This window comes from Vombatus ursinus, unplaced genomic scaffold (genome assembly GCF_900497805.2).
Source record: "Vombatus ursinus unplaced genomic scaffold, bare-nosed wombat genome assembly UNPS02014785.1, whole genome shotgun sequence".
NCBI lineage: Eukaryota > Metazoa > Chordata > Mammalia > Diprotodontia > Vombatidae > Vombatus > Vombatus ursinus.
The window spans coordinates 11417189-11480384 of record NW_020954563.1 but is presented as its reverse complement, the minus strand read 5'-3'; the positions used below and the strand labels follow the sequence as shown (position 1 = coordinate 11480384).

Sequence of the window (63196 nt, the reverse complement as noted above, 5' to 3'; positions counted from 1 at the left end):
GGAAAGAGAGAGGCGATTATCCGGAGAAAACAAGGGTAATGTCCCATATCCTGAGATTTAACAGGTGGTTCTGACTAGAGCAAGAAATGCATCTCCCAGATGCCTGGGGAGAGAGGAGATGGCAACAGTGATACACTACCTCTCTAACACTGCATTGGGTCTGCCAATAGAGACTTTTTTGTGGGGTACAAGAAGGGGCTCCCATAGCCTTCCAAGATAGCTCCCAGGTGAGGTTTGTGACTGTATCATGTACCCAAAATAAAAAACGGTTTAAGAATAACAGAGATGTATATATGGAAGTAACAGGGCACGATGAGTTATGGAAAACACTCTGAGGTTTGTCCCATCCAGGCCGTATTAGAGAGGTGGTCCCCTGAGTAAGGAAACATGTGCCATCTGCTAGAACAGAGCCAAACTGCGGAGAAGGCAGTGAGCAGATGAGAGCCGAGTGGCAGAAAGCAAAGGGTGAGGAACGCCATCTGCTAGAGGAAAACTCAACTGCCCAATTAGGGAGGGCAACAATCAGAACAGAGGAAACCAAATGACTGAATGGGAGCTGAGCAGCCAGAAGCCAGGGGTATAAAGGAGAGCATTAGTAACAGAACTGCCACCTGCTGGGAGTAGAGAAGGGAGGGCTACAATGTAGCTAGAGGAGGATGGCAGATGGGAGTGAGTGACATCTACAAAGTATCAAGAGGCAATTGCTGCGGGAAGCCATTAGCACAGACAGGGAAGCCATGGAAGAAAGCACCAATTAGAAACAATAGTCCCCAAACTCCCATATCTGGAGCCTTACCCAGGGCAGTACTGGAAGTCACAGAGACTGTAGAGGTATCTGGTGGGGGTGGGGGTGGGGCTGGGGGAGGGGTGTTCATAAGGAAGCATCATTATTTTCTGTGGGCTCAGATATAAGTCCTCTTTCCAAACTCATAAATAAAATTGTTTCTGTTTTGACCCTTCAGAGACTGTGTGTTTGGTTTTTTTTTTTTTTTGGTTGGGCAATGGAGGTTAAGTGACTTATCCAGGGTCACACAGCCACTAAGTGTTATGTGTCTGAGGCCAGATTTGAACTCAAGTCCTCCTGAATCCAGGGCCAGTGCTCTATCCCCTGTGCCATCTAGCTGCCCCCGAGACTGTGTTTGTAAGAATTGGTGATCATCATTGGGAGATGGCAGATACTAAAGATCCTGGGTCACCTAGATGGGGGACAACAAGTCAGAGGATGCCCAGATTGTACCCAGTCTTCCTCTCACTATCCACTTTCCTATGCTCTTCCTATTCACATGCTACTGAACAAAGTGGATTAAAATCATCCAACTATGATGCTTGGGTCCCCCCTAAATTTATGTTACATGATCCTAACTGGACCCTCAGTGCAGCAAAAAAAAATCTTTTTTTCAACTTCTCTAATCAATTCACTAGGGGGGTAGCACAATGGATAGAGCGCCTGGCCTGAAGTCAGGAAAACTCATCTTCCTGAGTTCAAATCTGCCTTCAGACACTTACTAAACGTATGACCCTGAGTAAGTCACTTCACCCTGTTTGCCTCAGTTTCCTCATCTGTAAAATGAGCTGGAGAAGGAAATGGCAAACCCCTCCAGTATCTTTGCTAAGAAAACCCCACATGGGGTCATGTAGAATCAGACATGATTGAAACGACTGAACAGCAACACTCCGTTCACTATCCCACTCACCACAGCAACTTTTCCAAACTTCTTCACTCCTCAAGCCTTCCACGGAACCCCTTCTCCCACAGTTTCAGCTGAGAGCTTTGCCTCACACTTTACTGATAAACAGGCCCATTTGCCAAGACCTTCCTCTTCTTCATCTTTTTCTTCATCTCACATCACTCAGATCTTTTCCCACTATCTCCTCCATCCCATTTCATATGAAGAGATGGCCCATCTCATGTCCAGGTAAACTTCTCTACTTGCACATATCATATCATTCAATTCCATCTTCTCCAGTAGCTTTCCCCCCTCTAGTATCTCTGCTCTCTCATTAATTTCCATCTCTCCCCATCTACTGGTGCCTTCTCTGAGGCCTGCCAACACGCCTGGGTCTCCCTCATCCTTAATCTTCACTTGATCCATCCCTGTGCCCCATGCTATCGTCCTGTATTTGTCCTCTTTCCTCTCTAAACTTCTAGAGAAAATCACCTAAAACAGGTGTCTCTACTTCCTTTCCTCTCACTCTCTCCTAAACCCTCTGCAATTTGGCTTCCAAACTCATTATTCCACTGAAACTACTCTCTCCAAAGTTACCAGCGATCTCTTAATTGCTCAGTCTCATGGTCTTTTCACAATTCTTCATTCTTCTCAGTCTCTCAGCAGTCCATTAATAATCCTCTTCTCCTGGGCACTCTCTCCTCTCATGGCACTGATCTCTCCTGGTATTCCTCCTGCCTATCTCACTTTCCCAGTCTCCTTTACTAGAACTTCATCCAGGTTTAACCACTAATATAGCCTGGATATCCTGAAAGGGTCTGTCCTTGGCCCTTTCTCCCCTTTCTCTCTACTATCTCCCTTGGTGATCTCAGCAGCTCCTGTGGGTTCAATTATCTTTACTATGAAGATGATTCTCAGATCTATTCTTCCAGGCCTAACCTGTGTCCTGACCTCCATTTTCCCAATGCCAACTGCCTATTAAACATTTCAAACTGGATGTACCATAGACATCTTAAACTCAGCAGGTCCAAAGTTGAACCCATTATCTTCTCCCTCAAAACTTCCCCTTCTTTTACACTATTTAAAATAACTAGACAGTATAAGGTTAGAATATTGCTTTAGTGGAGGAAATGATGAGTTGGCAGACTTAGAAAAATATGGAAGGACTTGGACTTATGAAGGAAGATGTTATCTACCCTCAGAGAAACACAGGCCAAACAAGCATAATATAGTTCTTACACAGATGCATATGAATATATATGTCTATATATGAGTATGATTCTAGATATTTAAGTATATATGTGTATGTATGTGTATATGTATATATGTGTGTACATGTGTATATGTATGTATATGTGTGTATCCTCATTTAATCATAGCCTTCTTGAGGGAGAAGGGAGAGAAAGGGGAAAAAAAGAACAAAGTAAAAACTGCACAACAGAGGACAAAAGGAAACTTACAAGGAAGCAAAGAAAATACGGACAGCTCTAAATACAATGTGTAGTATTTATGATATAGGTTTTCTTGAAATGGAAATTTAGTGCTGTATATTTTTAATCCTCTCTTCCATTCTGCTGTGCACATGGCAATGCTTTTTTTTCTTATTTTGTATTTAAGTTTTAATGTTTAAGTTTATGATGTTTCTTTTTCTTATTGTATAAGTTTAAAATAAAGTAATTTTTTAAAACACTTCCCCTTGTCCCATCTTGTCCCATCATTGTCAAGAGCCTCATCATTCTCTCAGTCATCCAGGCTCACAACTTAGGTGTCATCTTCAGTCACACACACACACACACACACACACACACCCCTCTCTCATCTGTTGCCAAGTCCTGCCATTTTTACCTTCTCAATATCTCTCATATATATCTATTCTCTCCTCCAACACAGACACTACCCTGGTACCAGCCCTCATCATTACCCCTCACCTGGACTACAGCCACAGCTTTCTGGTTGGTCACCTGCCTCAAGTCTCTCCCAGCTCCAGTCCATTTTTCATTCAGCCAACAAAATGATCTTCCTATAGGCCAGGTCTGCCCATGTCACACACACACACACACACACACACACACACACACACTCCTACTAAGGGCTCTATTGCCTCCAGGACCAAAAATAAAATCCTCTATTTGGTTTTAAATGTCTTTCTCAGCCTGGTCCCTTCCTACTTTTCTAGTTCTCCTAGATTTTCATGTCCAAGTACTCTAAGATCCAGGAATAATGGCCTTCTTCCTGATCCTTGTTTCCAGAGATGAGAATCTCCAATTCCCAAATCTGTGCCTTTTTACTGGCCATTCTACCTGCCTCAAATGCTCCCTTTCCTCACCTAACCCTCTGGCTTCCTTCAAGACTGGGCTCAAATCTTAACTTCTGCAGGAGGAATTTCCAGTCCCCACCTTACTCCCCCTCCCCCTACCTCTGCTAGTGACTTCCTTCTTGAAAGAGGGTGCCCTCCTGTATACATCACATAAGTACATAGTTGTTTGCTTGTTGTTTCCTCCATTAGAATGTGAGCATCTTGAGAGCAGGGACCATGCTTTTGCCTTTCTTTGGCACCTTTAGCTCGGTACCTCAAATAGAATAAGCATATAACAAATGCTTGTTGACTGGCTGACTTTGCGTTATACTTTTAATAATATGTTCTAGAATCTCACCAAAAATTGAACTTTCTTCTCCTTTTGAAAATCAGGAAACTTCTGGGGAAAAAAATTAAAATTCAATCCTTATGACACCTCTCTGTTTCTTCACAATCTTTCAAAAACTACTGACTCTACTCTTTGTGGTGACAAATAACTGGAAGTGGGGTGCCTGTCAATTGGAGAATGGCTGAATAAGTTATAGAATATTAATATGATGGGATGCCATTATGCTATAAGAAATGATAAAAGTTATGGTTTCAGAGAAGCTGGAGAAGACTTATGAAGTGGACAGAACCAGTAGAACAAAATTGCTTGAATATATATGTTTTTAATGGTGTTTTGTTTTTTCTTGATTTCTCAGTGAGGAGGTAGGAAAGAAAGAATGTTACCTGAAAATAAAATTGAATCTATTGAAAGAATTAAATAAAATATATGAAATACCACTGACTGCAACTCAGTAATATCATCTTTCAGCTCTTTCTGTACTCTAGAATGTAGCTGATCCAAACCTGGTGACTTGAACTCATTGAGGGCTCTGAGGTGCTTGCACTCTTACTATCTATTTGTTGCTAAATTTCAACTCTCTACTATTTCTGTTCTATTCTCCCCGGTTGAATGATTGATTGTTCTCCTCGGCCAAAAAGCATTTATTAAGTGCATACTACATACTAGGAAATTAGTCAACATTTTAGGCCCTGGGCATAAAAGACAGAAATAATACAGCTTCCACCCTCAAGGAGCTTATTTCTTTCCTCTATAGAGAACTGTCTTATCTTCCTTTTCAGGAATGTGGTCCCTTTCAAGAAGCCCACTTTCTTACAAGCCAGAAATAATTTAAACCACAAATATAGCATACAATTCCCACCAGCTTGGTGGAACAAGGCATATCAGAGGCAAGTTTCATTCCCAGCTGCCCACCCCTGACCTATTGTGACCCTTCCCTACTGTGAACCTGAGTTTCTTCAGCAGTGAAATGAGTTGGTTGGACTAGCTGGTCTCTCAGGTCCCTTCCAGTTGTACAATTATGCACTAAAATAAAGTAAGAGTCTTTTCATCACAAACATAGGATCTTTTTATCCTTGTTTGCTCAAGGGCTTTTTGTTTGTTTTCCTCTCAAAAGCTAAAAAATGCATGTGGTCCCTAAGTTTGAGGGCTGGTTGCTCATCTTTAAAATGTGGAACTTGGACTAGATCTCTCTAAGGTCCTTTACAACTCTAGATCTGTGATCCTATGGGCCAAAGCAAAGTTAAGAACCCTGCAGTGAGCCACCCTCCACTTTAAAATTCTATGAAAATACACGGAAGGGAAGAGGATGGGATGTCTTTCCCGTAAAAGGCCACCAGAGGGAGCCAGGGTCCGTAATATAGACGGCAGTCTCCCACAAGGAAGTAAGAGGGCTCATTCGGCCCTGCTTCCAGCAATGCTTAATGATTAAACCCTCCTCCCTATGGGATGGTGTCTGTCCTTGATCTTGAGAGCTCTCCTGGATGGAGATCTCATCCTTCCCAGGGTCATCCATTCAAGGCAATTCCCTGATCCTTCTATGAAATTCCCCATGTTATCACTCTAAGTCCTCCTACCATTTGTCAATCAGAATCCCTCCTAAAGCAATCTTCAAGGATTCAACAAATACTTTTTTAAGGACCTACTATGTTTGAGTCACTATGCTAAATGCTGAGGCCTATTTCTGAAATGAGGCCTATCTCAGGAAGTAGCTGATCCAAACCCGGTGGCTTGAACTCACTGAGAGCTCTGAGGTGCCCTCCATAGGACTAGAACCTGCTCTCAATCTTCTATTCTATGGGAAGATACAACATTCACAGAGTATAAAAATAAAGCGATTTCATGAGGAAGGAGTCCTGGGAAGGAGAGGGGAACCTAGATATTCCAGGCTCTGGAGATACAAAGACAAAAAAATGAAACAATTGCTGATGTTGAGGAGTTTACATCCCATTGGAGGAGGCAGGCTTTGTTCCAGTGATGGTTCCTGAGCTGGTCAGGCTAAATGAAAGCCAGGAATTCTAAGAGGCAGAATTGAGAAGGGGGACGTGCCCCAGGCATGAGGAGCAGACTGGACAAAAGCTCGAAGAAAGGAGATGATGCGTTTTGAGTCTGAAGAACAGCAAGTAGACCAGTTTTGCTGGAAGGTAGAGTGAGGCTGGTAGGAAATGAGTATAGTAAAGTAGCTAGCTGGGGAGTCAAATTGTGACAGGTTTTAAATGCCAGATCTAGGAGTCTCATCTAATCCTGGGCAGCCAGGGAAGATTGGATTTTTTTTTTTTAAGCAAGGGAGTAACATGATCAGATTTGTGCATTAAGTAAGGAGACGATTTGGGAAGCTACACGAAGGATGAACCCGAGAAGGAAGAGCCTGGACACAGGGAAACCGATCTGGAGGATTCAGGACTCTCCGGAGATAAGGGGCTAGGGCTCTAGATTTGGGAGTCATCTGCATAGAGGTGACATTTGAACTTGTAACCTGAGTCCCAAAGCCCACTGGTATGGGGGACTCTCCTCGTTGGCGGAGATCAATGCCTGCACCTGCATAAGAGGAGGAAGGGAGATAGAGAGAGCCAGGGAGAGGAGGACGTGCTCCCTTCAGACCTTTCTTCAGTCTCCAGTTTGAATCCCTTCAGTCTCCTTCAGGCGGTACACTCACTCCAGGCACTTCTGGCTTCCTGCTGCAAGAGATAAGATGAGGATGTCAACTCACTTTAGAGTCAACTCCATTTGTTGAAAGGAAAAGAGAAAAAGGGAAAAGCCAATGGGAGCAGAGCTGGCCTTCTCCATCATATCTCCCATCGCCAGCTTGCTACACTAGAGGCTTTAGGAAACTTTCCCTTGGATGAGATCTAGGGCTCTCTCTCTTGGTTGAGCTGTTACCTTGCTCCCAATGGGAGAGCTCCTATACTCTGTATTGTGTGTTATATAGTCTCCTATGTATACTTTCTCCGATATCTGTTTTGCTCTCAACTTGGATAAAAGGGTTTCTTTGCTACTCTCTCTCTCTCTCTCTCCACATATGTGTGTGTGTGTGTGTGTGTGTGTGTGTGTGTGTATTATATATATATATATATATTCATTGTGGAATTGGTGTTTGTTGGGGAAAGGGTCAAACCTTAGATATAAAGAATAAAGAAACAGTAATCAGAATTTTAGACTGAACTTGAAAACTCAGATCCCCTAGACTAATATTATTTTTGTGAAGCAATTGGGATTAAGTGACTTGCCCAGAGTTATTCAGTTAGTAAGTGTTATATGTCTGAGGTTGGATTTGAACTCAGGTCCTCTTGACTCCAGGGCTGGTCTCTATCCACTGCACCACCTAGTTGCCTGACTAATAAATTTTTAAGAGAGCAGAGAGATACAATTCTAACCTGGAAATACCTCTCTCTGAAGAGAGCAGAGTGGCCAAGCCCTAAGCTCTTGCTTCCTCTCTCAGCAAGAATTAGTCTCCCTTGGAGAAGAGTAGGGGAAGCCTAAGCTGCAGATGTCTATTTGGCCTCCTAAAAGGAGGCAATGACACCTCCATGCTACATGCTGCCCCCAAGGCTACAGACTTCCTACATACGGGTGCTCTGTCCATAGAAATATAATTGCAAAAAAATGTGATTTTTTTTCTGGTTTTCCTAAAAAGCCTTGGACAATTTTTTTTCCAAGTTACAAACCCATGGAAATGGATATGTTCTCTAAGAGAGAGAGAAGAACAGGCCACAATTTCTATTAGTAAGAACTGAAATATATTTTCGTATTTGGTTCAATACAACAAATATTTATTAAGTTTACATTAATTGCAAGGGCATAGTCCCTGTTCTTGTGGAACTGACAATCTAGGAAGAAGGTGACACCTATGCACATAAAATTGTAATATACATTATTATATCACAAGTGAAAGAAAAGCAAAGATAATTTCTGGCTGGGAGGAGGGAGAAGAAACCAGGAAAGTCTTCCTAAAGGAGATGGCATTAGACCTGGATCATGAAGAATGGGTAGATGTTGGAGGAGGGCAATCTGAATACAAGGGAACAGTGTGTGATCAAAGACACAGAGACAAGAAAGGGCAGGGGGTAAATTGCAGGTGGCAATTGGCCTGAGCATCAAGTATGAGGAAGGGAGTAGCGTGAGATAAGACTGGAAAGGAAGGGTGGTGTCAGACATGGATGGCCTTGAATGCCAAGCTTAGGAGTTTAAACTTTACTTGATGGGTAATCCAGAACCATTTAGACGCTGTGAGGGGTGGCATGATCAAATACACAGAAAGACTCTAAAACATCTATAAGCAAAGCCTCAAAGAAAAACAGAACATGGGCACAAATTCATCTAGAATTCCCAGGAGAGATTAAGTAAGAGTTTAAAAAAGAGAGTTAAAATGTATTTTTTTCAGTGCTAGAAGACCTGGAGACCCTCTAGTCCAACCCTCTCATTTTACATATGAGACAAGTGAAGTCCATAGAAAAGAAGGGAAGGTACAGTCAACATTACACAGCTAGTCCTTTAGGAAAATTTATTTGAGAGGTGCAAAAATGGACTTGAAGGGAAGATATTGGAGACAGGGAGATCAGAATAATAAAAAGAAGAATATGTAGAAGAATGTATAGAAAACTATTAAAATCATCCAGGGGGAGTTAATGAGAGCCTACAGAAAATGATGAGAGTGGGAATAGAGAGAAAAAGCTAGGTGACCAATCATGAGAGGGTGTAGGTATCCAGAAGGTACCCCTTGTTATTTTCTGCTCTTTTTTTGACTCCTTAAGGAGTCTTGGTGCACATTGCCGATCAACAAGAAACCTTCCCTGAACCCTTCAATTGTTAGTGCCCTCTCCCTCCTCTTTAGGTTATCTTCTGCATGTGTTTTACCATCACCTCCAAAAGAATGTAAGCTCTTTGAGGGCAGGAATTATTTGTCATGCTGTCTCTTTTTTAAATTAATAAAAATCTGCTGGGTTCTATTTGGTCCATTATAATTTTCATGGAATTTGTTGCTCTAGCAAGGTTTTATGCCTTTTGAGCCAAGCTATTATCTCCCTTTTCAATTATTTCTTCCATAGCTCTCATTTCTTTTATAATTTTTCCAATAACACTCTCATTTCTTTGACAAAAACACATTTTAACTCTTTTTTTAATTCTTGCGTCATCTCTTCTGGGAATTCTAGTTGAATTTGTGCTCATGCTCTGATTTTCTTTAAGACTTTGCTTGTAGATGTTTTAGAGTCTTTTTCTTCTTCTGGGTTTATGTCTTGATAATTCTTGTTACCATGATAGATAACTTTTATGGTAGGATTATTTTTGTTTGCTTGCTCATTCTTCCAGCCTACTTCCTGACTTTGGACTTGATGTTAGGGCCAGGCTCTGTACACTTCTGAAGCGAAGGTCTGAGCTGGGCCTGTTGCTGCTTTCTTTGGGTATTGAGTATTGTTCCAGGATCTCAGGGATAGCTCAGACTGGAGACCTGTTCTTCTTTGGTCTGATATTCCTGCCCTTTTTATTCTTCTGAAGGCTTCCAACTGGACTAGAAGCTAGAAATGAGACATTGCTCTGCTCCTGAGAACTGAGCCACACAACTGCTACTTGCTTCTATTTTTTAATGGAATAAAACAAGCATTTCTATAACATAGTATAATAAAAAAAGATGATTGCACATGAAACTGCAAATCTATTATGTACAACATGCTATTCCTTTTAAATATACAGTAAAATTTTCATGATAATTTCTTTTTTTTCTTTTTTCCTTCCCTCCTGTCCCTCTCTAGAGATGGCTACCATCAGACACAAATAGGTATATATATGTGTGTGTATGTATATATATATATATATATATATATACACATATATACATATATATGTAAAATTATTCTACACATACTTCTATTTGTCAGTTCTTTCTCTGGATGCAGATAGTATCTTTCTTTGTCTATTCTTTATAGTTAATTTAGGCATTTATAATAGTAAAAATGATGTATTCATTCAAAGTCATTCTTAAAACAATGTTGCTGTTACTATATACAATGTTCTCTTGGTTCTGTTCATTTCACTCTTCATTATTTCATGCAAGTCTTTCCATGTTTTTCTAAGATCATTGAGCTCATCATTTCTTAGAGCACAATAGCATTCCATCACAATCATACACCACAACTTGTTCAGCCATTCCCCAACCGATGGGCATCCCTGCAATTTCCAGGTCTTTGCCACCACACACCTGCTCCTCTCAGTACAATGCTCAAGGCTTATGCTGGGGAGGAGTGGGGGACAGATTCTCTTTTCAGTCCACCATGGATCTGTGACCTGGAACTGGGTAGCGGCAACAAAGCTGTCATCTGAGACCTCCACTTCCTCTGGTGTACATCCTCTTCCTGGGCAATAGAAGGTTCCATGTGACTATGGTTGACCAGAACATGTCCTCAGTGTCTCCAGACCTCTTAGCCTGTCTCCATATGCCAACCTGAGCTAGAAAAAGGACTCACTGTGACTTTGCTTTGAATTTCTTGATCAGGATTTAGTCTGGTGCTTTTCTAGATCTGTTTGGAGGAAGAGTTTTGTTTGTTTCTTTGCTTGTTTGTTTGTTTGTTTGTTTTTGGGGGAGGGGGTTGCTGTGCATTTTAACTTCATATCCCTAGGACCAATCCCAGTGTTTTGCATACAGTAAATGATTAATAAGTTAGATTGAATTGGAACAGAGAATCAGGAGGTCAATGCTGAGCCTGGAGAAAGCAATATTAATAATAAGAGCATAGGTTGGTCTTCCCTAGCTATTCCTTGCTACAAAGAAAGAGTTTGTAAATAGTATCCATCAACTGGGGAATAGCTAAACACCTTATGGAATATAGATGTGGTGGAATACTATTGTGCTGTAAGAAATGATGAAGAGGATGATTTCAGAGAAGCCTGGACAGACTTATATGAACTGATGCAAAGTGAAGTGAGCAGAACCAGGAGAACAATTTATACAATAAAAGCAACATTGTAAAGACAAACAAGTTTGAAATACTTACAAATTCTCACCAACCATGATTCCAGAGGACCAAGGGTTAAGAATCCTACCTATCATTTGACAGAGAGGTAGCGAGTACAAATTGAGATACATTTTTTAATTAATAAGCATTTATTTTCTCTCTGTTCCACCATCCCTCCTACAGAAAGAGAGAGAGAGAAGGCAAACTCTCATAACAAATATGCATGTTAAGCAAAGCGATTTTCCCACATTGGCCATGCCCCAAAATGTAGACAGTTATTTAGATTGTAAACTCTTTTGAGAGCAAGGACTGAATTTCACCTTTCTTTGTATCTTCAGTGCCTAGCATAATACTTGGCACAGAGCAGTCACTTAATAAATGTATTGACTAAGCTATGAGGAGGGCTTTGGGATAGGAAGACAAATGATTGAACGTAAAAACAAAAACCACCAATAAAACATTCTATTTTGATGTGGTTTCAGTTCCTCCTCCTTGTTCTCCTTGGGAGGAAAGTTCTCTTATTTCAGCCAAATCTGGGCTTAAGGAAATCACATTTCCTCCTCATCCCTCTGGTGCTCCCCTCTGAATGTGTACTGGAAGGCTTTCCATCCTCTCAATGGAGTGGGTGCTCTCCCCCCACCCCCGCCGGTGGCTCAGATTGACCAGCATTCATTGTTGGGCTAGTAGAAGAGCTCCTATGCAGCAAACAGGATAGGTCAGTTAGGCTCCAAGGGCAAGCTGGGGCTTGTAGTTAAGAGTAGAGAGAGGCTCTTTACTTTTATCTTGATCCTTAACCTGGGCCCTGCTAAAGGAAGGAAGGGGAGCAACCTTCTTCTCTTATGGTGGGAACACTAGAATCCTAACTTCTCCCCTCTCTTCCCCCATACAAGTGAGAAATGGTGTTTTTTTTTTCTTTTAAAGGTAATGAAACCATCTTTGACACTTGATTGGCTCAAGGTACTAATGAGGAGTCAGGCTACTGATATCACTTCCTAGCGACTAAGTCCAAAAGAACCACCGGAACTTTAGTCTGTTGCTTGGCTGGGGAACTATGATGGACAATTCAGAGACAACAGGGGAGCTTCTCTCAAATGAACCAATTTAGGATGTGTGTCCTCATTGCACGTCCTTGTTGAATATCCCACTGCTGCTCTAAGTAAATCTCCTTTGCTAACTGCCAAATGATCTGAGTTTCTCATTTTTGTTCCAATATTGACCATAAACTACCAGGGCACCTGGCTGAGTCAGACCCAACCTAGGACCACCCCTTCTTGAGCTGAGGATGGGTCACCAGGCAGCCCAGGAGAAGGTGGGGTCCCTGGGTTTCTGGCCTGATGAGATCCTTATTCCCTTACTCCTAAATCACAGGATCACAGGATTTAAATTTGACAGGGACCTTAGATACCATCGACTTCAACCTGCTTGTTTTACAGATGAGGAAACAGGCCCAGAGAGAAGTCATTCCTTTTCTCCCTCCCATTCTACTCCCAAAGTTGCCACATTGGCTCCAGGCTTCTGTAGGCTAGGAGTGCTGATCACACGGGCAGGATGAAGGGAGGCTATTGCAGGGCCCAGGTACAGCTCTGCTTCACCTCCCCCCACCCCCCAACACAGATGGTCTGAGAGCTGTAAGGAAGGTGTCTTAGTCAGTGGCAGCAGGATGGAGGACAGACTCCCTGATTCCCCAAGTGTCCCCTGGTAGCCTATGGACAGAGAAAGAAGAAAGGACTGTGACAGAAATGACATACAGCTGGACCATGGCAAAGTTGGGCTGTTTATTTCACCAAGAGAATGCAAAAAAAAGAGAACACAAAAGGGGGAGAGAAGATTCCATGGTGGAATTTGGGCTGAGGAAATAAGAAGTGTCGTCCTCCTTCTTGTCCCAGGAAGGGCCACATCTGAAGGAAGCCCAAAGGCCTCAACTGGGCATAGGGGCTTCTCTCCCTCCGTAAAAAGAGCCATGGCTCTGGCGGATGGGTTGGGTCAGGCTGAGGCATGGCTCCCTGCTGTGTCCATGTGACCCGGCTATGCCAAATGCCAACCTGTCCCCAGGGGCTCTCTCCTGCCTGGAGCTGGGAGCAGACCTCCTTGTCCTCCCATCCTCCTGGCTCCTTCTTGGCCCCGGCCATGAAAGTATCAAATAAGGAATGGCTTATTTGTACACAAAATAGCACTCTGCAAGGCACTGGTATAGGAACAGCCTCAGGGTCAGCTGCTCCTTCACAGGGTCACTGTGTCTCAAGAGGTCACCCCCTGTAAGCCCTCATCAGACAGTGGTTTCTGGCAACCCCAGGCCGGCACCACTGATTTCCTGGCTCTGTTCTCTTGACGCTCTGCTCTCCTCTTCCTGCCTTCTGTTGGTCAGTGAGCTGTGTGGGCCTCTCCTCCTGGGCTTTGTGGCCCCCAAGCTCCTACCCTGGGGCATTAGGCCAGCAGCCCCAGGCGGGTGACTTTGGCAGAAAGGAAGGAGTGGATGATGAAAACAATGGTTTTGGGGCAGGAGTGAAGATCCAGCTGCTATAGGGGTCAAAGAAACCTGAGTCAGTGAAGTTTCCATCACCTCCCCTTGCTCCAGACTTGCCAGTCTTGTACCAAGGAAGCCTATGCTGATACACACCCCCCTTACCCCTGCCAGTCCCCAGCAGCAGTGAAGGCACAAAGATACAGTCAATAGGCATGAGGCCTAGGATAGGGCACTCTACAAAAGCAGAGAGATCGCTCAGAGAGGAGGAAGTCCAGAGAAACACAGGCCTTTATCACTCAAAGAGACCTCAAGGGCATTTACTTTAATAATATCCCACCTTCATGGCCTCCCTAAAAGGGGGTCATCCAGACTCTGCTTGAACACTTCCCGAGATGAAGAACTCACTACTCCCCCCAGCCAGTCCTGTTGTTAGATAACTATGAGTGGTAGAAAGTTCTTTCTCAAAATTCACCTCCCTCCCTTTCTCGGCAGAGATGAGAGATTGGAATGGTAGAAGAGATGGGTATGGAACATTCCACATGCCATCAGACACAAGTGATGTGTTGGCTGGCTTTGCTAAACTGTTTTTTTTTTTCTTTCTTTTTTATTCTTTGTTACAAGGGATGACTCCTTGGATAAGGGAGAGAGGAAGGATACACTCAGAAATGAATGTCATGTAAAAATAAAAGATTTTTTTTTAAAAATTGCAACATGATTAATACGGAAATATATTTTGTGTGATTTCACATGTATAATGGGTACCATATTGTTGTCTTCTCAGTGGGTGGGAGAGGGGCTAGAGGGAAAGAATTTGGAACTCAAAATTTTTAAAAAGGTTTAAAATTTTTTTTAATTTTCATTTTTTTTTAAAAGAAAGTGGGGCAGCTAGGTGGCAGAGTGGAGAGCACACCGATCCTGGATTCAAAAGGACCTGAGTTCAAATCTGGCCTCAGACACATAATGCGCATTAGCTGTGTGACCCTGGGCAAGTCACTTAACCCCATTGCCTACCCAAAGAGTAAAATAAAATAAAAATTAAAAATAAAAAAGGAAGCTAATTCTTCCCCATGTTGAACTGAAATTTGCCTTCTTGTAACTTCAACCCATTACTTCTAGTTCTACACTCTGGGGCTAAATAAAACAAATTCTTCTTCAGCATCCAAAATCAGCCCTTCTGGCATCTCTGAAGACAGCTATCATATTCCCTCTAAGTCTTTTATTCCAGGAGAAACATTCCCAGTTCAGCAATCTTCAGTCTTGCATTCCCTCCCTATCTCAGTTACTTTCTCCTTGGAATGTGCTCTAGCTTATTAATGTCATTCCTAAAATGTGGGGCCCAGAATTGGACGTAAAACGTTGGGTCAGGGCAAAGGAGAAGCCAAAGCATCTCCAGCTCCACATGCCTAAAAACTGAGCTCATCCACTCCCGGGGACCGCTCTGAGAGCCAAGCGTGCTCCTCGCTTCCCAACTACCCCATCTGGCACTGCCTTTCTAGTCACCCAGACTCAAAATATTTGCCTTCTACCTCACCACCCACAATCCAAGTTCCACTGATTTTGCCTCCTCACTATCTTTCTCCTGCACACCTCTCTCTACTCACTGGGGCTGCCTCTCTCAGACATTCATCACCAACATCTTACTGGGTCTGCTGGTCTACCTAGTCTCCTAAAGGGCCTCACTGCCTCTGCTCTCTTCTCTTCTAATCCATGCTTTATACAACTAACAAAACAATCTCTCCTACTTACCATGTCTCTCAGAAACCTTCAGTGGTTCTCTGTTAAAGTCCCTCCACAGTCTGAGTCCAAACTACCATTACAGACTTACTTTGCATTTGTCTCTTTCAAGTGGTTTACTGTCCAAATTGGATCCAGCTGTTTGTAGATATGGTCGTATCCTCTCCTATCTCTGTGCACAGGTTCAGGGTGTCCCCCATATCAGGAATGGGCTCCTCTCCTCCCCTGGTCTATGCCTGTTGACAATCCTCCAAGGCTCAGCTTAGGTATCACCTCCTCCATAAAATCTGCTCTGATCTCCCCTTCTCCACCCCACTCCCAGGTCTGCCTCAAAGTCTTCTGTCCCTCCTCAAATTTTATTAGAGCACTTTGCCTGGATCTCCCTTTGAGCTATTACCATCCACTATGTATCATATTCAACGTGGCATCCATACTGGATAGAATGTAGGACTTGGGATTAGAAAGAGCTGGGTAGGGGCAGGTAGGTGGCACAGTGGATAGAGCACCGGCCTTGAAGTCAGGAGGACCTGAGTTCAAATCTGGCCTCAGACCAAACACTTGACACGTACTAGCTGTGTGACCCTGGGCAAGTCACTTAACCCCAATTGCCTAAAAAAAAAAAAGAAAGAAAGAAAGAGCTGGGTTCAGATCCTGCCTCTGACATTTACTAACTGTGTGACTCTGGTCAAGTCACTTAAACTCTCTATTAACATAACCCTAAAAGTGTACAAGCTTTTGTGTCTACCATATCACACTGTTGGCTCATCCCAAGCTTGCACAAGTCCCTGAAGATCAGGGGGATTCCCTTCATATGGGCATTTAGTTATGAGAGGAAATCCTAAGGGAAAACTGCAAGCTTTCCCAAGTAGCCCAGGCACAGCTTCCTGAGTCTAGGACCAAGAGGACACCAACCAGACCTTAGAGACTTAGGGCTTTGACTGTCAACTTGCTACTTCCACACTAAATAGGATTATAGATTTACAGCTGGAAGGTACTTTGGAGGCTGGAGAGTGTGACTTCCTCATTTTATAGATGAGAAAACTGAAATAGAGAGAAGTTAAATAATTTGCCCATAGTCACACAGCTAACTAGTATCTGAGGCAGGATTCGAACTCAGGTCTTCCTGACTCTGAGTCCAGCACTCTATCCACTAGCTGCCTCCCAGGGCTATTGATAGAAGGTCTTAAAGGTAAGCACTTAAATATTATATCCATTGCAGCTAAACCTTTTAACTATGCACAATTCCCACTTTGACCAAATCCTCTAAATTAACAAGGGGCATCTACATTCTGCCCTCTGAGCAAAGGCAGTGGAGGTCAGGGAAGGCCACCAGCAGAGGAAATCCTTCTGCAGTGACCCCCCATCCCACCAGGCAAGAGTATCTTGTTATTAGGCTTCTCTGCCTAGTCCCAGAAGTTCCAGGTGCGCACCCGTCAGAACCCAAGACCACTGTGCAGAAGAATGATCTCTGTGCCCTCTAGGAGAGGATAGGAAAAGCCAGAGCTACGCCCCTCTCAAAGTCACACAGCACATGTGGACAGACGTGTCGCGGGAAGGGGTAGTGAGGCTGCTGTCTGCCCTGCACAGGACCAGGCTCCTCTACCTGCAATCTGAAGTCTCTCATGCTCAGACCCCAGCCTTCTCTCCCATAGCTTCTTAACATGACCCTTCTGCTCAAGCTTGATGTCTCCTCACAGATTCCCCAAACCAGACAGGCTACTTCCCAGGCTCCCCATCTAAGTCCTACTGCTTTTCACAGCCTACATAAGTCCCACCTCCTCCAGGAAGCCTTCCCTGACCCACCCATCCCATAACGATATCTATGGAGGTCCTATGACCCTGACTTTGTGAGTCCTCCTTTTGTCCTTACAGTCTTACACTTCTTAGCTTTCTCTACATTCCTTGTCTTTCCTCCTCACCCTTAAGAGCTTAGATAGGGATCATAGAATAATTAGGTTTCAAGGCCTTCCATTTCACACCTCCCCCCACCACCAACATTTTTGCAGATGAGGAAACTAAAGCACAGAGTACAAATGTATATATTTCTTTCTCAGTGACATGATACAAACACTCTATCCACTATCGCTTCATACGTACGTATTCCCTTCAGAGGTGCGTGTTTTATTTAAGTGACTTGCCCAAGGTCACACAACTAGTAAGCAGGGCAGCCAGGGGGTACAGTGAATTGAGTGCTGAGCCTGAAGTCAGGGAGGCTCATCTTCCTGAGTTCAAATCTAGCCTCAGACACTTACTAACTGTGTGACCCTGGGCAAGTCACTTCACCCTGTTCGCTTCAGCTTCCTCATCTGTAAAATGAACCAGAGAAGGAAATGGCACACCACTCCAGTATCTTTGCCAAAAAAATTCTCAAAAAGTGGGGTCACGAAGAGTAGGACATAACTGACACAACAATAAACAAGTCAGGATTTAAACTCAGGTCCTCCTGAGCCTTCTCTGATTCATTTCTGTTCCCAAATCTACCACCAGGCACACAATAGGTGCCCAATAATTGTTCGATGTTGCTAATAAGGCTGTCAGGGCTACAAGGCTCCCCTATCAGAGCTAGTCTAGCCAGTGCTCTAGGTAGGATACAGCAACTGAAAATGAGAAGAGGGCAGTGGGAAGAAGGGGCAGAGGAAGCTTCAGGCGGGGTGATGCCGGGAACCTCCTGGGCCCTGGGGAAGCAGCCTCAGGTCTTCGTCACCCTCCCCGTTTTGGTCTCCTCAATCCCTCACCCCTCTGCCCCCGCAGCCCACCAGCTCTTCAGTCTCCTCCCCTCTCCCTGCCAGCCCCAGTGCAGGCCACTCACAATCTCGCCCTCAGCACCCCCAAAGTCCAGGAAGAGCAGGCTGGAGCCATCGTCGGAAGACATCTGCAGCTTCTCAAAAGGCTCCTGCAGCAACAGGGCCTTCGCCAGGCCTGGCTCCACCGCCCAGAGGGTGAACCCCTTGTCGATGTGCACGGAGAGGCTACACGTGCGCCCATTCCACGTGCAGGCTGAGGAGGAAGGGAGAGGAGGGCATGAGGCTTAGGCAGACTCCGGAGCCCAGCTCCCCTGCCCGAGGCTGCCCACCCACCGCATGACTCACCAGAATACACAGCCCTCCCCCTGGGCACCCTCTCAGCTTCTGACCTGTGGATACCTCCTGGACAACCTCTGCAGAGTTGTGGCAACCATCCACCAGCAGGCGGGTCCAGGTTGCCAAGTCCCGGGATGACTCCACACTGAACAAGTGTGTCTCCACACCCTGATGGGTCCCCGAGCGCAGCACAAAGGATAGCTCCGAGTCATAGAGAGTGGAGCCCTTAGAGGGGCCTGAATGCACCAGCCTGGGAGGGATGAGGATAAGACATCTGAAGAATATGCATTCCCCTCCTCCACCACCCCCACCTGCTGCACCCAATACAGCTACAGAGGGATTGGAGACCTGGAGCTGGAAAGGCCCTCAGAAGCCATCTAGCCCAACCCCCTCATTTTACAGCTGAGGAAACTGAAGCCCAGATAGGTGAAGGGATTTGCCTAAGGTCACACAGGTAATAGAAGGATCAGAGGCAGGATTTGAACTCAGATCTTCCTGGCTTTGAGGCCAGCTATCTTTCCACTGTACCATGCTGCCACTCTGGAGGGGCTTTGAATTGACTCATCCAACCCTTCATCCACTAACTCTATTAGCCTTACCATGGCCTGTGTTGCTGCTCTGATGCCAACTTGCCAGGGGCTGGCTATCTTTGTTGTCATCCGTGTTTTCTCCTCTTCCTACAATCCTGGATGACCTTACCCAGCTCCCTATTCTCTGTCTGAGGCATCAGCACCTCAAACAATACAATCTTTGTGACAATGGCCACGTCCCCCCTTCCATTCTGTCCCTAGGCCAGGTGTGTCTCTGGCCCTCTGCACTGGCCGTCTTCCTCGCCAAGAGGGTATTCCCGTCTCTCATCTGCAGCTTACTTTCTTCAAAACTCTACTTAAATAACACCCTCTACAGGAAGTCTTTCCTGATCCCTCCAGCTGACAGAGCCTGTCTCCCTAGACCCAAAATTAACCTCATATTTCATACGTACATATTTTTTATACACTTATCAACATTCATGTTGTCTACCCCCAGCAGAATGTAAGTTCCTCGAAGGCAGGAACTGGTTCATCTTTGTCTTGTATGCACAGTGCCTGGCACATGGTAGGCACTTTGTAAGTGCCAGCTGATTGAATGACTGATTGGAGCTCTAAGCTTAGACAGACAGAGCATAAAGAGACAGGACAGGGATGGGGCCCCTGGCTTGGGTGCAGGAGGTACCTTGTGGCAATGAGCGAAGAGCTACGGGCGGGCGCGTTGAGGGCATCTCGGTTCTGGGGGAGACTGTTATAGAACAAAAGGTCCTTCTCCGTCAGCACGGCCAGAACAGGCACTGTCCCCCCACCTGGGAGCTATAGGACAGAGGGAAGAGCTTAGGGTGACTTGGGGGATAGGGTCCAGAAGGAAAAGGACAAGGGAGGGTGGAGAAGGGGAGTGGCGAAGAGGAGAGGAAGCAGGATGAAGGGCCCAAGGGAAGGGAATGCCCTGCCTGAGCCAGGTGGGGACAGCCCCCCAGCCCCCAGCCTCATGCAGGCCACCTGCTCGGTTAGCCATCCTATCCGCTTGATTTCCTTGTTCCCAGCAACACCTCCAGCGCCTGTGAGCAGGGCCTGCAGTTCATCAGTGACCCAGGGCACAAGGACACTGATGTTAGCTTGGACGGCGGCCAGCCACGCCTGAGCATTGGCCTCATCCTTGGCCCTCAGGAAGAGGATGTCACGACCATCTGCGGAACGGAGATCCAAATACCTGTGGACAGAGGTCAATTCAGGGACAGCCAGGTCGTGATCAGCAGCCCGGGCACTTCCCACCCTCTACAATACCCAAGAAAGCTGGGTGTTACCATATTACTGAACACACACTGTGATGCAAATACCACCCCTATATACATATATATATATATATATATACACATACATACACACACACACATATACACATATGCATATATACACATATACATATATATAATCTATAGATATGCCTATATACTATATATAAATACTACATCTATATATACACTATATACATATGTGTGTATATGTGTATACATATATATATATACACACACACACATATATATATATATATACACATACACACACCGCCCCCCAGATATATGGATGATGTGGAGAATAAACTGCAGACAAACACCAGTCACACATACCACACACATAGACTGCATCTCACATATCTCAGGTCAAACACATCAACCATGCATTTACACACGTCAGTACCACACCTGCCTACACATATATACAGACATAACAGCTAACAGTAGCTAACATTTATATAGTACCTATTATGTGCCAAGCACTATGGTAAGCACTTTACAAATATTATCTCATTTTAACTTCACAACAATGGGAGGTAAGTGCTATTATTATCCCTATTTTACAGATGAGAAACTGAGGCAAATAGAGGTTAAATGACTTGCCCCAGGTCACATAGCTAGTAAATGTCAGGCTGGTTTGAACTCAGGTCTTTCTGACTCCAGGCCTGGAGCCATATCCATTGTGCCACCTAGCTGCTCCACGTCTCTAACATACAGGGGCACCCACATAAGCCTACATAGACTTCTCTAAAATTACCTATATTTCTCTAGAAGAACTCAAAGGCGCTTCTTCCTTCCTTCCCATAGCCCAACAGGCCATCCTGGGGACGCCTCAGCATGAGGACTGAGCTCTCAGTTTGCAGTCCTGGACCCTGCTTGTTTTCTAGTCTATGAATCTAGGGTGGGCCTCAGGGCCAGGCTCTGGGTAGGGCAGAGTAGAGAATGAGCTGAGACTGTGCTTCCACTGGGCCTGGGGGTCCCTGGGTTCAGGCAGGGAAGATCACGTACACACCATCTACCTGGGCCTTGAAAAAGCTCAGACAGTGCGATACAGGCTCAGAGAAGATAGTAGTTTAGACAGGCTAAAACCAAGTGGGCAGTAGCACTGGATGACACGACCCCTACTTGTAGACAAGTTGCCAGTCAGAGGGCTCTGATTTCTTTCTGGGCCACTAGATGACCCTGGCCACGGTCAAGGTTCTCTCCCTAATCCTCAGGACCCTGGCCTGCCTCCTCCTAAGGTCATAGAGAACAATCAGGCACCAGGTAGAAAGGCACTGAGAGGAGTCTTCACAGTGACCACAAAGTCACTGCCACTATCCCAGAGCCCTTGTCTGTGCACCCCTAAACAAGACACTGCTTCTTGGCTCCCGGAATTTTCTCCAGCTGTCCCCGATGCCCGGAATGCGCTCCCTCCTCATCACCACCTCCTGGTTTTCCTCAAGTCCCAGCTAATATCCCACCTTCTACAGAAACCCTTTCCCAATCTCTCTAGTACCTTCCCTCTGTTGCTTATTTCCAATTTACCCTGTATATTCCTTATTTGTATGCAGTTGTTTGCAGGCTGTCTGCCCCATTAGACTGTGAGCTCCTCGAGGGCAGGGACAGTCTTTTGCCTTTCTTTGTATCATCTCCTCTCAGCACAGTGCCAGACACATAATGTATATTGACTTACTGACTTATTGACACCCTAGTAGATTAGGACCAAGGCCTAGAGCCCGGGAGCATTAGGGCTAGAAGGACCTTAGAGAGGATCTAAGAAATTAGGAAACTACAGCCCAGAGAGGGGACGGGACTTGTACAAGCTCACACCACTTGTCAGTTGACAGTCTAGATTAGAATCTAGGTCCAAGTGCTTTCTGCTGCGTTAGGTTAATACTTCTCAGGCCCTGACTGGTCGGGGGAATGTCGGGTCTCCTGTTCCCCTCACCCTTGAAATCCCTAGCCATCTGATAATCCTGAAGACCAGCCCCCGTGATGGCTCTTTTCTCTTCCTTCAGTCCCCACTGCAACCCACACTCACAATCACTTGATGTCAGCCTCAGGTTCTGTGCTATAAGCCACCTGGAGCCTGTCTTTACCTAAGCTCAGCAACCACTCCCCACCAGAGCCTAACCACAGCCATCCAGTCTTTCCTGGGGCCCATCCTCACCCTGTACCCAGCATCCACTCCCCGCTAGAGCCCACCCTCTCCTGGGCTCAAGGTTCAATTCCACCCTGGGGCTGATCCTCACCTGCGCTCAGCATCAGTGGGGATACACCTTCTTGAGACATATGCCATCTTCAAGGAGACGTTTTTCCCCTCCTTGAGGTCCTGGGGGCAGAGGGCCGGGGAGGAGGCAGCCGGTGACTCCCAACTTACAGTAGCCCCTGACGAAGAGTTCTTGAAATACGGCGAGATCTCCTTCATGTATTTGACTGTCCAGGGGAGACGGTGACAAAGAGTCACACTCAGCCAGTGCACCAACACGGAGCTTCCCCACCTCTGGGTGCTTAGTTTCTAGGGCATCGAGTCTTACTACAGAAGAATCACTCTCAGCTTGACCCAGCCCAGCCTCAGCTACCACCCAAGAGCACAACAGTCCGCAGGGAACCAGTCCTACACAAAGGGCAGGAGACAGAGCTCTGGGCTGGGAGCCAGGAGACCTGGGTTCTAGTCCCAGCTCAGAGGCTTACTAGCTGTGTGACCTCAGACAAGTCACTTCCCTTTTCTGGAACTGCTTCCTCTCTGTAAAACGAGGGGGTCGGGGTCACACACTCGCAGATACACAGACGTGGACAGACACAGAGACACATGCACAGCTGCATCCTCACACTCTCACTCAGAGAGACGCAGACTCCCTCCCTCCCTCCTTCTTTCCTTCCCTTTGTCTGCCAGCTAAGACCAGGGTTCATTTTTGACAAGAAGCCATACACCAGGAGAAAGAAACATCTTGGTTTTAAGAAGAAGACGTTAGATCCTCAACGATTCCATGTAGGGCTGTCAACAGCAGAAAGACTTCAAGGCTGGGAGTCAGCAAGCAAATTCTAATCCCAATTATGCTCCAATTCTATTGTACTCACTGCATATATAACCTTGGGTAAATTACCCCAGTCTTCTCTAAGCTTCAGTTTCTCCACATGTAAAATGAGGTAATTGGGCATTCATTCTACCATCATACAGATCTCCAAATGAGAAGTGAGGCCATTCAACAGCGCCTGCCCTGAGGGAGTGGTGGTGCTTCACAGCACTTGGGCCCCCTTCACTAGGCTTACTGACCCCCTGGCCTGGACCCTGTGGTTGGTGCACAAACTTTCTTTTTTTATTCATTTATTTATTTATTTATTTTAGGCAATTGGGGTTAAGTGACTTGCCCAGGGTCACACAGCTAGTGAGTGGTCTGAGGTCAAATTTGAATTCAGGTCCTCCTGACTTCAGGGCCGGTGCTCTTTCCACTGCTCCACCTAGCTGTCCCTCACACACCTGATTAGACTTCTGGTCCCTCCTAGCAGAAAGTATCTGGCAGTGCCAATGAATAGCAGGGGAAGGTTCCAAAGAGAGGCCACGAGCCTCATTTGCCTATTCCCTGGGTTTGATCAACAATGAGAAACCCAAGGCTACAGAAAGCCTGTGTGTGTGTGTGTGTGTGTGTGTGTGTGTGTGTGTGTGTGTGTGTATGTCTGATGCTTGCATGAAACAGGCCTATATCTTTCCTACATCTTTCCAAAGTACCTAGCTCATATTATGTCCATAGGAGATGCCCCAACATTATTCTGTTGACTGAGTAACCTTAAAGAGCAGAAGAAAAATAGAAAGCAACCCACCCTGAGCCAGGTCATCCCTTCTCACTAGGTGCCCTCTGTGTCCCACACAGACTTGATAGTGTGGGACAAGCAGAACACGCTATAAATGACTTTCTACCAGCCCCAAAGCTGGGGTTTTGGGTTACACACACGCAGACCCCGTGGACACGTGGCCTGAATGCCTAGCTATAAAAAGACTTGGCTCTGAGCCTCCCTGCCCTCTTTCATTTCTGCCTGAGTCATCATTCTTGGCAGTGAGGGAGCCCCAGGGCAGCTGATGGGCCCACCCTCAGGACGGGCTGTGGTTGAGATCTCCACTGCCACAGCAGAGACAGTGAGGCTCCTAAGGAGTATCCCTACCCAAAGACTCAAGACACATCGTGGCAAGGATTAGTAACACTATCACTATTTGACCTTATTGCTAAGCAATACTATCCTGGGCCACCCCCAACACCAAACACCTCCCCAGGGACTCGGGATCTTTGAGGTGGATAGATGGGGCTTCTCTTTTGGTCCACATATGGTATAGCCCAGCGGACAGAATATTGAGGCAACCCCATTCCTAAGTCACCCCGTAAGATCATCATGATCCTTCATCCATTGAAAAGAAGCTAACCTCAGAGCCTGTGAGATTCAAAGTAAAGAATATCTGCCTTAGGCTTCTTCCTCAGAGGATACTTAGAGGCCTGACTGACCTTAGGATGCTAACCCTAGGCCTGAAAAGAAGAACACTTACCTATCAAAAGGGTTCTCTTTGCTCTCAGAGTGGGCCCATAACTACAGACCTTCTTCCCTTCCTGCCAGGCCCAGCCTCCTTCTGTCTCCAGAAGCACATCACAGGTTTCCAGGTCAGGGAGCTGCCACCCTGACCCAAGGTCAATGAGCACCAGATCTCAGAACTTCAAAGCATCTCAACGTCTGCCCACTGAAGAACCACTTCCTCCAACAAGCCCCACCTGACTACTCTGGTCCACACCAATCTCTAATTTTCTCATCTACCCTAACAGCTCATAGCTCACAACTGAATGCACACCTCCTATCCTGCCTTTCGGCTGCTTGTGAATCTGAGCCACACGGGTGAGAGAACCAAGCCCATCATTTCCACTTTCCACGTCTCTCAGGCAGGACCAAAACTGACAGGTTGTGGGTCCAAGGATCGAATCTCCGGAGGTTTGGCCTTAACCCAGCTGTTTCCATGACTTCGTTTGGTGCTCTCTTCCAACCTGGGCTGAGTCTGAGGTCAGTTGTGGTATGACTGCTTCCTAGAGACTCAAGCAATTACTAGAAGAGGCATGGACCCCTTTGCATGCTGGATGTGGGAGTCAAGAAAGGGAGGTACAAAGTCTGTGTCTCTTGCCTCCACATCCCTGACTCCACAGAATGCCCTCAGGCTACACTCTATGACAAGTACCAGGCAGCTGAAACTTAGAAACTTAGTGTCCCTTCCCCCAAGTGACTGAATTAGGGTGCTGGCTGATAGAACCCAAATTTTCTGTATTAAAAAACAAATGAAGAGAGTAAAGAATTCAAGACTAGGCAGGGCAGGGCAAGGGTCAGGAGGTACTGGCATCCTAGGGCAGGGGGTACAACAGAGCCAAAGGACCTCCTAATGCCTAGTAACAGGGGAGGTTTGAGGGCAGGCAAGCTGGGCAGGGTAGGAAAATACCCCTTCTCTATTTGCCCTATGGTGCCAAATCAGGCTTCCTCTGAAGGGACTTTGCAGCTCATGGTTCACACCTGCATAAGCCAGGCCCACCTCACCTACCAGGGGACCTAAATGGGGGAATTAAGATAACAGAATCCTAGAATGTCAGAGTCAAGAGGGACCTTGGAAAGCATCTGATCCAATCCCTTTGTTTAGATGAGGAAACAGACTTGGAGAGGTTAAGTGACTTTTCCAAAGTCACAAAGGGCAAGTAAATACCATAGATCCATACTTGGGGATTCTAGGTGCCCAAGAGGTCGTGGAAACACCAGCCACAGTGCCCAAAATGACTCTACCTTGCCTCAGCTGAGTTCTAACCCCATTTCCAGGACAACAGCTCCAATAAGGAATGAGGGGATAGAACTGGGAGAAAGAATCTCTATCTTGTTTAGGTATGAGTCTTTAGGTATGTTTAGTCTGAGTCTAAGCATAGTTGGCATTCAGTATGCTTTTGGACTCTGATGAAAGATTGGTTGAAGGGGAAGGACTGGCTTCAGTACCCCCTGGCACCTCAATCCTCCAAATAGTGTGAACTCCTAGAGGCCCAGTGTCCAGCGCGTAGCCTACCCTACCCACAATGCAGAGGCCAGAGCTCAAGACACATCCCTCCTAGGTCTGAGCCCTGCCCCTCTTCCTCCAAATGTTCTGTGGCTGTACATACTGTTCAATGTTCCCTAACTGCCACCCAAAGGTTAGTGGGACCGCAATGGGGGCAGGTCTCAGCACACAGAACATTTACAGCTAAGGAATGTTGGCGGCAGTCCAACACGTCGGCTCTAAAATCACCAACATGGCCTCATTCGCCTAGGCATTTCCTGGCCTTGCCATATTTTGGGGGCTGCCCTCTGTCTTCCCTGGTGCTAGAAATGGAATTTTATCTTCCTCAAAGCCTGCTAGCCCCAGAGGGCTCTCTGGACAAAGAAAGCTCTTTACTGCCTCTTTGGACCCAGGACTAGGTCATTCCATCCCATTAGGTAGTCACTCACAGCTCTGTCCATAGAGCAGGTCCAGCAACAGAGCCAACCAGACAAGGGAACTGATTTAAGCAGGGAGAGACCATGAGCTTTCAAGCTCCTTCAGGGTGGCATGGCCTGGTACTCCATGGTAGTAGAGGGGAGATGTCCACACACACACATACACACACACACACACACACACACACACACACACACACACACACACTGCTCTCTCTCTGGCCAGGGGATGTCACGTTCCCCCCACAGACCCATCATCTTGTTGGCCTAAGGATGTCACATTCAGAGATTTCTGCACACACTGCAGTCTGGGCATTCCACACCCTCCTAGGCCTGAATAGAGTGCCAAGCTGCCCACTCCTCCCATCTGCCCTTGTCTTTTGAGAACAGGCATTAGAAAATTTTGGGAGTCAAAGCTGGGGGCCACAGGAGAGGCTGACTCACCTGGCAACCTGCCCTGATGGGAGGGATCACCAAGTGCCCACGGAAACAGGACTAAGCACCAGGGAAGATGAGACAGGAGAGTTATGGGACTGGGGCAGGGAGCCTATGTCACTGGATCAGAGGTGCACCCTCCTCCCAATATTAGGGCAAGGGCTACCACATCATGGAACAAGGATTGACTAGTCCAAAGCAAGTCCAGGGTCAGCAGTCTGCCAGGCAGTACCTCTTCCTCTCCATATTTCCCATGGGCACAAGATATACCCTATGCCTCTCAACAGCCCTTTACCCCAGCAGGCCCAGCCAAGCTTGCTTCCAATCTTGTCCATTCTATGGGAAGGAAAAGAACCCAAGGAGACATGAGCAAAAAGGGATCCATAGGCATGACATGATTCCCTAAGACTGCTCAGGTTAGAAGAAGCTTCCAGATTTGAAACGGAAGGGCCCAGACACAACCAAGGCTTCAGGCCCTGCCCCAACCAGCCGTTTTCTCTACCTCTCAGGGCTTCTCTTTCTCTATCTTGGGATACCTATTATCACCACCATGCCTGATCCCTGAGAGCACTTGATCCTCTCTCTACCTACCCCACAGGTAGACAGTCCTATTTTCCTTAGGGCTGTAGTTTCTCAAAGGAAAGCTAAGGGAACAGGAATAGGCCTTAGATCAAGGCTTAACTTGTTTGGCCACTTGATGGAAGACTAGCTTCTTAAAGTCAGAGGGAACAGAGGTAGGAGGCTATAGGCTCCCATGGGGCTCCATTCTCAGCTATCTGCCCTGGGTACTGTTGAGCAAACCTACTCTTAGCTCCACCTGCCCATGACTGACAGAAAAGACCTAGGAGACAAGGATTGTTACTGTTGTTGTTTGTCCTTCATTCTCAAAGAGAACCATGACATCAGGGAGGTGATGCCATGACATGCAAGTGAATTGGATTTAAGGGAGGGAGGGCTGTGCAAAGTTCCCAGCCTCACTTTCATCTCCAGAGCCAACTGGGTGCAGTGGCAAGATACAGATCAGGACCACTGGAGATGGTCCTGGATGCAGTGGGAGCCCTTGGCCTTTTTACACTAAGGTCTTTAACAGGTTTCAGTTTGACTGAGGCCAGGAGACATGGGGGAGGTATATTGGAGCCACAAAATACTTCCTTATCTAGGTGGGAAGCCCGGTGGGCCTGGCTGTCTGCTTCCCCCGAGGGTGCTGTTTGCACTCCACACTGATTCCTTGGATCAAAGGACTCCTGCTGAGCTGCTCCAATACCCCTTCTAAGATTTAGAATAACAGAATGGCCCAGCTGGAGGGCCTTAGAAACCACTGAATTCAATTCCTTTATTTTACATACAGGGAAACTGAGGTCCATAGACTTGCCCAACATCACACAGCAAGTTGGTTACAGAGCTGAGACCAGAACCCAAGACCCCAGGCTTCAGCCAGGGTCTCCAGTCTCTTGGTTTCTAAAAACAGAAACCAAGGGAAATATTTAAATATGAAAAATACATGGTTTTTCATGAACAAATGCAACCAATTCAATGAAAAACCTTGAGATCTTAGGATAACTTTCCCAGGTCCTGAGTGAGGAGGGGGTGAGGAATGTCCAGGAGTGAGCAATAGGACTGTCTCCTTCATAACTCCCCTTACCAACTCTGCCCTCCCACCGCTTACCCTCCAGAACCACCTCCTTGCCAGTTTTCTTGAGCACCTGCACTGCCTCATCATGAGTGGCTGTGGACAGGTCTCCACCATTCACCGACAGGATAGCATCGCCCACAAACAGAGCCTCTGTCTGGTCAGCTGCCAGCCCCTTAAAGATCTTGGAGATGAGAATGGGCATCTTGTTCTCTCGGCCACCTGAGGATGCACAGACAGACATGTACACACGTAGGCACACGTGGAGATAAGGAAACAGGCTCCAATGTCAGGGAATCAGGGTGACAGGTATTCAATAAGTACCTGCTGGCACTAGAGTAGGAAAGGCATAGAAGGAGGCAGGAGGATCCTAAAAATGGAACCAGAGACTATTAGAACTGGAAGAGACCTCAGAGGTTATCAGTCCAAGCCTCTCCTTTTACACAGGGAAGCTGAGGCCGGAGAGGGAGAATGACCGGCCCAAGGTCACACAGTAAGTTAGTGGCAAAACTGGAACTACAACCCAGGTTTCCTGACTCTCAGTTCCAATACACATTCTGTTTTAACACTTCTCTCTCCATTTTATGGATGGACAAGCTGTGGTTTAGGAAGAGAGGAAGGGATTTATCAGAACCCCAGAGAGTACATTAGACTCAAAAGACTTATTTAAAGGAAAGGGTGTGTGTGGTTCGGGGTGGGGGGGGGAGGAGTGGCCTTAGCTAAGAGGCTGTGTGGCCTTTGGACCCTGACACTTGTCTGTAGGAAGAATCCCTCCCAACAGATGCCAGACCTGAAGGGATAGCTCCAAGTTCATGAGCTGTTCTCCAAAGCAAAAAGCAGAGAAGGGAAATAGGAGCACATCATTAGCTGAGGCTGTCATGATCAGGTTCAGGAGAAATGACTTCCTCTGAGGAGACCAGAAGAATTCGTGCCCGAATCCATGAGGGAACTAGAGATATTGGGTCCTTCCCACTTGGAAAGGGCAAGGCTCTATTCTCAGGGGAGACCTAGCTGCCTACCTTTGCCATCTCCATGGAGAAGGAAGGAGGGACATCTTGACCCAGCAGTAGGCAAAGGTACAGGAGAATTATGGGGTACTAAAGAGAGCTGTGGGCTGAGGATCAGAAGACCTTGGTCTTAGTCTCTTTGAATGCTATTAATTTCCTGTGTGACCTGGGATAATTCATCTTCCCTCTTTTCATTCTCTACAAAATAATAAAGGAGTCAGTGTAAGGTCCTTGCTGCATCTGATGCTCTATGATGGGAAATTCTATTCTATGACTAGGATAGCATTTTATCCTGCCATTCACATATCAGTTTGGAAGAGGGGATTCCCCTCCCCAATACTCTAACTCTACCTCTAATGGCTATTACTGTTGATGTCAGGGAATATTTTGTCTATTCTCTGCCACAAAAACCATCTGTGACTAAAGATGTCCTAGTATGGCACTGAGATCCAGGACAAGGGGGCCTTTAGCTCTCTGGGAATTGCTTCCCTATCCAGACCCATATGCATCCACATAGCTCTGGGGAGAGAGAGAATTCAGGGAAAAGAGAGGCTAGAGAAAAGAGAAGTAGGAGAAAGACAAGAAAGTGGGGAAAATAAGAGGGGGGGGGGGAGTAGGAGAGATGAAGATGCCAGGAGGCTTGAAGTGGGAGGGACCATGGACTAAGATTCCCCCACCCTTATAATGGCCCTGAGATGTCAGCCTAGAAGCCAGACCTTGCCTTTATGGAAAGCTGAATGACAAGGCAGATGGAGATGGCAGCAGTGCCTGGTCTTGGAGCTGGGAGTCCTGGGTTCCAATCCTGCCTCTGATACTTCCTAGCAAGCCATTTAACTTCTCTGGGTCTCTTTACATGTAAAATGGTGGAGAACCTACTTCACAGTGTGGTTTTTAGATTCCAGTGAGATACTATGGAACAGCTTTGTAAGCAAGCTTTAAAGCCTAACACAAGCAGAGCATCACTGTTGAGTACAAAGGTGGGAGGGTCAAGGAGTGCTATGTACTGGGCAACAGGCTGGACTGGAGAGTTAGACCACAGGGGACAGGCACTACCCTGTGGAGGTTCCATGGAACTCCCAGAGACTTGGACTAGGGAGCAATGAGGCTCCCATTGGAGCCAGGCTCCCAGCCAGTCCCCAGACTGGGCAGCTCTCCTCACGGAGGCCCTGCCCACTAGCTCAGCCTGCCAGGCCCCGCTGTCCCGTGAAGTTTGCAGAGCGAGCAACTGGGTAAGAACTTGCGTTTGTCTCCATATGGTCTGATCTTGATCTTCAAGGGCCTGATCGGCTCCCATCGTGGTCACCCTCCCACAAATGCTGCGCCTATTCAGGGGACCCCGACAGTCAGACAGTCAGTCAACCAGACAGGGCTGTCCCGGGCAAAGCGCCAGGGTGCAGATCGTCTCTCACCCCTCTTGTCTCCGTCGCTCTCCCATCCTGGGCTCCTTCACCTTCAGCCTGGCTCGGCTGCCCTCCCCACGTCCCGCCGCCGCCCCTGTGTTTCCACCGTGTCCCCCAGCCCGTGCCCTCGGGGCCGCTACCTTTGATGCTGATGCCCAGCCCGCCCGCCTCCTGCTTCACCACGCGCACGGTCCGCTTCTGGTTGAGCAGCGCGTGGGGCAGCGGCGGCGTTGGGGGCGCTCCGGAGGCTGCGGGCGCCCCGGGCTCCGCGCCGTTGAGCTGGGGCAAGGAAGTGGACGCAGGCGCCGAGCCGGAGCCCGATCCCGGCTCCGGCTCGCCGCTAGCCGGCGCGGCGCTCACCGTCACCACGTCCGCTGCCAGGCTGACCAAGACCCGCAGCCAGGGCCCGGGCCCCGCGCTACCCGGAGCGCGCAGCTCCAGCAGCCCGCTCTTCGGGGAGCGCCTACCCGCCGCCATCTTCGGAGCCAGGGAGCCAGAGAACCAGGGAGCGAGCGAGCAAGCGATCGGCCAGCGAGCGCTCCGGCCCCCTCTCCGCCCCTCCCCGCCCCTTTTCTACCCTCCCTCCCCGCCCCGCCGGCGGCCCGGGGGCACCGTGGGGGAGATAGAGAGCGGGCACCGGGCACCGGGCCCGATTGCAACTCCGCCCCCCGCCCCCCCGGCCGGGAGAGAAAGGGATACTGGTCACCCCTTTCTCTCCCTTCCACCGGATCACAGTCCCAGATCCCAGGACTGGACGGGGCGGGTTCTCCTGGCGTTCATCTGCACGGACTACGTGTTGGTGCTGGAGGACGCGCTTGGATACCCCAATGAAAGGCGGGAAAGGGGACTGACCTCCACCCTCAGATAAATGCGGGCAAAACGGACACCAACCACTTTGGAAGGCCCTCTTCCCAGCCTGCTCCCTAATTTTACAAATCAAAAGACAGGACTAGAGAGGAAGATGATCTTGGCCAAGGTCAGAGAGTTAATGGCAGAACAGGATGATGGATGGAAGGCCAGGCTTGACCATGGCCAAGGCTATCCCGTGCTCAAGTTTTGCTGCCTCCGTATGGCCTCTAGGAGAAGATAGAAATTCCTCTATTTGGCATTTAAAGTCCTTCACAACCTGACTCCAACCTATCTTTTTGGATCAATTATTCCTCACTCCCTCCCACTCTCCCACCTGGAAAATACAGCATTTTCAGCTAAACTGGCCTACTTGCTACTACCTAACTAGAGGATATATCAACATTCCATCTGGTCTCTCTGTGCCTTTTCCCAGACTTTTACCCCATACCCAGATTCTCTGTCCTCTCTTGATTCCAAATTCAGGGCTCTTTTCACCTTGACCTCCATCAGTCACAGACTGGTCCCTTTGGAGGAAGGTTGGTGGCCTAGATATTTGACTGTGATTGTGAGAGGGGGCTCAGTCTACCCTAGAGTTGAATTCAGCAAGTAAAAGTTTAACCCAAGAGTTAGCTGGTCTGAGAGCCCTGATATCTGACTCCTCTTTTAGAAACTTGTTCCTCATTCCCTTAGACCTGTCAAACTCACAGAAATAGGAACCACTAATCCATACATAAAGAATCCCCCAGGGATACATATTGACTTCATTTTAAAGTGTGATATATCCATATTTTTATTGTATTTTAATGTTTCTTTTACAATTTTACCCAATTACATTTTAATCTGGTTCCAGCCACTCAGGAAAGTGTTTGTTGTCTGCCTCCAATATGTTTGACACCTCTGTCCTGGACCATGGGACTTCAAAGAAAGATAGATTCATAGATTTTGGGTTGGAAAGTAACTTAGAGAGGTCATCTAATCCACCCCCTTCATTTTACCAATACTTCATATTTACCAATAACCTGAGACACACAAGTCAAGTGATTTGCCCAAGGTCATGCTGGTAGCATGTGGGGTGGATGCTTCAGGCTGTGACACAATCACTGGGCAGATGGGCTTTGCTCTCAAGACTGGGTGGGTGTGATCTGATTAAGTGGTTGGTCACAGCTTTATGGGCTATCAACAGCCTTGACAATCCTTATTAGGGGGAAGGGTGGCTGCTCCTCTGTCTTTACTAGGGGCCTTTCTGGCACTTCCTGTTACCATTTCCCAGCTAGGCCTTTGGATTTTTAGCCTTCCTCCCTGCAGTCAGGGACAATAACTTTCCCAGCCAATGACTAAACCAACTCCTGCTGAAAAGATTTCTACGCAGCATTGCCATCCTTTCCACCCAGAGCTTCTGCCCTTGTTCCAAAATTTTTTCTAGCCTGGTATCCAGGGCTGGGGTAGATAGCCCCAGGAAGTTTAGATTCACAGATGTTCAAGTGCCTTTCAGACATCTTAAACTGGATGTCCAATAGACATCTTATACTCAATATGACAAAACAAAACTCATTTTTTCCTCTAAACCTTTTCCCCCTCCTACCCTCCATATTACTATAGAGGGCAAAATCATCCTCCCAGTCCCTCAGGCTCACAACCTAAGAGTCATCCTGGATTTCTCACTATGTCTCACCCTTCCTGCCCCCTCCCATATCCAAGCTGTCTCTAAGGCCTGTCTATTTCACCTTTGCAACATCTCTCAAATACTCCCCCTTCTCTCCACTGCCACCACTCTAGCACAGGCCTCCATCACCTCATGTCCGGACTATTGCTGTAGCCTGCTGGTGGGTCTGTCTTCCTCAAGTCTCTTCTCACTCCAATCCATCTTCTGTTCAGCCATTAAAGTGATTTTCCTAAAGTAAAGGTCTGGTCATGCTGTCCCCCTACTCAATAAACTTCATTGGCTCCCTATTGCTTCCAAGATCAAATGCAAAATACTGTGTTTGGCATTCAAAGTCCTTCCTTCCAGCCCTCCTAATTTTCTAGTCTTGTTATACTGTAATTACTGCCTTGTACTTTTTGGTCCTGTGACACGGCCTCCTGGCTGTTCCACAAACAAGACATTACATCTCTCACTTGTCCCCTGTGCCTGGAATGCTCTCACACCTCTGATCTGACTACTGATCTCCGTGACTTCTTTTAAGTCCCAACGAAAATCCCACCTTCTACAGGAAGCCTTCTGTAACCCCTCTTACTTCTAGTGCCTTCCCTCTGTTCATTATGTCCTATTTGTATATGTATATACCATATATATGTGTTTGCAGGTTGGCTCTCCCATTAGATTGTGAACTCCCTGAGGGTAAGGACTGTCTTTTGCCTCTTTTTGTATTCCCAGCACTTAACACTTAACACAGTGCCTGGCACTTAATAAATGTTTATTGAATGAATGAATGAATGAATGTAGAGCTAGAAGGGCCCTTAGAGATATCATTTAGTCTAACCTCCTTCCTTTACATACAAGAAAACTGAAGCTCAAGAAAGTTGTGACTTGCCCAAAGTCTGCCAGTCAACAAACATTTTTTGGAATCCTTACTATGTACCAAGCATTGTGCTAGAGAGATATACAAGGGAAGGCAAAACATGTCCTTGCCCATAAAGAATATTCGATGCATTTTAATGCATGTCCCCAGATCCATCCATGGATAGGTGATGGATGGATCCATACAGCCTCTCCTGGGGCCATCTCCTCCACTTTCTCCTCACCATAACCTGGTAGAATCCAGATTCTTCTCCAAGTCCCTCTGCTTTTGCCTTTATCTTGCAGGAGAATAGGGCCTACACTCCATTTCATAGACTGCTCCATATCATGTTCCCAAGCGTGCATCCCCCCCCCCCCCCCCCAGCTCCTTTTATGTGTGATCTTCCATTATTAGAATATAAGATCCTATGGGCAAGTGGCAAGCAGAGAGGCACAGAGCCTGGCTCACAATATGGCTTAATGGATGCTTTATGTATCTAATGAAATATCACAGCAGGTTGATAGTGAAAAGCAGAGTTAGGATTTGAACCTAGGTCTTCCGAAGCCAAGTCCGTGCTTAGGCAGCATGGTACACCAGAAAGCACATTGGTCCTAGAGTCAGAGGACCTGGGCTCAAACCCACAACTGAAGATACTACTCAGGTGACCTTGGGAAAGTAATTTGACTTCTCTAGACCTCAGTTGTCTTATCTGTAAAAATGAGGTTGGGCTAGGTGGCTTGTAGAGTGCATCTATGACCCCCAAAGTCCCGTCTAGCTCTCAGGTTTGTCTTAATCCTAGCCTTTCTGTCCTTATGTACAGCTATAATAACATTGTTTCTCTGCTCAACATCAGGCAGTGTGTACCCCATTGTTTACTGAATAAAGTCCAAGCCCCTTATATTGTTGCACTCAATCACCCACCTCCTTACTTTTTAACCTCATTTTCCGCTGACCTTCTCCATTCATTCTCCGTTATATGACTCACTATGCTTTGTACGTGTCTCTTTGTCTTTGCTCATCCTCCTCCCTCTCCACCTGTTGCATTCCTGCCCTTCTCCCTGAAGCATCCCTTGATGATCCTGGCCAAAAGTCATCTCTCCCTCACCTGATCTCATGGCATTTTATGCTCCAATGCACTTGGGATCATAGAGTTTATTGCCTAATAATCTGTTGTATAATTATCCCTGGCTATGTCTTAATTCTCCTGTGTGAGCGCCCTACCCCTGGAAGGGTCTTTGACATTCATTTTAAAAAGCTGGTTCAGTTTCAGTAGGAATCCAGAGGCTACTGTGACAGCTGTGTGGCCACTGATCTCTGGGGCAGCTCAGGCAGGGCCTGTCCAAGCCCAAATGAAGGCACACTTGAGCAACTGTACTGATACGGAAAGAACATGGAGAGAGCTAGAAAACACCCTCCCTCCTTGTCCCAAGTCACACACATATTGAAGGGGTACCTTCTGGAGACAGTCAATACCTTTTCGGGAAGACTCCAGGGTGGGACTTTCATAACAGAGGACCAGCACTTTTTGGCAGGCCTGTGGGGGTGATACCAGCCCCTCCCATTCCAGCAGATAGGCAGGCCCTAGATTCAAAGACTGGCCTGGTGACCTGGTTCTGAGGGACAGCACTTCAGCCACCATAAGTCAACAAGGCCTGACCTGAGTCAAGCAGAACGGTTGGCGTGCTCATGGTGCCAGCTGTCATGGCCACCTGTGCTGAGTCCCTTGGCTACATCTTGGTGTAATGGGGAGAACTCTGGACTGAGAATGGAGGGACTAGAGTTCAACGCCTCTCTCACTTGCTGACAGGAGGTCTGGGAGCCTCTGGGCCTCAGCAGTGCCCAAATGGAAATGATTGTTACAGAAGGGGTTGGGGGTGGGGATGAGTCAGGGGAATGAGGCCCGAAAGGGGTGAGTCCGGGACTAGGGCTCATGCTCTCCTCCCATTTTGCTCTCTGGCCAAAGTCACTGCCTCCCCTTCAGCCAATCCAGCCATTTTCCCAGGGCCCAAACTCAAGAGCTGGGTCTTTGAAAGTCTCCCCACGTTCCCACAAGGAAAGAACTTAATGAGAGTCTGGGCACCGAGTGTAACCTTTGAGCCCCTTCTCTCCCTGAGGACCCATTGTCTTTCTGTTAGCAGAGCGGGGGAACAAAAGTGAGAGGACCTCCTGGAAAACAGACAGTAAGCTGAAAGGGGCTGTGTCAGAGACACAGAGCAGGGCTGTCAGAGTGAGTGAGTGTGGGTGTGAAAGGATGTGTGGGTATATGCTTCACTCTGTATGTGTGTATGTGTGAGCATGACTGCATATGTGACTGCCCGTAAGTTCCAGAATGCATATGTGGCTATGTGTCTGCTTGTGCCATTGTATACCTTATTCAAGGAGTCTTGAGGGTTCTGAGACGGACAAGCCTGAATTTCTTTTCTGTTAAGTAGGGCTGCCCAACCCTGGTCCCCCAGCTCCCAGAGAAATAAAGCAGCCATCACTGATAATCAGCAGCCCCTGTCTTGCCCTGCCAGACCATTTGATTGCAATGAATTTGCCAATGCCCAGGTTTCCTCCCTTTGCCAAGAAGGGGGTACTATGAAGAGACCAGCTTCTCTCTAACTTTCAAATCCAGCATCCATCCATTTCCATATGAAAACTAAATGGCCTCAAAACCCTTTAAATCAGGGATTCTCAATATCTTAACTATTGATCAGGGATCCATAACTAAGATATTAAGGGGTCTGTAAACTTGAAAGAGAAAAAAATTACATCTTTATTTTCACTAACCTTAAACTGAAACTCAATTACTTTAAAATATTTTTCTGGAAAGGTGTCTATATATAAACTCCATCAGCTTGCCAAAGGGATCTATGATACAAAAATGGTTAAGAACACCAGCTTAAAATAAACAAGGCTTATTGTGTTTTTCCTTCTCTCCCTACCTGACAAAGGCTAAGCAAATGTTCCTTCTCTTTGTCCATGAACAGAGAAACAGCTCAGCCCTAATGCTTAAAGCTACAGCTAGCTAGAAAAGAGCCAGTGAGAGTCACCAGGGCCAGGCCTGCCCCTATGCCAGGTAACACAGGACAATACATCCTGATGGGACAAATGGCTGGACTGCAAATGTGGTCATAGCAAGGTTGTATGTAGGAGACTCCACTGCAGCCAGGAAGGCTTCAAACTGCCTGGCCCGAAGTCGCCATGATTCCCTATGACAATGGATGTTTCTGTCTGATTTGTTCCCTTGCCTAATGGATCAGGGCAGAGCGTCATAATGGATAATGAATGGTCTAAGCTGGTGGGAACTGGAGTGGTTTGTTGCTTAGCAACAATGAACATTTCCTGAGTGAGGAGAAGGACTTCAGGACCCAAGATGGGCCTAGGGTTTAACTATGAATAAACGAGGTCTCCCAATCTCTCTTTTCTATGCGATGACTGTAGCCATGAGAATACTCAGCCTTTGGAAGAGGCTTGCCTCCAGTGTCCTCCACTACAGGAAGAAGGAATGACTCAACAAAAGCATGGATTCAGTTAGAAAAAAGGAGGATGTCTCTCCCCACCTCACCCCAAAACAGAAGCACATTCTCTTGGAGCGGGAGCATATCCATAAATGGAAGGTCTGCAAGAAGCTCACAGAATCACAGAATTTGAGAGCTGGAAGGTATCTATGTCAGAAGCCATCTAGTACAGGAACAAACTCAAGGAATCCCTCCTATGATATACCTGACAAATGGTCATCTAGCCTCTGCTTGCTCACCCCCAAGGAGGGGGAACCCAGTAGCTCCCCGGGCAGGCAGGACCTTACCATGGAGTAGCTCTAATGGGTAGGACCAAGTCCAAATTTGCCTCTTTCAGCTTCAAACCATTTTCAACCTTTGGTTTGGCCCTTTGGGGCTAAACAGCACAAATCTCCTCCTCCTTCTGACAGCCCTGATGTACCCCAAGATCCCCTGCCCCTGACTGCAAGTCTTCTCCAGGTTAAAAATGCCCATTTCATTCAATTGATCCCCATAAGTCATGGACATACAGTCCTTCACCATCCCGATTATGCTCCTCTGATAACTCTTTGGTTTATCGGAGACCATCTTTAACAGTGACCCCCAAACTAAACACAATATTCCAACAAATGAGGTCAAATAAGGGCTGAGGACAGGGAGACTATGCTTCCTCCCTATCCCTGGAAGCTATGCTCCTCTTAAAGCAACCCAAAATCACATTAGCTTTTTGACTGACTCATTTTGAGCTTGCAGTTCATCAAGACCCTCAGATCCTTTTTCAAAACAATCAATTTCTAAACATGGCTCTCAGATTTTATATGTGTGAAGTTTTTGTTTGTTTTTTTTTTTTTTGTACCCCAGGCAAGATCTTATATTTATCCTCACTAAATTCCACCCAGTGCTCCAGCCTGTCAAAATCCTTTTGGATCTAGACTGTGTTATCCAGTGTGTTAGCTATCCCTCCCAGCTTTTTGTCATCTGCAGATTTGATGAAAATACCATCTATGTCCTTATCCAAGTGATTGATAAAAATATTAAACAGCAAAGAGACAAGCAAAGGTCTCTGAGGTACTTCACCAGAGACCTTCTGCCACATTAATATTCAATAACTACTCTTGGAATCTAGTCATCCAACCAGTTCTGAATTTGCCTGATTATATTACTTTCTGATCCATATTTCTCCATCTTCTCCACAAGAATAGTGTGAAATGCTTTATCAAAAGCTTTACTTAAATCGAGCATGATGGAGGGACTGGCCAATGAGAGCCCAGTCCTTGGAGCATGTATAATATGCTCTTTCTTGTACTATACCACATGGAGACTTGGTTTGTTTACTCCTAGAAATGTGTGTTGGAGGGTCTCTTCTGTCCCACTTTAGAGCACTGGTAAGTATCACTTAACCTCTGCCTCAGCTTCTTCTATTGTAAAATGGGGATATTAATGGCACTTACCTCCCAGGGTTGTTGTGAGGGTCAAATGAGATAATATTTGTAAAGCTCTTAGCACAACACCTAACATACATAATAAATTTGTGTTCCCCTCTATCCTCCAATTGGCTTACTATGTAATGATGAAAAGCCTCTTAGCTGGCTGTTGAGCTGAGCCCAAGTGTAGGAATACTTGTTCTCCTCTCTGGTGACTTTCTACTGAGGAGGAAGAAATTCTGAGAATCTTTGGTTGAGGGGAGAGGTGGCAATAGGTTATCACCTCAGGAGCTTCAAAAAGGTTAAAAGAACCATCAAATATGAGCCCTTAGCAATCAGAGACAGTAGCAATGGTAGCCAAGTCTTGGGAGGAGCCAACCCGGAGGTGCAAACTGTTTCATCCAGTCCCGTATTTAATCTACCTGGCAGCTAAGATACCATGTCTGGCATTAGTAGGGAGCAGCTGGTCCATTGAGTATGATGTGTTTACTTCACGCATACATGAAGTTGGTGCGAACTTCCCAAGGCCAAGAAGTATCCACCCCTTGCGTTGGAGGGAGGAGGAATGTTTTGCAGCAACTACTTTAAGTCTACTCCCCCCAGGCACCTAATGGGAATGTAGAGGGGAGAATGTGCCTTTGTTTGGGGAGGACAAAGTACCTTCTTAGTCTTTTGTAAAAGCTAATCTATGTTAATTCATTAATTGATACTAAGGTAACTCTACCTTAGTAAACTTGACTTTGTAACTTTACTTTGGAAACTTAGTAACTTTATTCATTATGTTATTATTAATAATTAGTTCATTATTGTTCATAATTCAGTAATTCGTTAATTGATATTGGGGGTGATGTTAACTAGCTAAATGATATTGGGGAACACACCTGATGGGGACTCATGAGCAACAATACTAGAAACCCCAGCCCCTCAGTGTTACTCCTAGAACCCTGAGGATACAAAGTAGGGCATGAGGGCCACCCATTGGGGGCCCAACCTGCCAGTGTTTATGGAAGTTGGTGTAACAACTACAGAGTGTGCACAAGTTAAATAATATCCATAGCCTTCCTGGAGCAGCTAAGTGAAGCAGTGGATAGAGCTCTTGACCTGGAGTCAGGAAGACTCATCTTCCTAAATTCAAATCCAGCCTCAGACACTCATAGCTGTGTGACTCTGGGCAAGTCACTCAATACTGTTTGCCTCAGTTTCCTCATCTATAAAATGAACTGGAGGAGGAAATAGCAAATCACTCCAGTATCTCTGCCAAGAAAACTCCCAATGGGGTCATGAAGTTGGACATGGTCAAAAAAACGACTGAACGGCAAATAGCCTTCCCTCATCTGCTAGGTTAATAACCTGTCAAAAAAAAGAAATGAGGCTAGTTTGGCATGATCTTTTCCTGATAAGCTCTTTGTAATCACCACTTATCTTTCCAGATGCTAACCAACCAACTCTTTAGTTATTTGTTACAGAATTTCCCCACATCAAAGTCACTAGCCAGTAATTTGCAGCCTCTATTCCCTTTTTTAAATATGGGGACATTTTCCCTTCTCCAAATTGGTGTTTTCCACAGTCTTTCAAATATCACTGGAGGTGGCTCAAAGATCACCTTGGCCAGTTCCTTCAGGACCCTGAGGATGTCATTAGAAGGGGGAAGTTCCTTGATTTCACCCTGGCAGCTAGGTACACAATAACTACCTGCTGACTGTATCTTGGGGGATCTATTTCCTGTCCTAAATATTTATTCTGTCACCACCCATATAAAGGATATCTTTTTTGTAAGAGAAAACAGAAAGAGTAAGAAATCAACAGCTCTGCATCGATCTGTTGTCATTTATCATCATCCCATTCTCCCAAAACAGAACCCCTATCCTTTCTTTACTCCTTCTTTTCCTCCATTGTAGCTTTAAACAAGCAAACAAACAAATAATCCTTTTGTTGTCCTTAGCTTCCTTTGCCAGCCACAGCTTATTACAAACTTCAGCATTCTTGAACAAGGACCATGCCGTGGTCTTCTATTTATCTTCTCTTCCTTGCCCTTGCTTCCATATTCTATATATTTCTTTTAAAAATTTAAGTGGGTTGATGAATTACTTGAGTATATGCTTCCACTTTTTTGGACAAATCCCATTTTCCCTCCTCATTGGAATTGTTTCTTTTTGTGTCTTCAGAATTTCATTCTTGAGCATCTCCCAACCCTCATGGACTGATGTTCCCTGAAACACTTTAGTCCAAGGGATCCTACCTATCTCTCCTCTGAACCCTTTGAAATCTGCTTTCCCAAACACTAGGATGCATGTTGGACTATGGCCAGGTTCCTTCCTGAATGACCAGCCCAAGGCTCACCAGTGCATAGCTAAGGGACACAGAGAAACATTTGGAGGAGCCTCCACAGGCTAAGAAAGAAGAAATCTTTAGAACTGTCCAAGAGAAGGACACCAAGAAATTAATCTTCCACTAGCTCCTGTGAACATAATAATATCCATCAGAAGTGTAACTAGAGCAAGGCCAAGCAGAATTCTGCCCAGGATGCAAACTTGGTTGGGGAAGGGGGTAGATTGCTTTCCATGTTTATTGAGCCTTCACCAAGAAGCACCATGAGAGTCCCACTGAAAGATATACTGGTAAATGTTTAACAATTAGCTCTCCAGAAAATGTACACATAACACAATTTTAATTTTAATCTGCATTAATATTTTCTCCATCACTTCATTTTTTAATTTAATATTTTATTTTTCCCAATTACACATAAAAGCAATTTTTAACATTTTTTTTAAATTTTGAGCTCTAAATTCTCTCCCTCTGTCCTTCCTCTCTCCCCTCCTTAAGAAAGCAAGCAATCTGATATAGGCTATACATGGGCAGTCATGCAAAACATATTTCCATGTTAGTTATGTTGTGAAAGAAAACACAAACCAAAAAAAAAAAAAAACAAGAAAAATAAAGTTTTAGAAAAAAGTGCTCTTCAATCTGTTTTTAGATTTTATCAGTCCTTTCTCTGGATGTGGATAGCATTTTTCATCATAAGTGCTTTGGAATTGTCTTGAATCATTGTATTTCTGAGAAGAGCTAAGTCATTCACAGTTGATCATTGTACAATATTGCCCTTATTATATACAATGTTTTCTTGGTTCTGCTCCTCTCACTTTGCATCAGTTCATGTAAGTCTTTTCAGGTTTTTCTGAGAGCATCATTTCTTATAGCACAATAGTATTCCATCACAATCATCTACCATAAATTTATTCCCCAATTGATGGACATCCCCTCAATTTCCAGTTCTTTGTCACCACTAAAAAAGTTGCTATAAATATTCTTGTACATATAGGTCCTTTTAAAAAAAATCTCTTTGGCATACAGACTTAGTTAAGTATTGCTGGGTCAAAGGGTATGCATGGTTTTATAGCCCCTTGGGTTATAAATATAGAATGGTTGAATCAGTTTGCAACTGCACCAACAATGCATTAGTGGCTCAATTTTCTCACATCCCCTCCAACATTTGTCATTTTCCTTTTCTGTCATATTAGCCAATCTGACAGGTGTGGGGTAGTACCTCAGAATCATTTTTTCACAGTTAAGATTACTAACTGTATATTTCAGTCCATCCTTTACCTCCTCCTCCCTGTTTATTCTACTCCCTTTCTCCTTTCACTCTGTCCATCCTCAGAAATGTTTTGCTTCTGACTACTTGCTTGCCCCAATCTGCCCTCCCTTCTATCAGTTCCCCCTCCCTTCTCTTGTCTCTTTCCCTTCCTACTTTCCTAAAGGGTAAGATGGATTTCTATATCCAACTGAATGTGTATATTATTCCCACTTTAAGCAATTCCCCTGAGAGTAACATTCAAGCGCTCCCCTCCCATCTTCCCCTCCACTGTAAAAACTCTTTTGTTCCTCTTTTAAGTGAAATAATTTACCTTGTTCTACCTCTACCTTCCCCTTTCTCCCAGTGCATTCCTCTTTCTGACCCCTTAATTTTATTTTTTTAAGAGATCATCCCATTATATTCAACTCGAATCCATGCCCTCAGTCTATTTAGACTCCTTCTAACTGCCCAATAATGATAAAGTTTTTAGAAGTTACAAGTATCATCTTCTCATGTAGGAATGTAAGCAGTTTAACCTTATTTAATCCCTTATGATTTCTCTTTCCTGTTTACCTTTTTATGCTTCTCTTGAGTCTTATATTTGAAAGTTAAATTTTCTAGTCTTTTTAGTTCTGGTCTTTTCATCAGGAACACTTAAAATACCTCTATTCCACTGAATATCCATTTTTCCCCCCTGAAGGATTATACTCAGCTTTGTTGGGTAGGTGATTCATGGCTGTAATCCTAGATCCTTTGTCCTCTGGAATATCATATTTCAAGTTCTCTGATACTTTAATGTAGAAGCTACTAAGCCTTATGTGATCTTGACTGTGGCCCCATGATATTTGGATTGTTTCTTTCTGGCTGTTTGCAATATTTTCTCCTTGACCTGGGAGCTCTGGAATTTAGCTATGGTATTCCTGGGAGTATTTCTTTTGGAATCTCCTTCAGGAGGTGATCTGTGGATTCTTTTAATTTCAATTTTACCCTCTGGTTCTAGAATATCAGAGCAGTTTTCCTTGATAATTTCTTGAAAGATGATGTCTAGGCTCTTTTTTTTTATCATGGTTTTCAGGTAGTACAATAATTCTTATTTGATTTTTAAAGTCCTTTTTGAGATCTTCCAGGAATTCTTTTTTGGGGGGGGGGGGGGCTGAGATCAATTCACTTTTTTTGAGGCTTTAAATTTTTTGATTTTGTTGTCTTATGAGTTTGTTTTGATCTTACCTGTCATACCTGTACACCTTTGCAGCATTGTCATGAATAGACATACTCAGATTCACACTCACAAAGTAACTCACACTCACTTAGTAACTTTTCATGGCCAGATTCTTTTTTTGTTATTGTTTGCTCATTTTCCAGCCTATTTCTTAACTTTTAACTTTATATTAATGTTGGACTCTGCTCTTGGGGTGGAGGGGGAACTTCAGGGTTTTTGTGCAGCTGTTTTCAGATCTAGTTCTGGAGGGGTCTGTAAGTTCTCATTTCTTTTAAGGTGGTATGATCTAAGGAGAGTTATGTTTTCTACTCTCCTGGCCTCTGCTCTGATCTGTGACAGACCACATGGACTCTTTTCTGCCATGAAACTGGGACTAGGGTCCCTGCTCCCCTGTGGTCACAAGTTCTGGTGTGTTTTTCCTTGCCCTGGGACTATAACCCAAGACTTCATCCTGGATCCATGTATGGGCAATGCAATAGAGTCCTACACTCAGTGCCAACAAAGAGACCCCTGCAATCTCCATCTGACCAGTTGTCCAACCTCTTTGCCATCTGTGGGCTGAAAGCTCAGGAAGCCACTGCTGCTGATTCATTTGCTCCCAAGACTTGCTGCTATACTCCCAGGCAGTTGCTCTGGACTGAGCTCCACTTTCACCTGAGTGTGATAAACCTTTCCTGCCTACCTTCTAGGCTGTCTTGTGCTAGAAAATTTTTTCACTCCCATCCTTTCATGGGTTCTGCCACACTAGGATCCATTTTGAAACATTATTTTAAAGTTGTTTGGAGGGAAATTTGGAAGAGCTCAGATGAGTCTTGTCTGCCATCTTGGCTTTGTCCTCTCTCCATCAATGTCTTAAGGCTATATAATCAACAAAACAATAAGTCAAGCCCTGATTTGTAACATTAGTCATCCTACCCATCTCCTGCCTCAAAGATTTGTCCCTCTCTTTCACAACCACTGCTGTAATTCCCAGCCCACTGTTTCCTCCCTTTCTATTTCCTCCTTGGGGCCTTGTCCATGGACTCCAGTGGGGAAAACTGCCCTCTGTACCACTCTTCCCTACTTCCCTCAACATCTCATCTTTGCCCCAGCTGCCATAATTCTTAGTGATGGCTCTGGTAGCCCATTTTCAAAACTCATTCAGTAACATTCACCACGCTACCAAAAATAGAAAGAACAAGAGAAATGAATGAGACCTAACTCTGTCCTCCAGGAAGTCACACTTTGGTTTGCTGGTGAGGCTCAAAATCCTCAGGGCCTCATTTCCTTCTACTATGTTTAGTGGTATGACTAGACTCACTGATGCCTAGGATATCTTCACAGGTTTCCCACAGCCCCTTCCTTCTCCAGCCAATACTCAGACCTCTCTGGGGCTTGGTAGAATACACCTGTAGTTGCTGCTACTAAGGAGGCCGAAGCTGGTGATCTCTTGAACATGATCATTCTGAGCTTTGGAGGACTAAACTAATCAGGTGTCCTCACAAAGTCTGGTGCCAATAATCCCGGAGAGTAGAGGGCCACAAAACCTTCTAAGGAGAGGGGAATCTGGTCTAGGTAGAAAACGGAGCCAGTCAAAGCTCCTGTGCCCATGAGTAGTAGGTTAGAGTCCATGCATGTCTGTTGTACCCCCAGCCTCTGTGAGATAAGGAGATCTAGTCTCAGAAACCTAAACAAAATAAAACAAACAAAATACCTGAGATATGGGGATACTCACACACATACAAGGATGTATATGCACCCACAAAATCACAGATACACACAGGTAAATAGACAGGCATATGATACCCATACATAGACTCACATATATACATTATATACACTCACAGTCTCACATACACTGACAGACTATAACAATGAGACATGTAAATTACACTAATGCCCATACACCTTTGCAACACTGCTATGTATAGACGTACTCAGATTCACACTCACAAGGCCGTTAACGCTCAATCTCATATATAAATGATCATACAGACATATTTACCTTCACATACATAAACGGACGGACGTGTATATTTATTCACATATATTTGGAAACCTACATGCTCCACACATTTACATTGACATATAGGCACATGGTGACACACATATACACTCTCAGATTCATGTACATTTACACTCACCCACAGACTAACACACATTCATTTAAAAAAAAAAAAAAACCTTTGTTCATTTCCAAACAGATGCTTTCTTTGCCTATGCTCCTTGTATTACCTCGAAAGCCCTTCTCTAGTAATTTTTCCAAATCACAGTAATTACCTCATTACTTTGATATTAATAGAATTCACACGGCACAAAGGAGCTAATTGAAATTAGCCCATGCCCTTTGTGTTTAAGAGGAATCCATGGAGGTGACAATCACACCAGGTTCCTGGGTGAGGTGAGGGGAAGGGTAAAAATTCCTGTTCCCTCCCTGCTTCCCCTGTCCCCACCCTATCTTCCTCTTCTCCCTCTTACCTCTCTCTCTCTCTCTCTCTCTCTCTGCTCCCATCAGACCACAGTTCCTAGGTCCAGTAGGCCTGGTAGACTGCGGAAAGAGAGGGCTTTGTTAGGCTGCCCACACCGTTGCTAGGTTGTACTGAGGGCTGATATCTGGACTCCTAGGGCAGGGACCTACCTGCCTTCTGATATCTCCCCGTGCTCCCAAAGGGCCAGGAGGAGTTTGTGGCACCGTAGTCTCTGGAATTTCATTCCTCTGCTACAGGGCCAATTCCGGTACTTGGTTTTCTTTGACAGGAACATATCTGGGAGCCTGCTCCCAACCAGCACACCCTGAAGGAGGTTGGTCCAGGTGTCCCATAAAAGTACTCCCATAATCCCCAGCCTCAAGGTCCAGGAACCCACTGGGGCAGGAGTTTAACCTTTTTTGTGTCTTTTACCCCTTTGGCGGTCTGATAAAGCCCGTGGATCCCTTCTTAGAATACCATGTTTGATGCATAAAATAAAATGCATAGGAATACAAAGGAAACTAATTACACTAAAATATAGTTATCAAAATATTAATAAAGAAAGTTTATGGACTCCAGGCTAAGAACCTCTGTGCCTAGGAAAAGGGGTAGTACCAGTATTAGGCTTGATAACTTGAGCTTTCAGAATTCTTTCTGCTAATTTCTGGATTTGAATTCTGACTCTGCTACTCACTAGCCGTGTGACATTGCCTAAGTCACTTCATTTCCCTGGTCCCCAGTTTCCTAATTGTTAAAGTGAAGGAGCTGTACTAAATGATCTGTAAAATCTCCCTGCAGATCCATATCTAGGAATCTATGACCTCTGACATATGCACCTGACGGGTGCTGATTTCCAGTTACCTGAGGGCATGAATCCAGCCTCAACTAGGATAGCTCTAGGCCAATCCAGCTAAAGCAAATTTCAGAACTCCACCTTCTCTTCTCACCTCTAACCAGTGAAATCTATCCCTTCCTTTAAGGCCCGGCTTACATGCCTGAAAGCAACCTGCTCCTCCAGGAACGCTTCCCAGGTGAAAGTGATATCTCCCTTTTCCAATATCTCCTAGTATTTTGTCCTGTTCTCTCTTTCAGCCTTAACTTACTCTTCCTTGCATCAGTTATTTGTGTACTTGTTCTTCCCCATGAGATTACAAGTTCCTGATTCATCTCTGCTTTTCCATCCGTACTATTCATCACAAGGCCCAGCACACACTAGGTGCTTAATAAATATTTGTTGAATTGAGCTGAAATCATCCAATGACAAATTCATCTAAAATTCATGCTCCTCCAGGCGTGGTGTACCCCTACTACTGGGGAGGCTGAGGAGACTGGTGAACCTCTAGAGTTCTGAACTGCAGTAACCAATCAGATGTCCTCAATAAGAAACCCTCAGGAGCATGGGGCCACCAAGCTACCAAGAAAGGGGGCAACCAGCCCAGGTCAGGCAGGAGAGCAGGTCAAAGCTCCCTTGCTCGTCAGCCGTGGGATTGGCTCATGAGTGGCCACTATCTCTGGCCTGGGCAAAATAGGGAGGCCCAGTCTCAAAAAACAAACAATTAAAAACATTCATGTTCCTGATTGTACATGTATAACCTATGTCAAATTGGTTGGCTCTTGGAGAGAGGGGAGGGAAGGGAGAGAAGGAGGGAGCGGAATTTGGAGCTCAACATCTTTATGGGAACAGATGTCGAAGACTGTCTTTGCATATAACTGGGAAAAGATAAAATACCATTAAGTGCAACAAATGGAAATAAAGAAGACTAGAATTGTGATTTAAGTTTAAAAAAAATTCATGTTCCTAAAAAGCCATATTCATCAAATTTATAGGATTTCATGTATGAGAGGATAGTTTCAGATCCCACAAAGCATTCTGGCTTCATTGGTATTTTTCTTTATTTTACCTGCTTTAGGAAATGTAAAGTATTTTTCAGCTTTAAAAAGCTTTATAGATATATAACCTATATCAAATTGCTTACCATCTTGGGGTGGGGGAGTGAGGAAGGGAGAAAAGGAGGGAGGCAGGGAGAAAATTTGGAATTCAGAATTGTTTTAAATGAATGTTAAAATTTGTATTTATATGTAATTGGAAAAAATAAAATACTATTAAAAATAAAAAGCTAGTATATTTTATTAATGCCTCACCTGGAACCTCTGGTGTCCAGGGAAATGGGAAGGGTTGTGGAAAGGCATTGCTCAGTGCCTGTGGCCCCTGTTGCCAGGCGGAACCCTGAGCAAAGCAGGGGCTTTTGGGACCACTAGAGCCAAGGTTGGGTGGGGGAGCACCTTCCAGGGGGAAGGACCTTAGCTACTCTGCTTGAACCTTTTTTTCTCTTCCTCCCTACTGCTAGCCTCAGTGAGAAACATAGGGCCTCAGAGAGCAGCTCAGGGAGGAGATGCTGAGTCTCCTGGCTGGGCCCTGTGCCATCCTGCTCGATTTCACAGCCCAGCTGTCGAGCCCGAATGCCAGGGGCCTGGGGAGGGCAGGGGGGCATGGGGAGCTGTGACTTCCCGGCCCCAGGCTTTACACACTCAGGAAAAAAACCAAAAACCTCCCCCATTTCAAATCAGAAGGCTGTGGCAGCATCTTTCCTGATTCCCTGCTACCTCCAGCACCACCTACCCCTCTGTTTTCCTGGGGCTGCTCCTGCACCCACCCTCTTCTCTCACTGCCCTGGGCCCACTGCCAGGTGGAGGCTGGCTGGGATACTCTGAAACCAGCTACTCAGCCCCTGCCACTCTCCTCACCCCATCCTAAGTCCCAAATCTAGGAAGGAAGAAGAAAGAAGGGGAGAAGTAGGGCTCTGCCTCTGGTTCGATAGAAAGAGCCCTGGCTCTGAGGTGAGAGGCCCTGGGTTCAAATCCCACTTCTGAGTCTTACAACTTGTATGACCTTGAACCTTAACTTGACCACGCTTGGCCTCAATTTCTTCATCTGTAAAACACGGGGTGGGCTAGATGATGCTGGGAAGGCCCTTGCAGTTCCTTTTCTGTGATCCCTCTGAGAAATTCCTAGGTCACTTATCACTCTCAAGCCCATTTCAAGAGGTAGGGATGGGGGAGTCTGAGGAGCAGGGTGCTGCTGGCAAGAAAGTCCTGAGCTAAAAGACTGGAGACCTGGGTTCTTGTACCAGCTCTGCCTCAACATGTGGTGTGACCTTGGGCAGGTCCCCTGACTTCTCTGGGGATCAATTTCTTAATCTTTAAAAAGGAATTGATGATCTCTACCCAACCTTCTTCCCTGTGGATCTGTCCAAATGAAGTCCTGGGTGTTCAAAAAGTGTCTGTGAGAGGTGATTATAATGCAAAATAGATGCAAATCAGTAACTAGAGAGCTCAGTTTTGCTTCCCCCTTCACTTTTTTTTTTTACTTGTTTGTCTGGAGGGGAAAAGAGGAGGGGGCCTGGGAGGTGCTGGGGGAGGGGCTGACGCCTGGGGCTTAAAGCAGTGTTCCAAAGTGGGGGGGAGGGTCTCCCACAGTTCCTGGGCTTCTGTTTTTATTTTAAGCCAGATTTATGGCAACTGATTGACAAGAGGGCCTTAGCCACCAGGACTCCCTGTGGTGGGCAGTCTGGCTGGGGCTGGAGTCAGAGTGGCAGCTGGACCAGGGGAAGGGCGGCTGATGGGCTGGTCATGGAGACCAGCTGACAAAGGTCACTTGCAAATGCACTCACGAATAGACCTTAAAATGTAAGCTGTGTACTTTCTCCTATCCCCACAGACACTTACACATTCAAACATGTACACAACATTCTCAAGAGCACACAATCACACTCAAGCAGAACAGCCTAATGTCTCCAAATGCTCAGTCACTCTGCTTTCTGTTGACACTGGATCCCTGGGGCCAGGAAGGAGGCTGTTGGCCACTGTCCTACTCTGCGCTGCCCTGATCGGAGCTGCTCAGCAGGTTCCTGGAGCCTGTCAGAGTGCTATGGGGTGGGGGTGGGGGTGGGAGTGGGGGTGGGGGTGGGAACAAATGAGATGATGAGTTCCATTACCCCCATCCATCCAGGACCAAAGCAAAACCTTCATGACTGTAAAGGGCCTTCCCATCCCCAGGCCCCTCTGCCCCAGTGCCCCTAAACCTGAAGCCTAGGTTAGGCCTAGTGGCAACTCCCCCCAGGAAACCTTTCCTGAGCTAGTGCCTGACAGTGTGAGGGAGCCTGAGGCCTGGAGCCTAGAGGCTGGGGCTTTGAGGCTGGAGCCTGGGTCCTGGAAGGTAGAAGCTGGGGCCTGGAGCCTGGAAACTGGCCTCGCTCCACTGTGGTAGGAGGAGACCAGAGCATGCTTTGTTCTCTCTAGACCTCGGAAGAAAGAAGAGCCAAATAACAAATGAAAGAAACAGGCTGTTCCTGCTACTGGGGGGTAAGAGCTCTGGTTGTTTCCCTGTTGTGGCTCCTACCCCAACCCTGGCCCAGATTCCTGAGTTGTCAGCAGTTCTGGCTGATAGTCCTCTGTAGACCATCGGAGCCAAGTTAACCCAGACCCCAAAGCACCCAGAAGCAGCATTGGTACCCCACAATGGTGATTCTTGCCTTTAATTCCCTACCATAACAGCCCTGTGCCCATAAAGGGTCTACTCCAGCACCAGGGGGCTCCCCTCCGCTGTCCTTCCCAATCTACTGGGAAGGGGCAAGAAAGGCTGGATAAAGGCAGAACTCCTGGTTCCTGTCTGGAGCACAGTCCCTGGCTCATTGGTGGCGGAGTGGGGCTTCCCATAAACCAAAGGCTCATAGGACCATCATAGGTCTGAGCTGGAAAAGACCTCAAAAGTTATAGTCCAACTCTGTCATTTTATGGGTGAAGAAACTAAGTCCCAGGGAAGTTAAGTGACTCACCCAATATCACCCAGGTAACAAGTGATAGAATCAGAATTTGAGCCAGGTGCACCGACACAAATCCAGTCCCTTCATCCCAGCACTATGCTGCCTCCAACTATTTGTCCCTCACAAAGGCTTGTAGGTAGAGTTGCTGTAGCAGCCTGAGGGCTGTCACATACTCCAATGACATTGTTGACTCCAAAATTACCAATCATCTCTTCTTTTTATTTTCTTTTTTTTTTTAATTGTGAACTTAATAGTTATCAACAAACACAAACATTTCAACAAATAAAAAAGAAAAAGAAAGAGGACTTTATGAGTGTAATAGATATTGGCCAATGAGAACCTAGCCCTTCTGAGCACAAGCAGCTGGACTTGAGTTAATTCCCTATATAGACTTGTATAGACATTTTATGACTATTTCTAGTCTGCTAACCATGTGGTGAAGAAATTGACTTTTGACTGACTGCTAAGACAGAATTGGGGGTGCATTCAAAAGGAAATACTGAGCCAAAACAAATTTATTTTATTTTATTTTTTCCTGCCTGGCTGTGTTTGAGTGAGGAAGCAAGGACTGCTCTAAGTCTCCGGGTGGAGACGGAAAGCTAGCACCAGCAGCCACCTGGGTCAACCTGAAACCGTAAACACATGGCCCTGCTGTTGCTACTTTCTCTGTTGTAGTTATTCTTTCCTGTCTTAGGTGAAGAAATACCGGAGATGGAATAGATGAGGCTGGGACCTTGTGAGCTTTGAAAGGAAAGGACAGCCACATGGTACAAGAACCAATGTCTAGGTCAGAGTTTGAGACCAGCTGAACCTGGTCCTCCAGCATAGCCCAAGGAGTGACCAGGATCCATCCCAGGAGTAGATTAACCCCACATTCAAGATGTCAGGTCAACAAGCAAGAGAGTAATTCTGTCCATCAGCTAGGATATATTTGGAAGTGAACTTGAAGGGATAAATGTCTATAGCAGCCTGTATTAAGTTTGAGTCCACTTTCCCCAGGGACCAAAGTGGTATAGGGGAGAATGTGCCCCCTAGGTATTGGGGAAAGTATTTGTACTTCTGTTCTCACTGTACCTGCTCAGTAAATATCACTTTGTAAAATCTAATTGTCATTGGTTGGTTAAGTGATACTGGGGTGCTAATCACTGTAGGATATCAATGATATCAGAGAGACACTAATAATAACTGGTAATTGATATTAGAAAGAACACACCAGAATGGGGATTTGAGTTTAAAACTTTAGAGAACCTCTAGAACCCTGAGGTGAGAGATGTAATTTTGCTTTCAGAACCCAGTTTGCTAGTGCATATATGGATGGGTTGGGAGAGTAAATCCAAAATCTCACTACATACGAAGGACACCTGGTGCTCTCCTTACCTGTCAAAGCTCACAGAAACCAAGCCTAATCCATTCCGTCTCCAATATTCCTCAATCTAAGGCAAGAAAAAATTGATACAGCAGGGACAGAAGCAACAGCAGGACCATGTACTCATGGTTTCATGTTGTTGACCCAAATGGGGTGTGGGGTAGCTCTAAAGCCAGAACCCTCTTAGAGGAAATGAAGCACTCATGATTCATTGAACAAAGGAGGTTTACTTTGTCCAAGCACAGCAAGGATATACAGCAAGGATTACAGTTGCCCTTAGCTTCTCTGGACTCAGTCCTCATCTATATCTGGAAATTACACTGGTCAGTAAGTCATCAAGTTATGGCAACTCGTGTGGTCTCAGGTACCCACTAAGTCTAAGAGGAACTGATTATACCCAACTGGAACCTTTTATGGCCCAAGGCCAGGTTGCTGCATTAGGGAAGCTAGGACCAATTAGGTTTTTTTTTTGGGGGGGGGGGAGCTGTCTCAGGGAAGTCAGGGAAGCCATATCAGAAAACCACTGGACCTATTGTATGGGAAGAATGAGCTGCTGGTGCTAGCTTTCTCTCCCCACCCAGAGACTGACAGTCCTTGCCTTATCACTTGAGCACTTCCAAAAAGGAAAGAAAAGCTGATTTGGCCAGCAGTGCCTTTTGAATGTACATTTCATTCTGATTCAGCAGCTAATTAAAAGTCCATTTCTTCACCACATGGAAACCAGGCTAGATATAGTCAAAGATACCTTCAAATGCTTCGCAATCCATGTAGGGAATTGCCTCTAGCCCAGCACACTACATGTGCTCATAAATGCTGGAGTTCTATTGGTCAGTGTTTGTTACATAAAAAACGATGAGCTATTAACATGCATCATTTGTTCTTTAAGAAATATATATAATAAGACCTCATTTCTAAAATATGTAGAGAACTGGGGCAGAGCCAAGATGGTGGAGTAAAAGCAGTGACTTGCTTGAGCTCTCCCCCAAACCCCTCCAAATACCTGTGAAAATGGCTCTAAACAAACTCTAAAGCAGCAGAACCCACAAAAAGACAGAGTGAAACAACTTTCCAGCCCACGACAACCTGTATAGTTGATTGGAAAGGTCTATTACACCGAGCTGGAAGAGGAGCATAGTTAAGTATGGGCACCACAGGCAAAGACCAGGCCTCCATGAACCTGGAGCAGGCCTCAGGGGCCTCACGGGTGGCAGCTGCTTCCAGAGCTCTCAGCCCACAGATGGAGGGAGGATCAAGTGACTGATCAGAGGGGGATTGCAGGGATCTCCTTGCTGGTGCTGAGGTAGGATTCTCTTGCTTTGCCTGTGCTTGGATCTGGGTCACAGTCCTGGGTGGTGGTTGTGAAATGAGAAGGAGTGCTGGTGTGGTGCAGCTCGTGGTGGCAAGTGGAGAGGGAATCCTCCTCACAGTTCCAAGGCAGAAAAGAGTGCTTGTGGTCACTCATAGACCAGAGCACAGGCCAGGAAAGGAGTAAACACATCACCTTTGATCATACCACCTTGGAAGAACTGAAAATTTACAGGTCTCCGAAGTATCTCTGAAAACAGCTGCACAAAACCCCTGAAGTTTGGGACAGTACATTCTCCACGCTGAAAGCAGACCCCTACCTTAACAAAGAGTTCATAACGCAAGTAATTGGCTGGGATCATGGGTAAACAGCACAAATAAAGTCAGACCATAGAATCTTTATTTGGTGACAAAGAAGATCAAAACATACAACCAGAAGAAGACAACAAAGTCAAACTTCTATATCCAAAGCCTCCAAGAAAAATATGAATCAGTCCCAGGCCATGGAAAAGCTCAAAAAGGATTTTGAGAAGCAAGTAAGAGAATTAGAGGAAAAACTGGGAAGAGAAATGAGAGTGATGCAAGAAAATCATGAAAAACAAGTCAACAGCTTGCTAAAGGAGACCCCCCAAAAATACTGAAGAAAATAACACCTTAAAAAATAGACTAACCAAATGGCAAAAGAGATCCAAAAAGCTAATGAGAAGAATGCCTTCAAAAGCAGAATTGGCCAAATGGAAAAGGAAGTCCAAAAGTTCACTGAAGAAAATACTTTCTTAAAAATTAGAATGGAAGGGGCAGTTAGGTGGTGCAGTGGATAGAGCACCAGCCTTGAAGTCAGGAGGACCTGAGTTCAAATCCGGCCTCAGACCAAATACTTGACAGTTACTAGCTGTGTGATCCTGGGCAAGTCACTTAACCTCAGTTACCTAAAACAAACAAGCACACAAAAAAATTAGAACGGAGAAAAGGCTGACTTCTTTGGAGGCTTAGACTACTTGGAGCCCAGCCCACAGAAACTTTAGAGCTCTCCTTTCCTTTGCCAGTGAGTAAAAATGTACAAGACTGTTGGGGCAAAGAGACCTGGGAGTCTCCAAGAAAAAAGAATTGAGACAGAAAACAGTAGTTTTCAGACTGCTGGTAACAGTTCATCTGCCTGCCTGAGGAACATGAATCATTGCTGTAGGCAAGTCTGCTGCTGCTGTGGTTCTGATACCTGCATGAATCAGTACTGCCATTGTGGTGCTCTGAGATCCTACTGAAGAAGTATGTGACTCTGTGGAGGTCCTGACCTGGATCCTGACCCAGAAGTCCTTCAGCCCTGCAGGGATCGCTGCTGCCTCCATTGCTTTGGGGACAACTACGACAGTGACAGCCAGGACGACTTCTCTGAGGATAGCCTCTCTGAGGAGTAGGAGGAGGATAGTGGTTTTGATGAAATGGACTAGGGGTCCAGCCTTGTTTTTGAAGTGGGGGTGGTGCTCCCTGGTGGGACTCTAGCCCTCTCTGAGCAGAAGTCTGAATGCCAGCATCCAGGATTGATTCCATGACTCAATTCAAGAAGGATGGCACCAGACAGGAAGGGGAAGGTGAGCCTTGGAAATCACCTCATGTCCTTCCCTGTTTGATAGAGTTTGCATTTGGCATCCTCATGGACTTGTTAAATGGACTCATCTGGAGGACTTTGACAGGAAACCCAAGTCACTGAAAGCAAGAGCACAGAGCTACGGTTTCTCTGTGTTGGCCAATGATCAAATAAAGTGTTCCTTGGTGAAAAAAAATTAGAATGGAGCAAATGGAAGCTAATGACTTTATGAGAAATCAAGAAATTGTAAAGTAAAACCAAAAGAATGAAAAAATAGAAGACAATATGAAATATCTCATTGGAAAAATGACTGACCTGGAAAATAGATCCAGGAGAGAGAATTTTAAAATTATTGAACTATCTGAAAGCCATGATTGGAAAAAGAGCCTAGACATCATCTTTCAAGAAATTATCAAGGAAAACTGCCCTGATATTCTTGAACAAGAGGGTAAAATGGAAATTGAAAGAATCCTCCTGAAAAAGATCCCCAAAGGAAAATCCCTAAGAATATTATAGCCAAATTCCAGACTTCCCGGGTCAAGGAGAAAATATTGCAAGCAGCCAGGAAGAAACAATTCAAGTATTGTGAAAACACAGTCAGGATAACACAAGATTTAGCACCTTCTACATTAAGGGACTGGAGGGCTTGGAATATGATATTCCAGAGGGCAAAAGAGATAGGATTACAACCAAGAATCATCTACCCAGCAAAACTGAGTGTAATCCTTCAGGGGGGAAATGGACATTCAGTGAAAGAGAGGACTTTCAAGTATTCTTGATGAAAAGACCAGAGCTGAATAGAAAATTTGACTTTCGAATACAAGACTCAAGAGAAGCATGAAAAGGTAAACAGGAAAGAGAACTCATAAGGGAATTATTAAAGTTGAACTGTTTATATTCCTACATGGAAAGATGACATTTGTAACTCATGAGACCTTTGTCAGTATTAAGATAGTTGGAGGGAAAAAATATATGGATAGATAGATAGATAGATAGATAGATGGATGGATGGATAGATAGATGGCACAGGGTGAGTTGAAAATGAAGGGGTGATATCTAAAAATAAAATTAAGGGGTGAGAGAGGATTATACTGCAGAACAAGAAAGGGAGAGGTAGAATGGGGTAAATTATCTCACATAAAACAGACAAGAAAAAGCTTTTACACTGGAGGGGAAGTGGGAGAAGGTGAGAAGGAATGAGTGAATCTTATTCTCATTGGATTTGGCTTAAGGAGGGAATAGCATACACACTCAATTGGGTATGGAAAACTATCTTACCCTACACACTTACTAGCTGTGGGATCCTGGGCAAATCACTTAACCCCACTGCCTAGCCAAAAAAACAAACAAAAAACAAACAAAAAAACCCAACTCTGAGGTACCACCTCACACCTATCAGATTGGATAATATGACAGAAAAGGAAAATGATAAATGTTGGAGAAGAAGTGGGAAAATTGGAACACTAATGCGTTGTTGGTGGAGTTGTGAACTGATCCAACTATTCTGTAGAGCAATTTGGAGCTACGCCCAAAGGGCTATAAAACTGTGCATACCCTTTGGTCCAGCAATATCACTACTAGGTCTGTATCCCAAAGATATCATAAAAAAGGGAAAAGGACCCATATATATATATATATATATAAATATTTATAGCAGTTCTTTTTTGGTGGCCAAGAATTGGAAATTGAGGGGATGCCCATCAACTGGGGAATGACTGAACAAGTTGTGGTATATGAATGTAATGAAATACTATTGTTCCATAAGAAACGGTGAGCAAGATGGTTTCAGAAAAACCTGGAAAGGCTTTCATGAACTGATGCTGGGTGAAGTGAGCAGAACCAGGAGAACACTGTACACTGTAACAGCCACACTGTGCGAGGACCAACTTTGATAGACTTAGCCCTTCTCAGCAATACAAGGATCTAAAACAATTCCAAAAGACTCATAATGGAAAATGCTGTTCACATCTAGAGAAAGAACTATGGAGTCTGAATGCAGATCAAAGTATACTATTTTCATTTTTTTGTTTTTGTTTTTTTCTCGTGTTTTTTTCCCTTCCCAAACCACTGGTCCTGCTTCTAGCCTAATCCTCATAGTCATTATTTAAGGAAGCAGAAGGGACTAGCCATCCCTGCCAACTTCTAGCCAAGTGCCACCCACAGGGTATCTTTGTAGTTTCAGTGCCAAGCGAGGTGCTTAGGACATAGTAGGTGTTTAATGAATATTTGCTGGATTTATGGTTTCATATACAATCAGTTCTCACTTTAATTAAACTATTTCTTTGTGTAAATGGTTACTAAATTAGTGATATAAAAATTACTCCCACACACAAATTTTCTGAGTACTCATCAATCAACAAGCATTTATTTGGTGCCTACTGTGCACCAGACATTGTGCTAGGCATTGCATAGCTATGACTGAACAGTCATAATTTCTAGGGTATCGATACAAACTTATAAGCACAGCATGACCTAGATCCTAAGAGAGGAAAAACCAAAAATCAAGAATAAATAACTTCAATTCAATTCAACAAACATTTATTAGGGACCTGCCATGTGCAAGGCACCAGGGAAATGAAGGGAAAAAAATAGTCCCTGCCCTCACAGAGCTTACATTCTATTGGGAGGAAAGTGATGTATTGGAAATCTAAATATCATTCCCAACTATGTTAATACACGTATCTATGCATTTCTGATGTATAACTCAGTGTCTGTTACATTGTAGGTGCTTAATAAATGTTTGTGGATTTGATTGATAGCTCAATGCCCTAGACATAGTAGGCACCCAATAAATGTTTGTTGAGTTCAATTAATACTTTTGCCTCTAACATAACCCCCTTCAACTGATAGGATTGCTTTATACTATTCAAGAAAATATAAGTAGGATGTAAGCCCCTTGAGGACAAGGACAGCTTCATTTTTGTATTTGTAGCCCCTACCCCAGGCCTGGCACATAGTAGGTGCTCAATAAATATTTCTTGATTGTTCAATGAGAGGCAGGGGAAGCAAGATATAATATGTAAATAATACGGAGTAATTTCAGGAAGAGGAAAACACTAACAACTGGTGGAAGTAAGTGGTGAAAGTTGTACTTTAGGTGAGCCTTGAAGGCAGCTAGGAACTTTAAGGGGCAAAGATGAGAAGGGCCTTCATTCCAGGCATGGGAACCACGGCATGGGTGGGGGCAAGCATCACAGATTACAAATGTGCACTTGGAAATGGATATACCAGTGGATCTAAAATTCCGCTTCCCTAGTGATCAAAGAGATGTACATTCACAAACTCCAAGGAGCCACCTCTCACCAACCCATGAAACTGGAAAAATTAGTTAAAAACAAAGTTCAGGGACAGCTCATAAATTGCTGACAGATTTGTGGCAACATCAGCCACAAGAAGAGTCAGCCCGGCCACTGATTCCCTTTGTAAACTTAAGCAAATAATTTCCTTTCTCTGGGCCTATTTCCTCCAGTGGAAAATGAGATGGATAGAGTAAGTGACCTCTGAAGTCCTTTTCAGCTCTAAATCTATGATCTTATGACTATAGTATAAATATACTTTGACCCAATTGTCCTATTTCTGAGAAATCTCTGAGGGAATATTTTTAAAAATAATAATTGGCAATCATATAAGGCTTTAAAGTTTGCCAAGTACTATACATCAGAGCTGCCAAACTCAAATAGAATTAGGGGCCACTAAATTGTATATTAGGATCCCTGGAGGCCTGAATAATGAATGACTTAGAAAACCACATGTTAACATTATTTATATTCTACTCTATTTTATTCTTATTTTGTTAACTATTTCCCAATTGCATTTTAATCTGGTTATTCAAACTAGGTGTTGGGGCTGCAATATGTATTTGACACCTCTGATGTACATACCTTTTCTTATTTGAGTCTCATAATAACCCATTAGGTAGGTTATAAGAATGAGGGCAGCTAGGTGGTTCAGTGGATAGAGTGCTGCATTTTAATTTCTAATTACAACATCACTAATGTGAAAATATGTTTAATATGAATGTAAATGTATAGCCTATATCAGATTGTGTGCCATCTTGGGGAGGGTGGTGGGGAGGAAGGGGGAGAAAAATTTTAAACTCAAAAGCATATGGAAGTGATTATTGATAAATCAAAATAAATTAATTTTTAAAAAAAGAAAAAAAATCCTTCTTGAGCTCTTCCAAGAAGGCTTTTTAGAAAAAAAAATAAAATAAGATAGAGTGCTGCAGTCAAGAAGACCAAGTTCAAATGTAGCCTCCAACACTTACTAGCTGTGTGACCCTGGGTAAGTCATTTAATCTGTTTGCCTCAGTTTCCTTATCTGTAAAATGAGCCAGAGAAGGAAATGGCAAACCACTCCAGTATCTTTGCCAAGAAAACCCCAATTGGGGTCATGGGGAGTTGGACAGGACTAAAACAACTGAACAACAACAACAAAATATGAATGAGTCAACGAAGTAGGTATTAAATACTTGGTATGTGCCCCAAGCACTGCGCTTAGTGATGGGGATATAATTAGAAAAAGAGGACAACCCCTCATCTCAAGGTGCTCACATACTAGTGGGGGACACAATACATATGGAAGGTTTCAGCTGCAAGTCAGAGGGAAAGGTCCCAGGGTCCATAGGGCACAGCAGCAAATGAGATGGTGATGCCTCTTCTATGATGTCATTTCTTCGTCAGACTTTGGTGACAAGAGCTTTCTTTTCTGGATCTCCAGTCTCTGTGGCTGTACCTCCTGCACGAGCAGTCACCAGGCTGCCACACCACAGAGACTGCTTCCCAGGAGGATGGCTGAGGGCCCTGGGCTGGAAGCATTGCTGTTCCCAAGGCTCTTGGGTTCAGGGTTTTGGGCTCTCTCCTTCAGGGTCTGAGGGGAGATAGGGGCAAAGGTGAGGGGCTGGTTTGACTTGCCTGGTACCTCTTGTTTCTTCCTCAGGCTACCTTGCTGCTTCAGCTAGGCTGGCTTGCCTGCCATGTATGTGAAAACTGATAGGCGATTGATGGGGGTGGTGGGCCCCTTCTACAAAGGGGTTGCTCCCTTCAACAATGGCTATGAGGGCTGGGCTGGAAGCAGGACCAATGGTGTGTGAAATGCCACCACTCCCAAGACTCTTGCAGTTCTCTTGCTCTTGGGATGCATTTGTTGTCATAGGTGCTGGTGAGGAAAGTGGGTCCCTTCTCTACACGGATCTTTCCCTTCAGTCATAGCTATGGGGGATGAGCTGGAAGCAGGTCTGGTGGTTTGGGGGGGCACTGCTATTCTCAAGTCTCTTAGGTTCAGGGTCCTGGGCTGTCTCCATCAGTCTCTGAAGTGAGATAGTGGTCAACACGGTGGTGATGGTTTGATTTGCATGGCACATACTGCCTCCTGTTTGTCCCTTAGGGTGCCCTGCTCCTTCAGCTAGGGGGGTGTGTGTGTGTGTGTGTGACAGAGAGACAGAGATAGACAGACAGACAGAGACAGAGGCAGAGAGAAAGACAGAGAGAGAGAGAAAGAATTCATCCACATAAGAAACTCTGAAGAGGTAGATATTACCCTCTCTATTTTACAGAAAGATAAGTGAGTCTTATGGTCACACAGTAAATGTCAGAAGCAGGTTTGGAATCTAGATCTCTCTAACTTCAAATTCAGAATTCCATCCAGTAGTATTGTACCACACTGTCTCTCTAAAAAACAAAACAAAACAAAACCAGTCTGAGCAAAGTTGTTCTCAGCCAAGTATATAAACTTAATAGTTGGGAAATGGCTGAACCAGTCATGATATATCATGGCAATAGAATGATGCTACCATTATTATTATCAGTGATAATAATAAGCAGTAGTTTTTACACAGCGTTTTAAGGTTAACAAATCCTTTTTTATTTGTTACCTGCAGAAAGTGAGAAGCCGTGTGGTGGGCTAGAACAAGAAGTCCTGTGTTCAAGTTCCTCTCTGATACTTGTTAACTGTATAATCTTTTTTTTTGACAGATGACTTTTTTATATTTAAAAACAAAACAAAAATAAAATAAAATAAAACTCCCCAAACAATCCCCCAAAACAAACAAAAAAACCCAGATTAAATAAAATTTACAGTGAATGTACCCAGCAAACATCTGTATGAGCAATTAAATACTGTATCTGTTACTGCGGCAGGAACCTCAAACAAATGATGTACAAGTATTCTGGGGGGCTAGGTTAACTCTATAATCTTTGGCAAACCACAGGATTGTAGACCTAGAATTCCAACGGATGTCAGAGGCCATTTGAGGCAGTATTGAGTACTACTCTATCTAAACTTTTAAAGTTGTACACCCTGATCAGTAAGTTTTTTTTTGAGTATTTCCTTCCATATAGGTATGTTTGCTGATTTATAAATTATATACATGTACTACTGCACTAATAATTATGTAAATAATAAGGTGTACACAATAATAAGTTATATAATTATTATATTTATTCTTATTCATATAATTTAGTAGGCATTTATTTAGTGCCTACTATGTGTCAGGTATTGTGATAAGTGCTTTACAAATATTATCTTATTTCATCCTCACAACAACCCTGGTAAGTAGGTGTTATTATTATCCCCCTTTGACAGTTGAGAAAACTGAGGCAAGCAGAAATTAAGTGACTTGTCCAAGGTCACAAGTAGTACAGTGTCCAAGACTGAATTTGAACTCAAATCTTCCTGACTCCAGGTCCAGGGCTCTATTCTCTGTACCACCCTATAAAGGTCATTTTAAAAGGAAGAGCTAAGGGTGGAATAATATTAGGTCTTACATTCGATAAGAAACCACAGGAATTTGTTGACTAGGGCAGCGACATGGTCAGAACTGGGTTTTTAGGAAAGCTAATCTGGAAACTGAGCAGAGGATGGATTAGAAGGGAGAGAAGCTTGAGGCAGGGAGGTAAATTAGGAGGCTAGTACAATAGTCCAGGTGAGAGAGGAGGAAGGCCTGAACAAGGATAGTGACTTGTGGGAGTGGAATGAGCAGGACAGATGCAAGAGATTTTGTAGAGGTAGAAAAGACCAGATTTAGACACTGATTGGATAAGTGGGATGAGGGAGAGTGTGAGAAGTCACAGATAACACTGAGGTTATGAGCCTAAGTGAAATTTCCCAGCCATTTCCCAGCTACCATATTTCACCACACAACCATCGAGGTTTTGTGCCAAAATTTTGCAAAAAAAAAAAAGGAGGGCTGCGATCATTATGTGAAGCTTTAAAAAACTGTGCCAGTATTACTTAAAAATCCTTTATTACTAAACTGTCTTTGGTGCAAGATTAGAATGCATGGAATACTCGTGAATATATGTTAAAATTGGGAAGATGCAAGTCTTACCATA

The 63196-nt window shown here is 45.1% G+C and overlaps 1 protein-coding gene across 1 annotated transcript; it reads right to left on the bottom strand.

The window, feature by feature from the left end:
- Positions 1–13011: 13011 nt before the first annotated feature.
- On the bottom strand, positions 13012–31770 carry SNTA1 (syntrophin alpha 1). The gene is made up of 8 exons (XM_027867165.1): positions 31434–31770; positions 28923–29108; positions 22594–22777; positions 20064–20274; positions 19747–19877; positions 18588–18784; positions 18264–18451; positions 13012–13773 (listed from the first exon to the last, which is right to left on the bottom strand). The coding sequence occupies exons 1-8, from the start codon at positions 31768–31770 to the stop codon at positions 13681–13683; spliced, it is 1527 nt and encodes a 508-aa protein (XP_027722966.1). The 3' UTR covers positions 13012–13680.
- Positions 31771–63196: the final 31426 nt, after the last annotated feature.

Excerpts from the sequence above, each read along its gene's own strand:
- SNTA1 (XM_027867165.1), bottom strand. The coding sequence starts at position 31,770 with ATGGCGGCGGGTAGGCGCTCCCCGAAGAGCGGGCTGCTGGAGCTGCGC. Across the intron at positions 22,778-28,922 it reads CAAGGAGGTGGTTCTGGAGG|TCAAATACATGAAGGAGATC; the intron begins GTAAGCGGTGGG and ends TCCCCTGGACAG. Across the intron at positions 13,774-18,263 it reads GGGGTGCTGAGGGCGAGATT|CAGCTGGATCTTCACTCCTG; the intron begins GTGAGTGGCCTG and ends TGACCCCTATAG.